Raw genomic sequence first — 68,064 nt, 5'->3', positions numbered from 1 at the left:
CACTGTGCCTTGCTCATTCTTTCTTATAATGATTTGAGCGTTTGTCTTCTCCCAACTTCCTGTTGAGATCCAGTTGCCATAGAAACAGCATGAGGAGGCGGGGCTTAATGGGAGGTGTCTAGATCATGGGGGCTCCACCCTCCTTAGTGGGTTCAGGCCCTTATCTGGGACTGGATCAGGTATAAAGGGAGGGAGTCCAGCCTCCCTTCCCCTATCGATCTCTGGCTCCCTCCTTCCCTTCTGTGGCTGAATCCCCTGACGCTCTCTTGTCCCTTGGTGCCGTCCGCCATGTTCTGATGAAGAATGGAGGCCCTCACCTGAAGCAGCCTTTGGCTCTCCAACTCCCCAGCCTCCAGAACTCCTCTTTCTTATAAAGAATGCAGTCTGTGGTCTCCTGTTGCAGCAGCAGAAAATCAACCAAAAAATCTCTCTTTCGTGCCTTTATTCAGTTGAGCCTCATTTATGGGCCTCCAGTCCTGTCCCAGGGGAAGGTCATGAAGTCCGTGGTGTGATTCTAAATGTGCTGCCAGCCCCATTTTTAGAAATTCATTTTCTTGTTTGAAGGGTCATTGAATATCCTAAAATATCATTGCTTCATCACATAATCAGTCCAACAATGATGAAAGCTATTATTATTATTATTATTATTATCTTGTTTTTTGTTGTTGTTGTTTGTTTGTTTTTTGGTACCAGGGATTGACCCCAAGGGTGCTTCACCCCTGAGCCCTTTTTAGATTTTATTCAGAGACAGGGTCTCGCTGAGTTGCTGAGGGCCTCGCTAAGTTTCTGAGGCTGGCCTCCAACTTGCGATCCTCCTGCCTCGGCCTCCCGAGCCGTGGACTCTCAGGGGTGAGCCACGCACTGAGCTAGGGAGCTTGCTCCTAGGATCTGGCCACGTTTCCAGCATCTGGTGGCCATACATGCGGGGCTGGGGGCAGAGCCAGCTCTCAAATGTGCCCAGCAAGTCCTGGAGAGAGGCACAGCTCAGGGCTAGATGACTGAAGGAGTCACCAGGTCCTGGTGTAATGGGGACACAGAGGGCTTTGCCTCAGTGCAGCTTCTTCCTCCTCCTCCTTTTATGCTGGGGGCTTCCTCCAGGAGGCCCGGCACCTGCTCTGCACCCCTGGGGGGGGTGGGGGGGTCCCCTATCTTTCTTGCCCTTTCTGATCCTCTCCTGCAGCCTCTGATGTAAGAACGGGCCGGTTGCACGGTTGCAGACTCTCTGATTGCAAGGCTGGAATCCGGGCAGCCTTGGACCCGCGGCTGCTTCTGTTTCCCGGGCTGCGCCCCTCCCCCTCCCGCCAGGTACCTCATTTGCATACAATGGAGCCGCTTGGCTACCTGAGCGGAGGGCTCCCTGAAGCTCCTTTTTCTTAAAGGGGCCGTACACATTTCTTGCTTCTGAGAACTTGAAAATATGGGAAGGTTATTTTATTTTATTTTCTTTTCTGGAGGAAAGGAGGCAAGGATTTCCTCCAGGGTGTGTGTGTTGGGTGGCTAGGGACAGGACCCAGGATCTTGGGCCACTCTTAGCTTTGAGGTCTCCAGGACGGGGGTGGGGGGGTGGGGGGGGCACCCAGCCTCCAAAGGAGGCTGGATCAAGACCCAGAGGGTCAGACAGATACAAGAAGTGAGGACTACTCACCTCTCTGTATGGTAGGAAGGCCGCAGACCCAGGCACCCCCAAATCTATCATGAAACCAACAGGCTCGCAGGCGTGATGAGGCACACACCTGTCCTCCCAGCGACTTGGGAGGCTGAGGCAGGAGGATCGCAAGGTGGAGGCCAGCCTCAGCAGCCACTTGGCGGCGAGACCCTCAGCACCTCCGTGAGACGTCTTAGGACTCTCTTCTATGGGGCGGACGGAGGCTGGGGGTCCTGGGAAGGACTGGGAAGGGTCAGGGGTTGTGTAACTGAGCCGCCTCCGGGTCAACGCTGACCTGGCTGATGGGTATCTCAGTCCTTATCACCTGGGGCTGGGGACAGGTCCCACTTGTCCTTGGGATGTCTATCTCTCAGAGCTGGGATGCTGGAAGGGAGAGAGGGGACTTGGAGACTTCTAGGCAGCTGATGGGGTGACAGCCGATGACCCAGCGTCTCGGGTCGGGTCCCTTCAGGACTCATGGTGGCAGAGAGGTGACCCCAGACTTTAAGGTCACAAAGGACACAGGTACAAAACGAAGGCCGGGAAGACCCTGTCGCCTGCGTGTCTTTGAACGCTGGGCATCTGCAGGCCTGCACCAAGAATCAGCCGGGTGCGGTGGCCCACGCCTGCCGTCCCAGCAGCTCGGGAGGCTGAGGCAGGAGGATCGAAAGTTTAGAGGCCCGGCCTCCGCCATGTAGCGAGGCCCCTAAGCAATTTAGCAAGGCTGATTGCACAGGGGCTCACTAAGTCACTGAGGCTGGCCTCCACCTTGTGATCCTCCTGCCTCAGCCTCCTGAGCCGCTGGGATGACAGGTGTGGGCCACGAAGCACGACCCGAGGACTCTCTTAAATGCTGGCCCATCCCACCCTCCAGAGCTGGCCCTAGCCTCCCCGAGGGTCTCCTCTGCAGACCCTGCCTGCCTCCCCACACCCGTGTCTGCTAGCAAAGGCCTCTACCTGCAAAACACACGTCTCAGGAGGGATCTCCACCCCCCCCACCGCGTTCTCTTTACGTGTATCCACGCGTGTCCCCCTGTGCCACCAGCCAGGGGGGTTCCTGGGTGACGGAGGAGGAGATCTGTGTCCACCTCCAGGATCTCAGCCCCAGCCTGGAGCTTGGCACAGCGACGGCCATCGAGAGGAAGAAGGAGCTCGCGGTCCCAGTGGACCCCTGACCAGAGGCTGCCTTGGCAGGAACGGAGGAAGACCCAGATGCACGTCGTGGGGTCGGGGGGCCTCCAGGGGACGTGATTGAGATTTCAGAGTGAGACGTCCACCCAGGGGTTTCTCTCTTGTCACTTGGCCAATGTAAATGACGTCCCCAGGAACCGCAAAAAGACAGTTCTGTGATTAAATGAAGTCGCTAACACGGAAAGGGACGTGTCCGCCAGTCGGCTGAGGTGGGCGGGCAGAGGCCAAGACAGCTTTGCTGATCCCCTCTGGGCCTCCAGGAAGGTGGGAGGAGGGGACGCCTGGACATCTGTTCACCAGCCAGGGGTCCCCAAGTGAGGGCTCACTGACCCCAGGGGCGCTTCACCCCTGACCCCCGTCCCCAGCCCCTTTTTCTATTTTATTGAGACACAGGGTCTTGCTCAGTGGCTCAGGGCCTTGCTAAGTGGCTGAGGCTGGCCTCCACCTTGTGATCCTCCTGCCTCAGCCTCCTGAGCCGCTGGGATGACAGGCAACCCTTCCAGGCCAAGATACCTCTGGGGATGGAACCCAGGGGCGCTGAACCCCGGAACCCCGTCCCCAGCCCCTTTTTAGATTTTATTTAGAGACGGGGTCTCGCTGAGTGGCTCAGGGCCTGGCTAAAGTGGCCGAGGCTGAGAATTCAGGGAAAGTCAGAGTCAGGGAAAAAAACCAACCAAATCCAAGTCCCAGGAGCTGTTGGAAAGGGTGACAGTCGATTGTCTGAGAAGGCGCAGGAAGCTCACCCCGGCCGTCTGGGAGGCTGAGGCAGGAGGATCGCCAGGTGGAGGCCAGCCTCAGCCAAAGCGAGGCCCTGAGCCGCTCAGCGAGACCCTGTCTCTCAATAAAATAGAAAAAGGGGCTGGGGACGGGGCTCAGGGGTGAAGGAGGCGCTGGGCAGAGCCTTCAAGGAAAACCCCCTTTGAGAGCCCGGAGTCCAGTCTCAGAAGCGGGGACGGGGCAGCTGCCTGTGGGCCGGTTGCTAAGGCAACGGCAGCAGCAGAATTGCCAGGCGGAGTCCTGGGGGCGAGGCTATTGATGAGACCCCCAGGAAGGGACTCCAGAGAGAGAGAGGGTCCTGGAGAGAACCAAGAGGCCCCCCCAGGAAGACCCCGTCTGGGGGTGTTGGAGGGCAGCGCAGCTCCTGCCCAGAGCAGAGCAGCAGAGCCCGCGTTCAGAGTGGACCCCAAGCCGGTCCTTCACAGACAGGCAGCCGGGAGCAACTGCAGGTCTCTGAGGTCCAGTGTCCTCTCTGGGGACTCCAGTCGAGCTGCCCCTTTGTGGAGGACAGAAGGAGCAGGAGGTGGGTCCTGCTGAGCCTTGTGCCCACGGTGGGTGCGGGCTCTTGGCTCCCGTTTCCTTGATTCCTCTCTGGGGTCGGGCAAATCCGAGTGACAAGTGCGTCTGGCGTTACCTGAAGTCACAAAATAAGCAACGGGCAGACCCACGACACGCGTCCACAAGGTCTATGCCGTGTCCAGTCGTCAGTGAGAGTTCCGGAATGTTCTAGAACAGCGCGGCCCAGCAGAACTTTCTCGGGGGATGGAACTAAAAGTGTGGCGTGGGCCAGTCGAGGAGCAAGAGAGACCCGGGACCCCCCACCAGTTGGGACAGGGGACTTTGTTTTTCAGATATCGAAAAAGGCCACAGAGATAGTTTCAGGTGTGGCTGGATCCAGGCGCTCCCTCAGTGTCATTGATGTCTCCCTCTCTTCAGGGCAGCTTTAGGCTTACGGTTTTTACCCTGGGCTACAACAGGCTCAGTCAGGGACACTTGACCCCTGAGCCCCGTCCCCAGCCCTATTTTGCATTTTATTTAGAGACAGGGTCTCCCTGAGTGGTTCAGCGCCTCGCTTTGGCTGAGGCTGGCCTCCACCTTGCGATCCTCCTGCCTCAGCCTCCCGGAGACTCTGAGATGACAGGTGTGGGCCACCAGGGCCCGATAGAGGGCATTTTGGAGAGGCAAGGGAGATGATCCATGTCCTCCTCACAGCCCGCTCCTCCTGAATCATTATGGGGACAGGTTGGGGGTGCAGGGTGGGCTGGTGGGACCACCAGGCCAGCCAATCCCGGCCTCCTCCAGGGCCTCACTAAAGAGAGGAGGGAGGCTGTCTCAGAGCAGGGAGTCCCCCCGGCCTCTGCGGCTGGCGGCTAATCCCCACAAAGGAGAACAGGCCCCTAATTAATTCCCCGAACGTGATGGGAGCAGGCGGCAGCCAGGGCGTCCGCCTTAATGAGCTTAATGGGCTGGACTTGAGGGTTTTACCCGGGCCCCGGGGCCACAAGTGAAGCTCTTAACAGGTTGCACTTGAACTTGATGGACAGCCCTCATCCCAGCAAAGTCGGCTTAATCCTGGGGCTGCCTAGTGCGTGGCTTGTGGGCTGCAGGAGCGCCCGCCTCCTGTCCCCTGCCTCCTGTCCCCTCCTGCCCCAGGGAACCAGGATGCACCCTGCAGACCCCAGCCCCAGCCTCTCCTGGAAGCCTCTCCCTGCAACCGCTCCCCTGGGTCCCCACGCTGGCGTCCCCAACCCTCCCCTCCTGACCATGCTCCGGTCAGCAGCTCCCTGCTCCATCCTTTGTCCCAGCCTCCACCTCAGGTGACAATCGTTGAACTGGTTTTGTATTTTTGGTGCCAGGGATGGAACCCAGGGGTGCTCCACCCACCGAGGCCCGTCCCCAGCCCCTTTTTCTATTTTCTTGAGAGACAGGGTCTCCTCTGAGTGGCTCAGGGCCTCGCTTTGGCGGAGGCTGGCCTCCACCTTGCGATCCTCCTGCCTCAGCCTCCCCAGCGGCTGGGATGACAGGCGTGGCGCCGCCGAACCAGGCGAAAACCAGGTCGTCTCCCCCCTGGTGTGGATGGAACACCCCAGGACTCGGAGGCAAAAGCAAAAAGGTTTTATTTGGGGTGAGCACGGTGGTGCTCACCTGTCATCCCAGTGGCTCAGGAGGCCGAGGCAGGAGGATCAAAAGTGGGAGGCCAGCCTCAGCCACTTAGCGAGCTCAAGAATCTTCTCTTCTCTCTCTGCCCCATGGTTTCAAGGATTGAGATGCTCCCGGCCTCTCAGAAAGCACAGAGAAGCATCTTCCCTGAGCCCCAGGGTCACCTCCCCTGTTTCCTGCAGCTCAGAGACCACCATCAACTGGACACGACCCACCAGCACCCTGCAGAGAGGGGCCTGGGTGCCTCCCCACCCAGATCGTACCCACCACAGCCAAGGCCCTGACCCCCTGTGTGGCTCTTCCTGCAAATGCTCAGAGCAAGATTTTTCCCAGAAGGAAACATTTCAGAGTATTTGGGACAATCAAATAAGAAGAAAGAGCGAGTCTCCATCTCATCCCAAGGTACATATTTGCAAAGCAGGACAAGAAGCCAATTTAAAAAAAAAAACGAGGCCGGTCCATCTGTTCTAATGCGGAGAAATGTCTGGGATCTATTGTTCAGTGAAGTTGCACAATAATATTTGCCTGCGTGGTTCGTCCTGTTTAGAAACAAAAGGGAAGAAAAATTAAAAAAAAAAAAAAAAGTCGACGTGTGTATGAGTGTGTGCGCGCTGCAGAGAGAAAGAAGACCCAGAGAATCGCACTGAACGTGGACTGGTTGTCTGTGGGAAATCGAGAGGAGTGTATTGCTCATGCACACGTGTATTATTTGGTAATTAAGATTTTGATTTTTTTTAGCCGGGCACGAGGGTGCGCGTCTGTCATCCCAGTGGCTCTGGAGGCTGGAGGCAGGAGGATCGCAAGGTGGAGGCCAGCCTCGGCCACTTAGCGAGGCCCTGAGCAAAACTCAGGGAGACCCCTGTCTCTCAATAAAATAGAAAAAGGGGCTGGGGACAGGGCTCAGTGACCAGGTACCAAAATATATCCGTTCCATGGATACCAGTGACCCCAAAATTCAAACCAGGATCACCAGAGACCCGGCATGGGGTGCCCCAGGTCTGGGCAGGCAGGCTGCAGGGTCCGAGTCTTGGCTTCTCCATTTCGTGGCTGTGTGACCTTGGACAAGTTGCTGAACTTCTCTGTTCCCCAGTTTCCTCCATGCCCCCACGGGCTCTAATGCAATACCCCAGCCTCCAGATGAGCCAAGTCCCTCCCCGACCTGGGAAGAAGGGGGAGATGGAGATCTAAAGGACAGCCTGAGACGGGCAGGGGACCTGATTTCTCTTTGTCCTCAAACCCCTCCTTCCAGATCTAGACCGTGGGAACGCCATCTTGGGGGGGCAGGTGGGTCCTGCAAGTAGCCTCAATCCCCAGAGAGGACACCTCTCTGCCCTCTCTGTGAAGGACAGACCCTGGAGGATGAGGACAGGACACAGCCCACCAGGGCCCAAGGGGACCCATCTGCCCCTACCAGGGGCCTTGGACTGTTGATTGACACCCACCATCAGGTGATTCCTCAACTTCCCCCGGAAGTGGGGAAAGAGGAGGCGGGACAGGAAGTCCCTAGGAGTAGCCACAGAAAATGTCTTCCCTGTAAAAACTACGGGAGTGGAGAGAAGATGTTCCTGCTGGACCCTTGGGACCTTCTGATTGCCAATCCAGAGAACTGGACCAAGCCTGGACACCCAAGGCCAGTTGGCGACCTGAATACCCAGGGGCTCTTGGCAAGCCAGACAGGGAGGAGCACACAGGACTCAAGAACCAGGGACAGCCAACACCCTTGGAGGAAGATAGGTCTGGAATGTTCTGGAAGCTTCTTTTTTTACCCGCTGTGCCGGAGGAGGCTGAGGCAGGAGGATCGCAAGTTGGAGGCCAGCCTCAGCCACTTAGCGAGGCCCTGAGTGAGACCCTGTCTCTAAATAAAATATAAAATATGGCTGGGGAGGGGGCTCAGGGACCAGATACCGCAAGTTATGTGGCAGCTGGGCCTGGAACTTTATTTGCATCTAGAACTTTCCACCTGTGTCCCCCCTGCTCAGGATGTCCCCAGGCTGACGTCGAGGTGCCAGGTAACCAGAGCTGGGACCTCAGCAGACGCTGGCTCCCCAGCCCCTCCCCCCCAGCTGATGGGTTGTTGACAGAGTGCGGCGTTCCCTGCCGTTGGGGGACAGATGTCCCCATTTTCTTGTTGGCAGGGAGCAGGGGGTGACTCTCAGACTGGGGATGGCCGCTCAGGGTCTGAGAGGGTTCTGCCAGACGCCAGGGGCGTGTTCATCAGTTTTCCGTGACTGTGACAAAACGCCGGAGAGAATCCACTTACAAAGAGGGAAGGTTTCCTTTTTGGAGGTTTCGGTCTAGGGCCAGGTGGTGACATTACCGTGTCGCAACCGGTGGCTTCCCTCCTTCGTGGCCATCGGGAGAGTCTCTTCTCGGCCACCATGGCAGAGTCGGTGGGAATCGTGGCGCCATATTGAAATTCTGTCCATCGCGCAGCTCAGACCCCCTCCAATCCGGAGCCCTGACTCTTCATTGCTTACAGATGTCGCCTAGCAACCGTTGCCAAGCAACAGCTTCAGAAAGAGTGGGGAGGATGCTCCGAGGTTGGATGAGGGACAGAAGGTCAGAGGGTGCCCAGCCCAGGGCCATACCCAGGGCTTCCGGGACATAGTCAGGGAAGTTCTCACCAAGACAGAAAATGGGAGCTTTGAGCCAAGACCAAAGGGAGGTAAGAGGGTCAAGGATGCAGGCCTTCATGACGGTGTAGTGGTACAGGTAGGGCAAAGAGCAGGTGCAAAGGTCCTGGGGCACCGTGCATGCTCCGTCTGAGGGGCCAGAGGGAAGCTGGGGAGACAGGTGTGCTGGTACCTACCCGAGAGGTGCGTCCCTCCAGAGACCCATGGGAAACCCTCAAGGGAGAAGGAACCACTGAAAGAGGAGCTGGTCGGCTGGCTTGTCGCTCCTTATAGGATAGCCCCTGCCTGGTTCCTGCTCTCATTCCAGCTCTCTCCAACTCTCTCTCTCTCTCTCTCTCTCTCTCTCTCTCTCTCTCTCTCTCTCGTATTTGGAAAGATACCCAAGGCAAAGAGCCACCCCTTCCCAGAACCACCCCCAGAGAGGATTCTGCCAGATGCCAGGGTGTGTTCGTCGGTTGTCCGTGACTGTCACAAAACGCCGGAGGTAATCCAGTTACAAAGACGAAAGGTTTCTTGCACGTAGCTCTCCAAGGGCCGGTTTCCCGGCTGTGATTCTGCGATCGTTTTGCCAGTTGGCACCACGGGGGACGTGGAGAGAGCGCCCAAGAGCTCCGGGTTGTTCGCGGGGACCCATGATCCCCTCAAAATAAAAAAGTGTAACTAAACATCGGAAAAGACAAGAGCTGATGGTTGGGGAGATCCGTAAGGAGGGGGGGCTACCGTGGCCGAAAGCGACTAGCAATTCAGACAGAGGGGCGGTCACCAAGATCGCAAGCAGGGCTGGGGACAGAGCGACGTCGCCGGTGACAGTGTGGCCTCGCACGCACAAGGGACTGGGTTCAATCCCCAGCACCACCACCAAAAAAACCCAACAAAACAGCAACACTCAGTGTGGGCGAGGATGTGGGGAAAGCGACACTCATCCATGGCTTGGGGTGGGGCTGCACCTTGGTGCCACCCCTCTGGAGAGCAGGATGGAGATTCCTCAAAAAACTGGGAATGGAACCACCATGGGACCCGGCTGTCCCACTCCTCGGTTTCTACCCCGAGGACTTAACATCAGCACCCGACAGGGACACGGCCACATCAGTGTGCACAGCAGCTCAAGTCACAAGAGCTGAGCTAGGGGAGCCACCTGGGTGGCCTTCAACAGAGGGACGGGTAAAGAAACCGTGGTCCGTATCCACAGTGGAATATTACGCAGCCATCAAGAAGACCTGAGTGATGGCGTTTGTAGGTAAATGGATGGAGCTGGAGATGATCATGGTAAGCAAAATAAGCCAATCCTCCCCCCCCCAAAAAAGGCCAAATGTTCCCTCGGATATGTGGATGCTGTCCGTAATTGGGGAGGGGGGCCCCTGTGCCCGTGTTTGATCGCACAAACGTGGTGAGTCGGCATCTCGGACCCCTGTGTGTGCAAGATGTGCGATGCAGTCTGCTGTCGTGTCGGACTAATTAGAACAAATTAAAAAAAAAAAAGGAGACTTAGCAAATGAGTCCAGATGGTCTCTCCCTCTTCGAGAGGAGACTCAGAGAGACCGAGTGGAAAATTCAGGGAAACCAGAAATTGATCGAATGCGAGATCGGAGGAGGATGAGCAGAGCCAGGCCAAGTCCCAAGTCCCAGGAGGGACCGCGGATTCGGACACAGCAGATTCCCGTGGAGTGGTGGGGGGGACCTGGCTACTTGGATCTGAGTCCCTCCCCACCCTGCAGAGGCTGGGAGACGCGTTTCTGCAGAGGTTGGATCAGAGAGGCCCCTGGGAGCTTGAGGGTAGCACAGCGCTTTGGGAGAAGTTAAGACTCTCTACTAAAAAAAAAAAGAAAGAAAGAAAATTGGGTGCAGAAGCGAGTTTACGTGCTGAGTTGCTGAGGCTGGCCTCCACCTTGCGATCCTCCTGCCTCAGCCTCCAGATGACAGACATGGGCCACCGCGCCTGGCACTGAATCCCAATTTTATGTGTGATGATCGTTGCTCTAATTTAAATCGAGGTCACTCCAAGAGCAAAGGTCACTGAGGCTCCACACAGGAGCCCCGCCCCCACCCTGGCCGGGTCAGCCAGGGACACTGCTCAGCAGGGTTCATCCGGTTGACATGAGAGTCCGCGGCTGGGCAGCGGCTGGGGAGCACCGTTTGGCCCAAGAAGAGAGACAGGGTTGTCACAGACTCTGCTAGGTGACCAAGGGGACACACAGCACGGCTCCAGGGAACAGTGTGGGGATGGCCGGGACCCTGTGAAGGGCCAGCCTGGAAGAGGTCACAGTGGGAACCTACTTGGTGGCCCACACCTCTCATCCCGGCAGCTGGGGAGGCTGAGGCAGGAGGATCGCCAGGTGGAGGCCAGCCTCAGCCACTTAGCCAGGCCCTGAGCCGCTCAGGGAGACCCTGTCTCTCAATAAAGAAGAGAAAGGGCTGAGATGGGGCTCAGGGGTTGAGCTGAACGCCCATTGGGTCCAGCTCCAGCTCCCCCTCCCCCCCCAAAAAAAATAAAGAAAAGAAAAAGAAAAAAGAAGACGATTCTGTGAGTTCACCCTGAAGTTCAGACGGAGAAAAGACGCAGTTCAAAATCTCGCGAGGACCGGGGAGGGGACCCCGCGGCTCTGTGTCCCCCTCCCCCCCCACCCCCCACTGGTGATTTAGAAAGGAGACTGTGTGTCCCTCAAAGTTTTATGTTGAAGTCCTTTGTGACAGAGGGAGGGGAAGAAGAGGGCTTATCTGTGTTTCTGAAGCTGCCAACTATTTCTGTGTGTTCCCCTCGGGTCCTTTGCACATGCAAAGAATGACAGGAATGTCCCCACCTGCGTGCCTCCCTGGTCTCAGTGGCAGCCCTGCTCAGACACCCAGGGAGGGCCAGAGCCGGGCTGGACAGGCTCCGCAGCCGAGGGAGGGAGGACAGGCCCCAGGGAAACCCAAGGGTGTGTGTGTGGGGGGTGTCACAGCAGGATGAGGGACCCTCACCTGATTAGGGCTGGCCCTCCAAGTCCACCAGACCCCAGGCTTCTGAAACACACAGGGGCGGGCACTCTGGGTGGGCACAGAGAGAACTTAAGGTAGCTCCCCAAGGTGACCCTAGCCCGGCATGGTGCCAGGCGCCTGCCTGTAGTCTCGGCAGGTTGAGAGGCTGAGGCCGGAGGATCGCCAGTGGGAGGCCAGCCTCCACCAAAGCGAGGCCCTGAGCAACTCAGCAAGGCCCTGTCTCTACATAACATAGAAAATAGGGCTGGGGACGGGGCTCCGGGGTGAAGCACCCCGGGTTCAATCCCTAGTCCCCCCCAGCCCCCTGAGAAATGCGGTTAGGGACGAGGACATGTCCTCATTTGTCAGGGTCATTTTGTTCTCTGTCATCCCCCCTGGCCCCGCCTGTCCACCGGCAGGGCTCCCTGGGTACTGTGGCCGCAGCCTGGAGCCAGATGTGCCCCTGGCTAAGGTCACCCGGGCACGTGGAGCTCATTTAAAACGGGGCAGTCGGTCCCCAGGAGGTGGCACAGGGTGACCCGGGCACCCTTGGGAAGCTGTCCCCCACAGACACAAGCAGGACTCACCCAGGACCCCCCCCCCCGCCCCGTTCGTGTCTGCCCTGTCATTGACACACTCCTAACCCGATGGTCCGGCCCATCAGAGCCCCTGTCCCCTCCAGCCACAATGACTGGTTTCCAAGAGGGACCCGGTGCCCTCCGGGTGGACAGGGAAATCAATTTCTGGACAGTGGCTGACCCAAGAGGAGGCCCTGTGTCCCCGAGTTGCTCATTTCAGAGCTGCTGGGGGGACATCACGGCCTCCCGTTGCTATAGAAGACAGAGAAGGACCGAGACCTCATGACGGCACCTGGATCCAGCCGTACCTGAAGCTGGAGGCGCTCTCGGACGTCTCGATTTCCCGCACCGGCCTTTGGCTCTGGCGGGTTGCGGTTGAGTCATGGAGGGAGGCAGCTGGCGCCCTCTGCCTGGGTGAGGCTCGGGGTGGTTTTCAAGCCCTCTGCCGCGAAGGTGGCAGGAATGTCAATTTCTCCAGCAGGTACATGTCCCTAGGGGACTGATGTGACGTGGGTGGCAATCAGAAGCCGCGCCATCACCCATAATTGCGCTTGATTTCCGCGGCGGTGCTGATTGCAGGCCTGGGACGATCCTCTGATTTCAGGAGGATGGGGCCGGAGCCCGTGATGGAGGCTGGGCTGATTGTGCAGGAGAAGAGGCCGCCCCGCGCCCCAGGCAGGACCCGCTTGCTGACTTTTGTTTCCTGGTGATGACCACGGGTCCCTCCCCAGGGACGAGGCTGGCCTGAGCCTGGGCTGCGGTCAGGGGAGGGGGGCGCTGCTGGGGAGCAGGAGGTGGAGGACGGTGTCTGGGCCTCAACTGAGGCCAGGAGGCTGGGAGGAGGCAGGCAGGGTTGGCGGAGCCCTCTGGGGCCCCCACAGGGGCTGGCTTTCCTCCTGTCGCTGCCCCTGGCCACTCTGCAGCCCCTGCTGGCCTCCTGGGCTTCCCGGGCTGTAGCTGTGGATAATGTCACTGCCCGGGGCCACCAGGGAGCCCAGATCAGCCTCCCCCCCCCCCCCCCGCGTGCTCGGTGGCTGAGTGACATTCAGCGCATGATCCGCGATGGTCAGTCCTGCCTGGAGACGCCCAGGGAGCCTGGGGGAGGCCTCACACCTGCCCGTGTCAAGCCCGGATGAAAGGGAGGCAGGACTCCTGAGTGGAGTCCCACACTAGTAGAGGCTACGTGGACTCCTTGCCCATCAAAATCCTAAGCAGGGAGTCTGTCCTCGAAGGGCCAACATTGGCCAAGCTCCCCAGCTGCAAGACCATCCCCAATCAATCAAGAGGGTCCCTTGGAGGATGGGGACAGCGGTGCACACGTGTCATCCCAGCGGCTTGGGAGGCTGAGGCAGGAGGATTGCAAGGTGGAGGCCAGCCTCAGCCACTTAGCAAGGCCCTCAGCCACTCAGCGAGACCCTGTCTCTCAATAAAATAGAAAAAGGGCTGGGGACGGGGCTCAGGGGTGAGGTGGCCCTGGATTTAGCCCCTGGCGGGGGGTCCTTGGCAGGGCCAGTCTGGGGCGCAGAGTCCCAGTCCCTGATGGTCAAGGTGGAAATGCGAGACTAGTGTCAGGTCACCCAAGTTACTGACCACGGGTTGCCCCCAAGCCCTTGGGGTCAGAACCTGCGCTTACCAAGGTCCCCAAGGCGTGGGTTAAATCCTGCCTCAACAGGACAGGTCGGCAGCCTCTGCTCTGAGCTACGGAGGCTCAGCCAGACGACACGTGGGACCGTCCATGGGTCTCCAAAAGGGTCAGGCGCTGTTGATTTTATTTTTTATTTTGGAGGACGGTCCTAGGCACTTAACCACTGAGCTTTGTCCCCAGCCCTTTATCTATGCATTTTTTTGGAAACAGGGTCTCCCTGAGTGGCTCAGGGCCTCGCTTGCTAAGTGGCTGAGGCTGGCCTCTACCCTGCGATCCTCCTTCCTCAGCCTCCCGAGCTGCTAAAGTCTGTGCTCCTGTTAGGTTCTGAGCCTGGGAAGTCCAGCTCCGAGGGACTCCAGGGGGCCTCCCGATGCCTGCCCTTCTGCAGCTACCCCTACCTCCGGCCACATGTCCACAGGGAAGGAAAAACCCGCAGCCAGGAGTTTTTAGCAAAAATGTTTAATCTCTCCTTAATGTGTGTGTATTTACAAGTACTAAATTTGAAGAACAGGAAAATAGGAAATAGGCGGATATTTACACACCCGAGGGCTGAGTACCAGTCAGCGATGCTGCTTCTAGAGAAGCCAGGGCCGAGGGCCGGTCACCTCGGCCGCCCAAGGGACCCTTCTTCTTTTGGGTGGGGTGGGGGCTTCTGCGGTGGCGTTAAGGGACAGCTAGTTGTGGGCGTCGTCTTAAAAATAGCTCTCTCTCTCTCTAAATATATCTACTCTAGCTTGGGTAGCACCAACGGCGTGAGCCATCAGATCCAGAACTTGGGGACAAATGGGGACAGGGACCTCAGCGAGGGAAACCGGGGGGGACCAGGGCAGGGTGGCAGGGTGGCAGGGCCTGTGCCTGGGACTCGATGCCAGGTGTCCCGGGCACCCTGGGCCCCTCGTCCACGTGTCCCCTTGGGTGCAGGGGACACGGGCCAGGTGGCCGGGCAGTGCTGACGAGCTCGAGGTATATCAAGGGCCGGGGACAGGCCTGCGCGTGGGCACCCCGGGGTGGGGGACGGTGGGGAGCCGGGTGGGGTGGGCGGGGCTCTGAGCAGCAGGTGGCCTTGCAGGTCCCTCCCGCCAGGTCGCGCTGGAGTGTGGCTGGGGTCGGTTCCCCAGAGGCAAAACGGGTATTCAACTCGGGGACACGTCACCACGGGGCCACCACCCACCTGTCCCCTCTCCAGAGCTGGGTCAGAGTCCCTGGGAGGTGACCCGTGGTGCCGGGGCCCAGGACAACTACAGGAGGAGAGGCCACAGGCCCACGTGCGAGGCCCGGCAGGAAGGGGCGGCCCGGGGACCCCGGGCTGCCATTCTGGGGACAGCTCGGGGACATGGGCTGGACCGATCGCTTGTAAACAGATACGCTAAAGTGCAGGTGTCGCCCGGCTGGCCCGTCCCCAACGGCCACCTGGGCCCGGGGCAGCCTGGCAGCTGGGGGACGGCCCAGCTCCGCGGGGTGCCCCAAGGTGGAGGGCGGGAGGGGACCGGGGGACCGAAGGTGACACGGAGCTAGGACCCCGCGGCTGGGGCAGAACTGGAAGAACTGGGGACTCTGGTCTGGAGCCAGCGTCCAGGGAAGACTTGGGGGACACGGAGGCCCGGGCACGAGCCGGGAGGGAGGAGGGGACCCAGTGGGGTGGGGGTCTCCCTGAGACAGAAGTTCACCCTCTTGTCACCGACCCCCGGGGGGCGGGGGGGGGGCGGCTTCCGACCTGATGTCCACTGGCTCACGCTGCTTAGGAGGGGAGGGGACACCGAGGTGGCAGCCCAAGGGGGTGCGGGGCCTGCGCGTCCCCGGTGCCCGGGGTGGGTCTGGCCACAGTTAGCTGTCCCTTAGGGTCCGTGAGAATCTTCAGTACCATCGAAAAAGTGGAGCCTGGGGGGTGGGACGGGCCGCTTGGCCGCTGTGGGTTTGTGACCAAGGGACAGATCCCTCTCAAAAAAGTCAAATTAACATTGCAAAGGAAACGCGGGTCTCTAACCACCTCTATGTTCAACACTTGCAGTTTGGGAAGCTCAACGCAGACTACACGCTACACGTTCATGCAAACCGGGGCCCGGGGTGGCGGGCGGCCTGTCCCCCGGGGACCTGGGCCACCTGGGCCACCTCCCCCACCGCCCTGATGTTTCTTCCAAGTTGTTCCTGGGACCCGGTGGGGTCCTCTCCGTGGACGGCCCTGCCCCACGGGTGGGGCCACATATATATATACAGACAGAGATATATATATGTACAGGTCTGTCACCCAACTCGTCCCGTCGCTCACGGAGGGCATGGGCGGGCCGCGGCCGGCCTCCAGTCCCTCGGGCCTGAGGGGACCCAGGCCGCGGGGTGGCCCTGGGGCTCCCCCAACAGATGCAGCAGGGTTTCTGGCTGCAAAATCAAATCGGTCCCCGGGTGTCCGATGGCTCCGGAGGGGCCAGGTGCTGCTGAGAGCCGGACTGGAAGCTGCTTGGTGGGGGCTGGGGCAGGGAGGCCGCAGAGGGAGGCCGAAGAGGGAGGCCGCAGATGGAGGCCACAGAGGGAGGCCGCAGATGGAGGCCACAGAGGGAGGCCGAAGAGGGAGGCCGGAGGCCATGGCCTGCTGCCTCCGGGAGCCCACCCTGTGGGTGGCCGGGAGCCGGCGCCGGAGCAGGGCTGGAGGGGAATAAATAACGGGAGCATGCGCCCTGTGACCGGAGCCCCAGCCCGGTGGCTCCCAGAGGCACGGTCCTGAGGACAGAGAGGGGTCGCCTAGTCCGCCAGTCACTCGGGGGCTGGGAGTGGCGCCCCCTCCATGGGAGGGGACGGCCTCTCTGCAGGGCAGGTGGACGTGGCCCTCCGGCTCGGCCGCGCACAGCACGCGGTGAATCTGACCTTGGCCGTGGGCAGCAGGCTCGGCTGGGCGTGGAGGCCGCGGGGCCTCGCTCCTCCTCGGGCCTCCACCAGGTCCCGGGGACCCCCAGACTCTGCGCGCGGGTGGCAGCCCCCGTCCTGTCCTTCCGCAGTGGGCCAGGCTGGCCGCCCCTCGTCCTGGAGGGCTCGGCCTCGGACCACGGCCACTCAGAGGCCACCTCATTCTCCCACGAAGGCCACTGGGCAGCGCTTGCCAGGAGGCCCAGGTCCCTGGGCAGGGCCCCGGGGCGGGCAGCCCGGGCACAGAGGTGGCGCGGTGGGCACCGTCACTTCCACACCCAGGAAAGCGGCCCCAGGAAGCAGGGGGGGGCCCGCGCCCTGGCGCTCCGCAGCTGGGCCAGGGCTGTCCCCCCGTCCCCACGCCAGAGCCCTCTCCTCCGCTCCTGCCGGCGGTCACCAGCTGGGCTCAGCTGCTCAGGGCCATCGTGTCCACCACCTGCTCCAGCTTGCTCCGCAGCCGCTGCCGCCGCGCCTGCTCATCCTTCTCCAGGGCCGCCAGGATCTGCAGGTCAGGGTCAAGGTCAAGGTCAGGGTCAGAGTCAAGGTCAGGGTCAGAGTCAGAGTCCGGGTTGGGGTCAGGATCAGGATCAGGCTCAAGGTCAGGGTCAGGGTCAGGGTCAAGGTCAGGGTCAGTCCAGGTTGGGGTCAGGGTCAGGGTCAGGGTCAAGGTCAGGGCAGAATCAGGATCAGGGTCAGAGTCCAGGTCTGGGTTGGGGTCAGGGTCAGGGTTAGGGGCGGGACTGGCCGCCCCTCGGGTGGGGCAGCAGCAGTCACACTAGGTGACCGGCCTCTGCGTGTGCCACCAGGGCCCCTCTGGCCACTCCTGGCCCATCTGACAGCACCCTGTCCACAGCAGCTCAGAGCAGACGCCAGGGGGCCCTCTGTTCCCGGCTGCGGGGAGCAGGCTGCAGCCTGGGCAGCCCTGGACCCCCACCCACACGGCAGGCTCCGTCCCCTCCTGGGGTGTCACAGCAGAGCCCCTCTGTCCCACTCTGCCCTTTGGCACTGTGGAGGTCACCTGCGACCCCTGGCTCTCAGGTCACCTGCTCGAGGACTCCCCACCTCTCAGGAGTCTCACGTGGGAGCCCAGGGCTCGGCCTGTCCCCTCTGCTGCCCGAGACATGCCCCTGGCCACCCTCTCTGAGCCTCAGCCTGAAGGCCCCTCTGTGGCGGGTGACCTGGGACCCAGCGGGGGGCTGAGCCTGCAGCTCCCCACACCCAAAGACCCTGACCCCAGGTCCCAGACCCACGCCTTCCGGGGTGGCCTCTGCCACCTCTGTGGGCAGCCAGCCTGTGCCCTCCCCCCACAATGCACCTGCGTCGCGGCTCGGAACCCAACAGGGCTCACCTGCTCTCTGCGGCCAAGCCTGAGCCCCCCAGCTGCCCACCAGGGGTGGCCTCGTCTTGCTGCCCCTGGTTCAGTCCCGTGGCCTCCCATGGAACCCAGTGCCTGGGCACAGGCTGCCCTGTCCTGTCCTGGGGTCCTGTGTGCCCATCAGATGCATCCCAGGGGACAGTCCTCCAACTCGGGGATGTCCACCGAGCCCAGTGACATCCAGTGACTTGCAGGAGTGTCAGGAGGGACCCACATTCTCCGGCTGCGAAGGCCACGCCACCCGGTCTCCCAGGCTCCCTGCCCTGTGTGTCCCCGCTGGGACCAGTGCTGCCCGAGCTGTGGCGAGCCCAGACCTCCTGCTCCCTGGCATGGTCCCCTCCCGCCACAGGGCACTAGGGCTGCTGGGGGGCCACGGGTGGGGGGGCCTGGAGGGCTGAGATGCGGGGTGCAGGGCGCGCGGCTCACCTCGTCCTTGTACTTGGTGATGTAGGAGTAGATCTCGTGCAGGGCGCTCATGCTGTTGAACTGGCTCAGGTGCAGCCGCGACTGCTCCGCCAGGTACGCGCTCATGTCCTGGTCACTGATGGTGGGCATCTTGGCGATGTCAGCATAGTACCTTCCAGAGGTGGTGGGGCAAGTGAATGAGAGGGTCCCAGCCCCCAGGGCCCAAGCCCCGCCCCCAAGGCCTAAACCCCGCACCCAAGGCCCAAGCCCCGCCCCCAAGGCCCAAACCCCGCCTCAAGGCCAAGCCCTGCCCCTAAGACACAAGCCCCGCCCCCAAGACCCAAGGCCCTCCCCCAAGGCCAAGCCCCGCCCCAAGACCTACCCCAAGGCCCAAGCCCTGCCCCCAAGACCCAAGTCCCGCCCCAAGTCCAAGCCCCGCCCCCAAGACCCAAGGCCCGCCCCCAAGGCCAAGCCCCACCCCCAGGCCCAAGCCCCACCCTCAAGGCCCAAGCCCCGCCCCCAAAGCCAAGCCCTACCCCAAGGCCTGCCCCAAGGCCAAGCCCCGCCCCTAAGACTCAAGCCCCGCCCCCAAGACCCAAGGCCCTCCCCCAAGGCCAAGCCCCACCCCAAGGCCCAAGCCCCGCCCCCAAGGGCCCGGTTGCCCACCTCTCCACCCAGCTCTTGTAGTTGGGGATGTCCTTGGCGTAGAGCAGCTTGTTGGAGGGCGAGTCCTTGCCCAGCTTGTGCTCCGACGTGGAGCAGGAGTCCATGAAAGTCTGGGCCACGACGGACAGACAGGCGTCCGTGATGCTGTTCTTGTGGATGTCGAACACAAACTGCGGGTTCTTGATCACGTTCACCCAGAAGCGCAGGGGCAGGCTGCGGGCGAGCAGGCACGGGGCTCCCGGTCAGCTGGGCCGCCCCCCTGAACGGCACAGGGAAGGGACCGGCCAGCCATCTCGTGGCCCTCCCAACTCTGACCTCCAGGGACAGTGTGGAGTTCAAAGCAGATGAGGAAACAGAGGTCCAGAGTGGACCAGCTGGTGCCTGCCAGAGTGCCCACCACCTGGTGCCTCCCAGAGCCTAACTGGGTGCTCAGATGTGCATTCGTCACCATCGTGGTCATGCACATGTGGTCACTTACAGGTGGACGTGCAGGCCCATTGCAACACAGTGGCTTTCCCAGGGGCTGTGTGCTTGGCCTGCACCCCTGCTCCTGGCTGGGGACCCACCACTTGGCTCCAGTGCAGGACACACTCTGCCCTCCGCCTACAACACCACCTCAAAGACTGCCACCAGCCGGGCCACCCAGGGGCTGTGTGTGGCTACGCGTAATCGAATGACGCTGAAAACGGGTTGGTGGCCCCAGGCACACACCAAGTGCTCAGCAGCCCCAGGCTGCGGCCACCACTCTGGCTGGCGTGGATGCAGGATGCTCCACACTGCAGGGCTGTCCTGCGTGGGCTGACCGCTGCTGCCCTCCCCAGTACACCCCGCCTTCCCGCTGCCAGGCGGCCCCTTCAGCACGGCCCAGGGGGGATCTCTGGGCCTCAGTTCTGACCAGGGTCCCATGGGCCGCACAGGTGGGCTGAGGGAGGGGCTGGGCTGCTGAGGGCGGGGCCAGTGCACCACCTGCAGGAGCAGCTGGGGCCGGGGGTGTGGGTGGGGCCAGTGGAGGGCGGTGCTCCTCAGTGGGCGGGGCCCGTTAAGTGGCAGCCTGGAGACCACCAGAGTCCTCTCCAACTGGGGAGGATGGAGAGGCACAGGTGACCTAGAAAGGAAGATGGCCAGAGGCCACCTAGAGTGCTAGGGCTCAAGGGGACAAGGCCAGGCAGGGTATGGCTGCAGGCCTAGCATGAGGGCACCACTGGCCACGTGGACATAGAAACTAGTGGAGGCGGGGCCACAGGACCCACAGGAAGGAGGGTCATCCAACTTCGAGGTAGGGACCCTCGGCCTCGCCAGATGCTTGAACCTGGCCTGGTCTTGCTCCAGACCCATCCCTCCACTGGGGCCAGGACTGACAGAGCACAGGGCTGCGCCAGTGGCCAGGGCTCGCAGGACAGGGTGTACTGACCGGCCTTGGGGACCCTCAGAAGAGAGGAAGAGGCCTGCGAAGTCCAATGGTCAGGAGGCCTGGAGAGGGGCCTGCGGAGCTGGGCAGTCCACACCTGGGCAAAGAGGCCCTGGCCGCAGAAGGCAGGCCAGGCCCGAGGCGGGCATGGAAGGGGGCACCCTAGAGGACGCCCACCCAGAGGCTGGATACCTCTCCCCACTCAGCTCACACATAGTGAGGTGCACAGGGGACCCCAGGGGCCTGTGGGCGTCCGGCTCGGGCTCACTGCCCTGAGGTTCCATGTTCTCAGCACATAGTGGCCTGGGCCCGGGCACCATGCTCAGCACAGGACAAGGGTGCTGTGGCTGCCCCTGCCCTCCGTGGGGAGCCTGCCTGCGCCCTGCCCCAGCTGCTCCTCTAAGGGCGCCCCAGCCACCCCCAAGCTGCCCCAGCTGCTCCTGCAGGCGGTGCACTGGTCCCGCCCACGCCCCTGCCCCAGGTGCTCCTGGGCACGCCCACTGAGAAGCACTGAGTAGGTAGTGCACTGGGCACGCCCACTGAGGAGCACCGCACTCCACTGGCCCGGCCCACACCCCGCCCCAGCTGCTCCTGCAGGTGGTGCACTGGCCCCGCCCTTCACTGGCCCCGCCCACACCACGCCCCAGCTGCTCCTGCAGGTGGTACACTGGCCCCGCCCTCCAAGCAGCGCCGCCCTCCACTGGCCCCGCCCACACCCCACCTCAGCTGAGCCTGCAGTTGGTGCACTGGCCCCGCCCTTCAAGCAGCACCGCCCTCCTCTGGCCCCGCCCTCTGAGGGGCCCCGCCCATACCACGCCCCACCTGCTGCTCTAAGAGCGCCCCACCCACCCCCAAGAGGCCCAGCTACTCCAGGAGGTAACCAATCGGCCCCTCCCCGCCCTCCGCAGGCCCCGCCCTCCGCAGGCCCCGCCCTCCGCAGGCCCCGCCCTCTGCGGGGCACTGCCCCACCCGCCCCGCCGCTCTCACCAGTTGCTCTTCCAGGTGTGGCGCACGTCGGCGTCGTGGATCTGGTGCTTGTCCGCCTGCTCGTCCAGGAAGTCGAACATGTACTTGATGGCCAGCGGCAGCGCCGAGCCCCGGTGCGCCGTGCTGAAGATGGTCTCGAACAGGTCGTCCACGAACTTCTGCAGCGTGCCCTGCAGGGGAGGGACGGCCACCCAGAGCTCAGCGCCCGCCGCTGCCGCCCCGGGGAGGACAGGCTGGCTCTGAGCGCGGTGGCCTCAGGCTGGGGCCCCACGCCCGCCCGCCCGCTGGACCCACCTTGGTGGCCAGCAGCCGCGTCAGGTAGATCTCCGAGACCATCTTGCTGCCCCGGTCGCCCTCGCGCTGGTCCAGGTGGTCGTGGTTCTTCACCAGGTGCCACAGCTTGGTGCCGCTCTCCAGGTCGGGCGTGATCATGGGCGTGCGCGAGCGCAGGCTGTCGGGGCTGCTGGCCGTGCGCAGCATGCTCTCTGCGGGGACCAGGCCTGTCAGCAGGCGGAGCCCTGAGCCCTGTGCCACTCCCCACGGCCTGCCACAGCTGTCCCCCCATCCAAGAGCCGGGGACATCGCCCCTGCTTCCCTGGCCGCTGGGCATGGCCGATCACGCACGAGACGCAGCTGAATGCACTTGGGGACACGCAGTTGGGGAAGGGGCACAGCCTCCAGGACTTAAGAGAAAGGCCAAGGGTGACGACGTCCCCTCCACGTAGCAGGGCCCGGGGAGGTGTCCTCCCAGGCCCAGGCCCCCCCCTCACCGTATCTGCTGAGGGACTTGGTGAAGGTGGAGGAGTTGGAGATGTTGTAGGCCGAGGTCTGCTTGGGCACCAGCGCCACTGAGGACCCGTCTGTCACCTGTGGGCAGAAGGAAGGGGCTACAATGAGTCCCCAGGAGACTAGACACCCTGCTGGGGATCTGAGTGACACCCCTGCTCCTGTCACCTTACCACTCTGAACATCAGTTTCCTCATCGGGACAGTTTCAGAGATATGAGGAGGACCCCAGGGGCCGTGGGGGGCCTGGGACCGTCCACACAGGGACTTGGCCTCCTTTCCTCCGCCCCGGGCTGGTCATCTGGCAGCCGGGGGTCCTTCCCTGGCACCCGAGGGAAGCGGTGACAGGGGCAGACAGGCACCTGGTAGTGGGCCAGCGTGTTCAGCCTCTTCCAGTCATTGTCGATCTTGGTGGTGACGTCCTCGTCCTGCAGGATGATGCGGGCCATGCGACCCTGGCGCCACTCTGCAAGAACAGGGCGCTGGAGGGCGGCGGGACTCGGGGTCTAGGTCCCTCCCTACGCAGCCCCTCGGCTCGGGGCTGGGGACAGGACTGTGGGGAGGGGCAGGGGCTTGCAGGGCTCTGGGTGAAGGGCCTTAAATACCAGAATATCGAGGGGTGAGGTCCCCCCTGGATCCCACTATGTGGGCAGCTCCCAGCCACTCCCAGCCGGAGATCTCTGCCCTTGGGGACCCCGTCCCCAGGCCCCTCCCCCATGGTGGCCCTGCCCCAGCTGTTCTGGCCACATCTGCTGTGGGTCCCCAGAACCCCATACCCCAACCCTCCTGTGGCCCTCCAAGGCTCCCCCTGACCCAGCCCAAGCCAGAGGTCTCCGCTGTGGCCAGGAGAACCTGCCCCCACAAGGCCCCTCGGTGTCCCCACCAGTCATCCAGGTGGACCTAGGCCCTGCCCAGACCCCTCTCCCCAATGCCTGGCCTGGGGATCCTGGAGCCACCTCCCCCTCCCCCACCTGGGCGCACCCAGGGCCCCTGCCCAGAACCCACTGACCACCACGTGGCTGGCAGGAGGCCCGCCTGCTCACCGAGGTCCATGTCCCCAGCCTTGGGTCGCTGGGAGTAGGGCACCCCCTTGTACACGGCGTCTAGCAGCTTCTCCTTGACCTGCGTCACCGTGTCACAGTTGAGCCCCTTCACGGGCACCTCGGGCGCGTTCTCGTTCTCGGGGTTCACACAGTTCAGGGTCTGCAGGGGAGGGTGGCCCGGGGGACATCAGCCTGTGTCAGCCCGGCTCCCCTGGGCGGAGCCAGGACGGGCTCTGGGGCGCGCGTGGAGCGGCGACAGGGACAGGCGGGGTGGCCCTCACCAGGGTCTTGTAGTCGATCTGCTGGCGGATGAGCTTGTCCTCGCTCAGGGAGTAGCGCGCCTCGCCCGTGATGGCGTCGATGGGGCCCTTCTCCATCTGCTGCTTGATGGCGCAGTACAGCATGAACAGGGGCTCCCCCGCGCACTCCTGCAGGTGGGGTCGGGGGGCGTCGTGAGGCCGCCATCCCGGGCTCCCCCAAAACCCCTGGCCCTCCCAACGCCATCCCTGTTGCTCCCAGGCCAACAGAAACAAGCGTCCCCTGCTCAGGCTGGGACGAGCATGTCCCCGTTGCCAAAGCCCCGGGAAGACCGCGGCACAATCCGTGCGAGACGCAGACCCGGCACCTCATGAATATGCATGAGCGCGCCCTAAATAATTCATACATCGGGAGCCCAGGAGATGCCCGGATGTGTCCAGCCACGCAGGGCCCGGGGCGGGGGGGGGTGTCGGGGGCAGGTCCACAGCACCCTGCGAACCCCGGGGGACCAGAGCCACCCGCAGCCCACAGCCCCCCAGGAGGCCCCCTCACCCCGTGGCCCATTGCAGGGGTGGATGCTGCACCCCACACTCTGGGGGGGGATCCCCCTGGCTGGGATCTCTAGCTGCTCAGAAAAACGATCCCCAGGCATCTAAGGGTGGCCCGAGGGTAGCAGGGGTCCACAGCCCGGGCCAGAGTGGCAGAGCGCATCTGCCGCCCCCACTCTGGACCCCAGCGCAGATGCTGTCCCTACCCCTGCACCCAGGTCCTCACAGCCCTTCTGCGCGGAACCTGTCCTGTTGCCCCTGGAGAGGAAGCAGCCCAGGACCGGGCACCCTGGTGGGTTTGGGTGGAGGCCCCCCACTCGTGATCTGAATGAATGAGACCATGCACCTGCGCCTCCACCTTGCAGGGCCTGGGCTGGCTGTGTCCCCTCCCTGCACAAGCGGGTCCCCACGGGGCCTCACGGGGCCTGGGCTCAGGGTCCTCGGCAGGTCTGGGCCACCCGGTGGCGTGCAGATGATGCTGTGCCCCAGGTGGGCAGCTCAGGCCGTGCCACCTCCCCCCCTGGGGGCCCTGGCAAACAGACAGTGGCTCTGTCCCCGTAACCAGATGCTCCGGGCACCTCGTTAGCATCTGCAGTAATTAAAGAGACAGCTGCTAAGGAACGGCCACAAACGTAGATCATCCGGAGACCTTCCAGCAACACGCCTGTCTTTGAAATTATGTTTCATTTGCAAACTTGGCTTCATTAAGTCGGCTGCAAGGAGGAGGGATGCGGAGATCGGCCACCCTGCTGTCAGGAACCGCCTCTCTGCCTGGGGACACCATCTGATGGGAGGGAGGGAGGCCCCAGCCTTCTGGGGTTTCCCTAGATGCCTGCCAGAGGGTTCTGCCAGGCCTGGACCTTGCAGAGGGTACAAATGGCATTGCTACAGCCTCGGAGGCTCAGAGATGGGAGGCCACAGGGCCCACAGTCACTCAGTGAACATCTCAAGGCGCCAGGATTCGAACCCAGAGCCATCTCACATCAATGCACCTGCCCCTTCAATTCCAGGGGTTCTCAGGAAAGGCTCCGGTGGAGCCGGTGGTTCACCCCTGATCAGGTGCCGCCCTCCACGCCAGCCCCAACCACTTCCATGACACGGGCACAGAGGGTGTGAGGAGATCGGAGGCTGCAGAGGAGGGAGGCTCAGAACCTAAGAACTCCAGAGACCACGACCTTTCCCTCCTGGACAGAGGTTCATATGTGGTGTGGAGGGCTCAGACCCTCCGGAATGCACAGAAACTACCAGATGAAAAGTGCCACTTTTCAAAGAAAAAGAAACCCCAGTAGAGACAGTTCAATACAGGATGGTAAGTCAAGCGATTGAAATCCAGCTAATCCCTACCTCACTCCATAGACAAGTAAAAATCGTTTCTTGGCAATCGTAGGGGTTGTAAAAGATGGAAAGTGGGTATTATTTAAACTCTCCTACAATATGCTAAAACAAGGAACTCTAGAAACACACAAAGGATAAAAACAGGTGTTTGCAATCCTGACTTCAAAGAAAACACAGAGGTGCCCAGTCAGGCACGTGAAAAGATGCCCGAGTTACTAGACATGGTGGTGAGTGTCTGTAAACCCAGAGACTCGGGAGGCTGAGGCAGGAGGATTGCAAGTTGGAGGCCAGCCTCAGCAACTGAGAGAGACTCTGAACAATTTAGGGAGACCCTGCCTCAAAATAAAATAAAATTTTGAAAAATGAATTTCCCTCCTTTTTTAAGGCAGGATAATACTCCACTGTATACCGTTGTATAAATCTGTCTTCCTTTATCTGCTGGGGGTATGTCCCCAGGTCCCCAGGAGGTGTCTGAGACCTTGAGCAGAACCAAACCCTACACACAGTGTTTTCTCAACACAATCCAAGTTCCTTCTTGCGTAAGTGTAGCCATTCATTACTTGCAGAAAATGTGTCTAAGCCGTCACGTAGGTTCGGAGCTTTCTGTCGCTACTGTCCGTCATCAACGGGGACACATTTTCTGTCCATGTCATCCACACACAGCTGTGACACCTCTTCATCTTAACTAAGCCCTTATCATGCAACTTTTGCAGTTGGAGGTGAGACAGCAAAACTAGAGCGCGTTTCTTTTTTCTTCGCGATTTCATGGATAGAAAATTCATTGCCACCATAGGTCTTTGCAGCCTCAGCATACAAATTCTTTCTTTCCACGTTGAGAATCTGTGCTTCAAGGAAGCACTTTACAGTTTCTCTTTGGGAGAGGAAGTAAAATAAGGTCGCGTGAACACAAGCACTGCTAGACAGTTGACGTGATAACCGAGATGGCTACTCAGTAACTAACGGGAGAGTAGCATATACAGGGTGGATACACCGGACAAAGGCAGAATCAAGTTCCAGGAAGGACATGTGAGACTCCATCCTGCTTCTCAGATGGCAGGCAATTTAAAACTTACTAATTGCTTATTTCTACAGTTTTCCATAGATTATCTTCAGGCTGCACTCGACCACAGGTAACAGAAACTGAGAAAAGTAAAAGGGTAGATAAGGAGACTACGGTATCGGCCACATTTTGCTTACGTCTTCATCTTCTGCTGGATGCGCGGACTCCCTGCCCATTATGCTAAGTTGAACTAGGTCATGGTTCCACTTATATACGGAGCCCAGAGCAGTCAAAGGCACACAGGCAAGAAAGCCCAGTGGTAACTGCCGGGGCTGAGGGGCAGGGGAGGAGGGAGAAGATAGTATCGAATGGGGACAAAGTTTCAATCTTACAAAAGGGAGCGTTCTCGCCGACTCTACACTTAAAAACAGTTAAGATGGTGAATACAAGCCAAGGGCAGTGGCCACACCTGTCATCCCAGTGGCTCAGGAGGCTGAGGCAGGAGGATCGCAAGGTGGAGGCCAGCCTCAGCAACTGTCTTAAAATTAAAAAAAAAAAAAAAAAAAAAAAGACTGAAGGGCTGGGGATGTGGCTCAGTGCTTAAGGGCCCTGGGCTCAATCCGGGTACCAAAAGAAGAAGAGTCAGGACAGAAGGGACCAGAGGAGATGCGCGCTCCTTGCTCTACCTTGCTTCCCTGGGTCCCGCCAGGCCCCTGTGCTCCTACCCTGCCTTTCTCCTCCTGCTGCCTTGCCCAACTGTGGCCTCGCCCCCAGCCCACAAGTCCCTGGGCACCAGGATGGCAGCCTGTCCCTTGGAGCCTGCTGCCCGGCACGGCCAGCCCTCTGTGTGTGCGGTCCCACGGGGCCACGCTCTGCTGCCCTGCATCCCGTCCCTCTGGTGATGGAGACTCGGGAGGCCGAGGCAGGAGGATCGCAAGGTGGAGGCCAGCCTCAGCCACTTAGCGAGGCCCTGAGCAGCTCAGCGAGACCCTGTCTCTAAATAAAATATAAAAAGGGGCTGGGGACAGGGCTCAGGGGTTAGCACCCCTGGGTTCAGTCCCTGGGACCAGGAAAAAAAAGGCTGGGTGCCCGAGAGCCGACCCTCTGCCCAGGGCTCTCTTGCTTCACCTCCTGGGCCACGTGACCTCTGCTCAGTGTCACCCTCCTTGGTCACTCCCTGCGCTGTGCCCCCTCACCTCGCCCCCCTCCTCTACTGTCTCTCCTCCCTCAGGCGAGGGACGCCCTTCTGGGGACACGGCTCTGTGCACAGACGTGCCAGTGGATTGTCCCTGGGCCAGGCTGGACAGGGGACAGCAGAGGGAGGACCGGAAGTCCTGAGGGGCGGCAGAGGCCTGGACTCAGCATGGAGCACTGGCCCTCGCCCTTGACCGCCAGGCCGCACCAGTGGTCACCCTGTCCAGGGGAAGCCAGGCGGGCGCAGAAACACAGGCCGTCCGCTCAGCTACTCGGAACCCAGCTAAAGTCCCCGGGACCACGTCCAGGGCCACCAGACACAGTCCCGAGAGGCCCGCGCCCTCCACGTGGGCAGAGACCCCTCCTGCTGCCCACCGTCCAGCATCTCCCTCCGGCTCTCTGATCCCTGTGTCACGGACGCTCTCTGGGACGCGCCCCACCGGCCCCCACTTGCCTTGAGGAACTTGTACAAGAGGAAGGTGAACCAGTTGGTCAGCATCTTCTCCGCCACCGACTCGGTCCTGAGGTTGCAGAGCAGAACACAGCCATGAGGCAGGTCCCTGCAGGCCCCACCTACCACGCCCATCCCCCGTTTCAACAGAATTGAAGGTGCCCACAAGTTGGGCACGGTGGTGCACTCTTGGAGTGCCAGTGGCTCGGGAGGCTGAGGCAGGAGGATGGCAAGTTGGAGGCCAGCCTCAGCCACTCGGCGAGATCCTGTCTCGCATTAAAATATAAAAAGGGGCTGGGGTGTGGCTCTGTGGGTAAGAGGCACTGGGTTCAATCCCTGGTACCCCCTAAAATGGGGCCTGGACATGCCGGGTGTCTGTGGGAGGCTGGGTGTCTGTGGGAGGCCGGTGGAGGCCGGGTGTCCGCGGAGGCTGGTGGAGGCTCACCGGCGCAGCAGCAGCTTGGGGTGGTTCTTGCTCTCCAGGTTCTTCTCGATGAGGTCGGACAGCAGCTGCTTGAGCACGCCTGTAGCGTACTCCATCTCGCCCTGCAGGGCCGTCATGATGAGCGAGGCCACGTTCCCGCGGTCGCGCATGGAGAAGCTGCGCTGGGCCTCCAGGGTGCGGATGAAGGTCAGCAGGAAGTGCTTCTTGGTCAGCAGCTGCCCGAACAGCGTCAGAGACTTCTCCACGTTGGCCTGCACCTGTGGGAACACGGCAGGCTGCTGGGCCTCGGCAGGGAGGCCGAGGGTGGGAGGCATGCCCCTTGAGTCCCAGGCCTGCTGCCCTCCTTGGCAGAGTGGACATGCCCTAGAAGTGCTTTCAGGATAGGCCTAGACCACTGCCCATGAGACGCCTACTGCAGGCAGACATAACATGGTGTCACCATGGTGGTGGAACTTAGGATGAGAGGGCTGGTTCCTGGCAACCTCTCTGTGGCTGAGCCCTCAGACCTGCCCTGGCTGGTGTCAACAGAGGAAGCCAGTTCCCCGAGGGCCCTGTGCTGGCCGGCCACGGGTCCCCAGCTGGGCACTCACACCTGCCAGGCCCGCATGCCCGGGGCCAGCCAGCAGGCCTACCTCCATCTCCTTGAGCACAGGGTGGTCCTCGATGCCCGGGAAGAGCACCCGCATGGCGTAGGTGCGGTAGTCGAGGAACGGGATGCCCGCGCCGTCCAGGTCGTTGGTCAGCTCGTGGATGTCCGTCTGCAGCTCTGCGAAGGCTGTGGCCAGGCGCGGAGTCAGGGGCCACTCACCCAAGCCCCTGATGCCCTCCCACGCCTCAGTGTCCCCTGTCCCAATGCAGGCAGGACCCTGTCCCTCACCGGGCCAGGCCGGCTGGGGCCACCATGCCCCAAAGGCTCTCACTTCAGGGTGGGTGGGAGGTGGCTGCTGGCTGGCAGGCTGTCCCTGGGCTCCCAACCCCCCAGGCTGGGAACTGCCACCTGCCAACCTGGGCCTTCAGTGGCTGCCCCACCCCCGCCAGTCCTCTCTCTTTCAAGAACAAAGGCGGGCTGGGCGGTGGGGCGGCTCCGCAGAACATTCCAGAGCTGTGAGGTGTCAGCCCTGCAGCCGCCCCAGGGACTCGCTATCTGATCAGGAGCCAGAGGAGCGGGCGGCTCTGGGAGACGTCTGGCCCGTTTAATTAAGAGTTGGGCCTTCATCTCCCGGGCACCGGTGCCAGGCGTCTGCGCATCTCCAGCTGCTCTGAAGCAGCTGCTGGCCACCCCTTCACACCGCTCTCTGGCAGGGGCACCGCGCGCACGGGCTCAGCTGACAGCCGGCCTCCACCAGGGAGAGCCTCAAGGGAGGCCGGGCCTCCCCTGCACACATCTGCCTCCCGCCCGCTAGGACTTCCCACAGGGCAAACCTGGCCACCTGCAGGCCCCTCGGTTCTGTAAGGGACTTAGTTTAGAGGAGCCAAGCCCCAGGCCACGGGTGCCATGGGAGTTCCTAATAACCCAGGACAGAGCCACAGAGCTCAGGGTCCCAGCCTGGGAGGGGCCCGCATGGAGACCCCGCCCACATCGGCCATCTGCACCCACAGCACCTGGGGCAGGGCTGGCTCTGCCAGGGATGAGTATACGACAGTTGTGTGATGTGCTGGGCAGAGGTGGTGGCCTCTGGTGACCCCGTGGATCACACAAGGAGCCCTCTAGCCCATAGTCAGCACAGCTGTGACCCCTGCCCACCCGGAAGCCACCTCCTCTGGCCACACCCCCACCCATCCTTGGGCTCCGCCCACTCAGGGTCAGGGGCTTCAGGGGGCCCAGGCCTGTCGCACCCGAGGGCTGGACAGACACACGTCCCCTGTCAACAGGACAAAGCTGCCTGACTCAAGGATGAAAGGCAGCCCACTGAGGCCTGTGTGCACCCAGGGGTGACAACGGCCACCAAGGAGAGGCAAAGGCTGCCACACGGCCCACTGGCCATCCTGCCACCAAGCGTGACACCCAGGGGGGTGCCCAATCTGCAGATGAGGAGGCTGAGGCACAAAAAGGCCGGGTGTCCTGGCCCCTGAATCAAGGCTGCACCGGGGTACAAATGGGGTGGCACCCCGTGGCCCCGGGTAGGCTGCTGACCCCTCCCTGGTGTCAAAGGCCCCCAGAGCAAGGACACAGGAACCAGGTCAAGGGAACCAGTGCTGGTGGTCGGGACTGGCGGCTGCCCCCCTCTCCAGGACCGTGCCCAGACCCCGCCCCTCCACCCTGACTCCGCCCCCACACCACCTTGCACTCCATGGCCACGCCCAGACCCCGCCTCCTCCACCCTGACCCCCGCCCTACACTCTCCTAGCACTCCATGGCCACGCCCAGACCCCGCCCCACACCACCTTGCATTCCATGGCCACGCTCAGACCCCGCCTCCTCCACCCTGACCCCCGCCCTACACTCTCCTAGCACTCCATGGCCACGCCCAGACCCCGCCCCACACCACCTTTCACTCCATGGCCACGCCCAGACCCCGCCTCCTGCACCCTGACCCCCGCCCTACACTCTCCTAGCACTCCATGGCCATGCCCAGACCCCGCCCCATACCACCTTGCACTCCATGGCCACGCCCAGACCCCGCCTTCTCCACCCTGACCCCCCGCCCTACACTCTCCTAGCACTCCATGGCCACGCCCAGACCCCGCCCCACACCACCTTGCACTCCATGGCCACGCCCAGACCCCGCCTCCTCCACCCTGACCCCCCCCACACTCTCCTAGCACTCCATGGCCACGCCTAGACTCCACCCCCACACCACCTTTCACTCCATGGCCACACCCAGACCCCACCCCTCCAACTTGACCCCACCCCCACACCATCCTCACACTCTACGGCCACGCCCAGACCCCGCCCCCTCCACCCTGACAAGGCTCCCATAGTCTCCTTGCACTCCAGGGCCACGCCCAGACCCCAGCACCCTGACCCCGCCCACACACACCCTCCTTGCATTCTAGGGCCATGCCCAGTCCCCGCCCCCTCTGTCCTGGCCCCGCCCCCTCTGTCCTGACCCCACCCCCTCCACCCTAACCCTGCCCCCACACCTTCATCACAGTCCAGGGCCACGCCCAGATCCGCCCCCTCCACCCTGACCCCGCCCCCACACACCCTCCTTGCATTTGAGGGCCATGCCCAGACCCCGCCCCTCCACCCTGACTCCCACCCCACACCACCTTGCACTCCATGGCCACGCCCAGACCCCCAGCACCCTGACCCCGCCCCCACACACCCTCCTTGCATTCTAGGGCCATGCCCAGACCCCGCCCCCCCACCCTGACCCCGCCCCCCCACCATGACCCCGCCCCCTCTGTCCTGACCCCGTCCCCCCACCCTAACCCTGCCCCCACACCTTCATCACAGTCCAGGGCCACGCCCCGCCCCCTCCACCCTGACCCCGCCCCCACACACCCTCCTTGCACTCCAGGGCCACGCGGGACTCCAGGTTGTCCATCTGCAGCTGCAGCCGCTTGAGGGTGCGGTCGGCGTCGCGGGACTTGCGCTTGTAGGCGATGAGCACGGCCACGATGACCAGCAGCAGCAGGCCCCCGCCCCCGCCGATGCCCACGATGGCGGGCAGCGTCAGCAGGCTGTCCGAGTACACCTGCAGCATCCCGGGGGAGAACTCGAAGCCGCCGGCCCGCACCTGCAGGGCGGAGGTGCAGGTAGCTCAGAGGCCCCTGCCCAGGGCCCTGAGGGTCCCACCCCACACGGTGACACCTGCCTGCAGGCTGCAGGCGACACCCTGCCAACGGGGACTAGAATGGCAAGAGTGGGGATTCGAGGACCCAGGGACCAGGCTGGGCAGGACCAGGCTGGGCAGGGCTCACAGGTCAAGCGGGTGGGTGGGCGGGCGGACGCACCGTGACCTTGTGCTGGCCTGTGAGGTTGGGCGACTCGCAGAGCAGCTGCGTCTCGGACACGGTGAGGACGCAGGGCGTGGAGCCGATGAGCACCGTGTAGTTGAGCCGGGAGTTGCCGGGCGCGGGGGGCAGCAGGTTCCGGCCCTGCGGGGATCGGGGTGCCACAGCGGCCATCAGAGGGGCCTCTGCTCCCACCCGCACCCTGTACCCCTCCCCGGGGTGCGGGACCCACCTTGAGGATGAGCGGGGAGCTGGGCTTGAGCTCCAGGAGGCCCGTGGGGCTGAGCGGCTCCAGCACGGGGTCCGGGTAGTAGACGAAGGTGGACGAGTTGAGCACCAGCAGCGCGCGCACGTTGTCCATGACGAAGCCCAGCTCGTCCGGCCGCTCCCCCAGCTCCGGGGGGCTGCGCGTGGGGTTGTCCACGGACGGCGCCCGGCACACCATGGTAGTGTCATTGTACACCATGCAGCTCTGGGGACACAGCGCACCGCGATGCAGGGCTGAGGCCAGCTCCCCCAAGACAGAGCCCCATCCAAGGGGCTCCCTGCATGGACCACCCACCATCCAGGGCCACCCTGTGCCCGCCGCCGCCCACCCAGCCACCAACCAGGGCCGCGGGGGGATCTGCAGACGCTGTGGACTCACATTCTCCCTCTCGACACCTCCATACTTGGCCCGGATACGGGGTTCCCGGACCGTGGCCAGATTGGTGCCCGTGACGGTCAGGAGAGTCCCACCGCTGGAAGATGAGTGGGCAGCCATCCAATGAGAGACAGGAGGGGCGGCACAGCCCCAGAGGGACAGAGCCCCACCCCCACCGCCCAGGGACACCAAGCCTGTCATCTTCCACCTGTTGATGCTCCACGCGGGATCGATCTTCAGGATGGTGGGGTCCTCGGTGTAATTGTACTTCACGTCGGGGTTGGCCAGCTGGGCGCGGTTGATGTTGATGACCACGGGGGCACTGCCAGGGCTCTGCCCGGGGGGCGTCAGGCAACGGATCTCGCGGGAGTTTCTCCTGGGGGGGGGGGCCGAGGGCACCGTGAGGTGGCATCCAGGACAATTCCAGAGTGTCCTTAAAGATGAGCTCATTCATACCCTCCACTCCCCTGGGCCTCCATCTGCTACCCCCTGCCTCAGGTGACCCCGGCCAGGCATCCACACCCACCAGGACTTTGCCTCTTCTGCAGCCCAGGCAGCCAATGTCCTTGCGTGTGGCTTCAGAGTATTGCCACCGTCCTCAATGACTCAGACCCTTTCCCTATGAATGTCCCTCAATGGGGAAAACGAGGCTTCAGCCCTGCATCCCTGGGTCTGAGGTGACAGGAGCCAGGCTGACATGGAGGTCACTGGTTCACCCGGCAGCCAGTTAGTTGGTACTACCTCCACCTGTCCCCTCAGCTCTGTCACCACCACGGCCCTACCGCGGGCCTGGCTCAGCTGCAAACATCAATGATGAGTCTGATAACGGGTAATTACCACAGGAAAATATTTAAAGGGCCGTTCCATTATCATCTCTAATCTAAAATTATCCACTTCAAGCCTCAGGGCTTTTGTTAAGATGTCTGTTTTCTTTCTTCAAAAAAAAAAAAAGAAAACCTTTTTAAAATACTTCCTAAGGGAGTCCCCTGTTCCTAGGGAAGGACCCCAGCGGAGGCAGCCAGGTTGTGCCCGCCCCCTGGAGCCAGGCCACGCCCTCCCATCAGCTACCTCTCTCCTCCCTCCTCTCCCCATGCTGGAGGGCGCCCCTGTCTCCATGGTAACCTTCTCCGCCTCCGGGTTTCCATAGTGATCACCCCAGCCAGGCTCTCCATACCCTGGTTTCCTTGGCAACGGAAGGGGGCACGGAGACATGTGAACCAGGAGGAGGGACAGCCCTGGCCCCCGACCACCAGTAGAAGAGGTGGGCCATGCCCTGGCCCCCCACTCCCACCTGCACCCCGTACCAGGAGAAGGAACAGGGCCGGCCACCGATGGATACTGCCACATCACTGCCCGCGTTCAGGTGGCTCCCCTCGATGCCAATCCAGGTGCCCCCTGACAGAGGCCCGCGGGAGGGACTCACGCGGTAGAAGGTTGGTGTCTGTAAGAAGATTGACTTGTTAGAGCAAAGTCCCCCACAGGTCCCATAGGGACAGGTCCTGCTCTGCCAACCTGCACTGCCAGCTGTGGCCCTAGCAGTACAGAAGCCCCACAGCTGCGGTCTCAGAAACTGTCCAGGGTGGCCAGAGAAGGCTGGAACCCAAATCAGCACAGGAGGGGAGGGGACAGCCCCTGAGGCTGCAGAATAGGACAGAGCACGGCTGGACCAGGGGACCCCAAGGAGGCCAAGCAGGTGGGCTGTGGCCAGAGCCTGCCCCTGTGCCCAGATGAGGCCCCAGGGCCACCTCCTCGGACAGGCAGGGAGCCAAGCGCCCTATGGGCGGGACTTACCACGAAGGTGAAGCGCTTGGGCGACAGGGCCCGGTAGTGGGGGGAGCAGTCCCTCACGCACACCTCCACCAGGGCGTCGTGGGCGCGCACCGTGCTGGCGTCCCCGATCTCACAGACGATCCTGCGGGCGCAGGCCGGGCCTCAGCAACTGCAGGCCGGGCAGCCCCCCACGCCCGCTGCCCCACCCCGGGCCGCACTCACTGCTCGGCGCTGATGTACTCGCTCTCCACCGGGCTGCACAGCACCTTGCCCACGCGCACGCCCAGCCGCACGTCCTCAAAGCGGAGGCCCAGGTTCTCGCCGGTGATGGTGAGCCGCGTCCCTCCCTGCCTGGGGCCCGTCTCTGGGGACAGCTGCGGGAAGGCAGAGGCTGGGGCACTAGTAGCCACCTCAGGCCCAGTACACCCAGGGACACCGCGCCTGGGCAGGCTCGGTGGCACGAGGGCTGCAGGCAGGTGAGCCGGCCAGGGCGGGGCCAGGGTAGGGCTGTGCCAGGATGGTGGGGCGGGGCCATGGCACCTGGGCGGGGCCAGGGGCAGGGTGGGGCGGGGCCAGGGTAGGGCTGGGCCAGGATGGTGGGGCGGGGCCAGGGCACCTGGGCGGGGCCAGGGGCAGGGTGGGGCGGGGCCAGGGTAGGGCTGGGCCAGGATGGTGGGGCGGGGCCATGGCACCTGGGCGGGGCCATGGGCAGGGTGGGGCGGGGCCAGGGTAGGGCTGGGCCAGGATGGTGGGGCGGGGCCAGGGCACCTGGGCGGGGCCAGGGGCAGGGTGGGGCGGGGCCAGGGTAGGGCTGGGCCAGGATGGTGGGGCGGGGCCAGGGCACCTGGGCGGGGCCAGGGGCAGGGTGGGGCGGGGCCAGGGTAGGGCTGGGCCAGGATGGTGGGGCGGGGCCAGGGCAGCTGGGCGGAGCCAGGGGCAGGGTGGGGCGGGGCCAGGATGATGGGGCTGAGCCAGGATGGTGGGGCGGGGCCAGGGCGGTGGGGCGGGGCCAGGGCAGTGAGTGGGGCCAGGATGGTGGGCAGGGCCAGGGACAGGGTGGGGCGGGGCCAGGGTAGGGTGGGGCCAGGATGGTGGGGCAGGGCCAGGATAGTGGGGCAGGGCCAGAATGGTGGAGAGGGGCCAGAGCAGTGGGGCGGGGCCAGAGCGGTGGGGCGGGGCCAGAGTGGTGGGGTGGGGTAAGGGCAGAGGGGCGGGGCCAGGGGGGCCATTCCAGGGCCGGCTGGGTGGGGCTAGGGCAGGGGGCAGGGCTAGGGCAGGGGCGGGGCTAGGGCAGAGGCGTGGCCAGGGCAGGGGGCGGGGCCTACCTTGAGGATCTTGGGGTCCGCGCAGCGGCTGCTTCCGTGGCGCGCGTGCATCCAGGCCGAGGGCGCATCCGCGGGGCAGTGGTGTCGCAGGGAGCAGCGGCGCTCGGCCACGCACCAGCCACACTCGAAGCGCGGGTCGGCCTTGAGGCAGAGGCCGCAGCTCTCGCGCAGCGCCGGGCACTTGTAGAGGTGGGCTGCGGGGAGCAGGCGCGTCAGCCCTGGCCACCCACCATCCCGCCTTCCCAGCGCCCCGCCGTGCCCGGGGCGGCCCCTCCCTGCTCACCCTGGATGTTCTGGGGGTTGTCGATGACAAAGTTGCCATTCCACACGACAGACAGGTTCACAGGCAGGTCGCTGATGTCGTTGCCCTCGTAGGAGTACTGTGGGGGGCGGGGGGAGGGGGCACGGGGTCAGCCACCCCCTCCCACAGTGAGGGGGTCAGGCCAGCACCCACCCTCCCCAGAGTGACCTGGAGTGTCCAACCTGAAACCTGCTGGTCACTCACTTGCCCCCCACCTCCCCCCCGGCATGGCTCCCCCATGGCCTCACAGGGTCTTCCTTCCTGGTTTCAGGGCCCCAGCCTGCAGCCAAGCCTCCTCCCGAGCAGGGTCAACTCCCTGCCCCCCAAGCTCAGCCTCCCTGACGTCCCGGACACCACCTGCAACCCCAAGGAGGCTGGGAAACCAGGACCCTCGGCTGGGCCCTTTGGACGCGGTCCGGGATGCTCTGTGAACTTCAGTCTCTTCATCCCCTACGAGGACCAGGCTGCCCCGCGGGGTGCGGTGGCTTTCCCCTGGCCCGTGGAATCACGGTCGCGCTCAGCTCTGTCCCCAGCCCCTCCCCAGGCTGGCCTGGCCTCAGTGTCACCACCCCGTCCCCAGGGGCTGGGCCTGGTGCTCCAGCTGTGTCCCACTTTCTGGAGCCGATGACCTCAAAGGCCATTCCTGTGCTGGGGGCAGAGTCAGGGGCCCAGTGTCTCCAAGGGGACGGCCCAGCCATTCATCATTTTTTATCTGCAGGAATTTAATTGGATCCCATCAAATTCCCTGACACTCTCTCCTTCCTTTAGATGCGACTTCGGGAAAGATAAATGTGGGCCCGGAGAGGAGGGAGGAGGGGACGACACTACAGATGGGCACAGAGAAGGGCGCGTTCACACAGTCAGCCCTCAAGCCCCGAGGAGAGGGGAGATGGGGCCAAACAGGGAGCTAGGGGTGGGGGGAGGTGGGTGGGGTGCAGGGGAGGTGGGACTCAGTGGCAGAGACGGGAAACCCAGGCTGGAGGGCAGGGGACTGTCTAGCTGCTGCTCAGGGGACAATCGGCACAGCTGAACGGGGTCCACTCTGACCCCAGGGACCTCATCCACACCCTGCCCCAGAGCTCACCGAGGAGTTCTGGCACTGCAGGCTGGAGCTGTTGAAGCGCAGGGCGGTGACGCGGGCCGGGCTGCCCGGGATGTGGAAAAGGCACTCGTAGCCCCGCTGGCCCGACTGGGGCTGGGGCAGGTTCCGAGCCGCCAGGGTGATGGGCTTCACCACGCCCACGGGCACGTAGATCTGGGTGGAGGGCAGGATCTGCGGGCAGTCCTGGGGACAACAGGCTTCTTGGGGACAATCGGCACAGCTGAACGGGGTCCACTCTGACCCCAGGGACCTCATCCACACCCTGCCCCAGAGCAGCGCGCTCTGGTGCCTCCCTGACTGCAGTCTGTGTGCGGGGCCCGGGCCGACCGTGCCATGTAGTCAGCCTTGGCACCCTGAGGACGTGAGTGACGGCCAGCTCTCTGCAGCCTGTTCCCCACCAGGCTGGCCCGGGGATGTCCCCTTCCTTCCAAAGACCCCCGCGTCTGGACAGCGGAGGGGCCCCATCTGGCCTGCGGCTGACAGGCCCCTAGAGGCAGCCGCCACCAACACTGGGGAGCGAGGTCCCAGATGGGGACCTCGGAGCGTGTAAAAATAGCCAGAGCGCAGCAGAAAAACAGCCCGGGCTCCTGGGGACAGCGTCTGGGCACCAAAGACCTGATGCAATGGCCCTGGGTCCTTGCAGCACGTGGGGTGGCGGCCTGGGGAGGATCATCCCGGGGACGCAGAGTCTGCTTTAAATAGGGATGCTGAAAACAGGCCCTGTCCCCAAGGCCTGCCTGCCACCGCTCCCGAAGCGGGCCCTGGGTCCCGGGCCAGCTCCGCAGAGACTGCCAGGCCCCTGCAGGGGACAGAGACTCTGACTTGGCCCCTCAGGTCCAGAAAGGACCTCACGGTTAACTGCTGAGCGTCCAGATGTCCCCGTGGCCACAGGCCTCAACTCAAGGGCTGTGCTGAGGCCAGTGACGAGGCCCTGCACCGTCTGGCCCAGGCTGGAGTGTCACTGTGACTGCAGGAGGCCGCTGGTGGCAGGAGACAGAACGGGGTCTCCCCACAGGAGGTCCCGGCCAGCGTCCCGCGCTGCCACCTGCCCACCGCCAACAGCCCCAGGTGGGACCCACAGCCAGCAGCACTGGGCAGCCTCACCTGCCACCCCAATACTCCCAGGTCACCCCTCTGTCCCCTGCCCTCCTGCCTGCCCAGCCTCCACGGTGACCACCACGCCCTGGGAGGCCTGGGTCCAGGCCTGGTGGACAGACACCTGGGGCAAGGCTGAAGGCTCCCTTGGGAGGCTGGGATCTTGTGGAGGCTGCCCGGCCTCCCTTTACTCAGCCTTCTGGGTCAAGCGAGGGCTAGACCAAGAGGTGACCATGACCCACATGGAGTCCTGCGCTCCTGGCCCTCCCTACACAGCCCCGTGGAGTCCGCATCTGATACCTGTCCTGTCCACTGCTTGGGGTGGCTGGGAGGCCCCAAGCCACGGACACTTCCTGCCCCACAGGTGCCCAGCAGGGCATGCGCCCTCACCCCGCCTGTCCAGCCACAGCGTCCTGCCCACGCGGTGCCCAGCAGGCCCTGGATCTGCCCCGTAGCCCGTGGACAGAGCCAGCGCTGTGCCAGGCTCCAGGGTGACCACTGAATTACCAGTCCTGCAGGACTGTCCCCCACCAGCTGATCCCAGAGTTCCCTGTCTGCCTGCGAGATATAGGCCACCAGGCCCCGGGTCCCCCAGCCAGGCCCTGTGTCCCCAGGCCAGGCCTGGGCCCCAGGCTCGTACTCCACGGCCACCAGGGCCTAGGAGGTGTGGCCCTGGGCGCCCAGGGCTGCCCCCTAATAGAGGCCCAGCCCAGGGCCTGATCTGAAGCCTCCCCACGTACCCCATGGGTCACAAAGGGGACACAAAACAGCACTGGCCAAGACTGCCCAGAGGCTGTCCCCACGGCCACAGACCCTGCTGGGGTGCGAGGTCACTCATGGGACGCTCCTGGGTAGCCCGCGGGTGGCACGCAGGCGGGGCTGTCTGCGTCTCTGAGACCCGAGACCCCGTCACCGAGTCCTACCTCAGACACGTTGACACGGCCTTCCAGAAAGGCGCAGTCGGCGGCGTTGTGCGTGCAGACGTGGCGGTATTTGCACCAGTGGCAGGGGAAGGAGCCGTTGACACAGGACAGACAGCTGCAGAGGGAGGGCGGGCGGTGAGCCAGGCCCCGGGCCCACACCCCAGCCGGGAGCGCAGCGCCCCCTGCGCTCCCACCGTGCTGCCCCAGGGCCTTTGCACGTGCTGCTTCTGAGAGAAAACCTCCCCCAAATGGTTTCCCGCCTGCCCTCCTGTCCCCCGGCCCCCGCCTCCACTGTTCTCTTCTCCAGAGCCTTGGTCACCCCACACCAGCGGCCTTCTCTCCAGAACCTCCCTAGTTACTAGCTGATGCCACTACCCCTGGCCATCTGCCCTCTGGGCCCCGAGAGGCCAGGTCTGGGCACTGGACCAGTCCTACTCTAGACTGTCCCCTCCCCGAAGTCCTGGTCTCCGTTCTGCTGCCTGCGGTCCACTGGCTCTCGTGGTGGCCAACGAGAACTTTTATGTGTGACTCTGTACGACACCCCCTGCTCGGGACACAGCCCCACACCCGAGGCCACCACGGGCCCTGTGGGTGGCACTGCCCCCCCGCCCGCTGCCTGTCCCTCTCGGCCTGGCCCGTGCCTGGCGGGTGGCTCTCCTGAAGGCCCCTCCCTGCTCCCTGCCCAGCTGGCCCAGTGGGGGGCCCACGGGGCATCTGCAGAGAGACGGCAGGGGACAGAGGCGGGGCTCGGGGACACTCACGACTGGTGGACGCTGCAGTTGTAGAAGACGAAGTCCACGGACGCGAACTTCTTCCCCGTCTCCTTGGACTTGAGGTACAGCTTCACCACCCGCTGGTCCCCTGGGGAGCACCGCGGGCCTGTCACCAGGGCCACCAGGGCCACCAGGAGGGGACAGAGCCCAGGACAAGGCCAGGCAGGGGAGGACGTGCCCAAGGACCCTGCAGGTCCTCGAGGTCAGCCTCCAGGAGCGCAGGGTCCTCGTGTGGACCCAGGACCCTGTCCCGTTCCTGGTGGTGGCCTTGGGGACTGGATCGCAGGGTGGCCTGGGAAGTCTGAAAGGCACCTAGGGGACGGGTCACAGCAGCCCCGAGGGGTCAGGGCCCGTCACACTCAGGGTAGCCCCCTCCCTGCCCAGCCTGGCACCCCTCCCGCTCCGCCTGTGCCCTGGGTCCCCTCCTGTCACCTACGCAGCCTGGTCATCAGGAGCCACCCATCTGCTGTCCCTACGCAGGGCACGGGGTCCCCTCCAGGCCCATCAGGGGACAGCGGGACCCTCACCCTGGCCCCGCGTGATGGGCGCCACCTCCCTGGCGGAGGGTGAGCGGCAGTGGATGCGGCCATCGTCCAGGATGCCCTCGGACTCCGTGAAGTCCTCAAAGGAGCAGTTGACACCGGCCGAGAGGTCGGGGACGTTCCAAGCCTGCAGCAAGAGCTGGCCACGCGGGAGGGAGGGAGCGGTGAGCGGGCACCGGGGTCCCCACCCCACCCCGTCCCCCGCAGCGGGGTGGCCACACTCACCGGCACCTGGGACACGGTGACAGACACGTTGCGCGGCTGCACGGTCAGCTGCACGCACTGCAGCAGGTCGGAGGCGAAGCGCTGGGGCTCGTCCGCCCGCTCACACGCGTCCTGCCTCGAGCAGCTGCGGTCAGAGGATGCTGAGGCCGGCCAGGGGACCCAGGGCCACCCCCCAGCCGGCCACCACCCAGGGCGGGGACGCAGGGCCCAGCCCGCCACCCTGGGGCGCCCCGCTCCTGGCCACAGTGCTCTGGGCACCTCAGACAGCACAGGAGGCTGGTGGTGCCCTCCCAGGCCAAGGGGCACCAGGTCAAGGTCAAGGCCACCCGACTCACACGCTGTGCAGGACACACCAGCCGCAGTGGGGGTCCCGAGACCCCAGGCACAGCTCGCAGGACGCGTACTGCACACAGCTCTCCACGGGCACCCGCGTCACCTGCGGTGGGAGGCCAGGGGTCAGTCCATCTGGCCCTCAGGCCTCCCTGGTGCTGTCCTCGAAGGCCACTCCTGGCCTCTGCGAGGCCTGGAGGCCAGCCTCTGGTGTCCCTGCTGGCTCACCTCCTCAGCCCCCGGTCCCCAGGTGGTGTAAAGCAGAACAGAGGCAGCCCAAGGAGTCCCAGCGAGGGACAAGAGCCACAGCCCTGGACAGCAGGCCGGCTGACCACGGGCCCCCCCAAGATGGCAGCCACAGCCCCACGGGACGGCCCAGGGACTCTGTGGGTCCCCTGTGCTCTGAAACTGCTCCCTCCAAATCTTGGTCCCCGACAGGGAGGGGCTGGGAGCTCCTAACACCAGGCCCAGGAGAATCGGGACGCAGCGAGGACCCTCACATCTGTCCCCACTCCCCAGGACATGGGTCGGTTGGTGACACAAAAGTGCACAGTGAGCCAGGTGCGGTGGCACACGTTTGTCATCCCAGTGGCTCTGGAGGCTGAGGCAGGAGGACCGCAAGGTGGAGGCCAGCCTCGGCAAAGGCAAGGCCCTCAGCCACTCAGGGAGACCCTGTCTCTAAATAAAATCTAAAAAGGGCTGGGGACGGGGCTCAGGGGTCGAGGGTCCCCGAGTTCAATCCCCAGTACCCCCCCTCCAAAAAAAAGTGCTCCCTGAGACCTGCCCCACAGGTCCACTCGTCCCCTGGGCGTCCCTGTGGAAGAAGAGGTGGCTCCCCACTCACAGTGGACCCCAGCCTCCCCGATGTCCCACGTCACCCCACGCCACCGGGCGCCCACCTGCTTCTCGGTCATGGCGTAGAGGTACTGCCGGTTGGGGCTGAGGACCAGGTCGCGCAGGATGGGACTGCCCTCTTGGGCCACCACGCTCTCGTAGGCCAGGGCCGGGCGGCCACCGTGGTTCGCCAGGTCCACCAGGATCTGCGGCAGCGAGGGGGGTCCTGAGCGGGGCTCTGCGGGTGCCCTTGTCACAGCCCACGCCTGCTCAAGGCTGGAGGTCCCAGCCTCCCCCGCCAGGAAGAGGCTGGGTTCAGAGGAGGCCAAGGTCAGCCACGCGGACTCCCCGCTGGGCCAGGTCCCATCCGTAAGGACAGGGAGCCCACGCAGGGCACCACGGGGCCCAGAGAGTCCCTGGTCCCTTTATCAGTGCACAGAGCCCAGAGCGGAGCAAGGCCCAGGAGGAGAAGGGAGGCCAGGAGTCTGGAGGCCGTGGAGGCCAAGTTGGAGCCCTGGGGTGTCCTGGGGGTTGGGGACACCCCCGGTCAGAAGCCAGCAGCAGAGGAGGCACCTGATGGCATGGAACTGTGTTCCAGGTCCCAGACAAGTCGGGGCCCGTCACCCAGCTCCGCTCCTCTGCCCTGCGCACGAGGCTGCAGTATTTTTAGTTGCTTTTTACCAAACAAATGGATCTCATTAACAGCGCGACCCAGGGGACTCTGCAGAGATGGGACTCGGGGCGTCCTCACAGCCCAGCCGGCCTCCTGGACGGGCCTGGGCCTGCTCCTGCCCACAAGTCACGGGCCTGCCCAGCACGGCCACCTCTGGTCACAGGCGCAGGGACAGGGCAGGCCCAGGGCAAAGGGCTGAGCCAAGGTCTGGCTCCTGCAGCTCCTGGGGCAGGGCCAGGCGGCCAGCGGGTGGGGCGCTGCGACTCTGGCCAAGGAGGCGGCCGTGGAGGGGGAGGGACACATTCCTGAGGGCCCCCGCCCCCCACATCCGCTCAGCTGCTCCCCACCCGGGGCTTAAGTCAAACCAGACCCGGAAGCAAGCGCTGGGCAGGGGGCGGGGACAGCACTGTCACCCACACTCTGGGAACGCTGGCCAGGAGGGGACACCAGGCGGGCAGAGAGCTGAGGCACAGCGCCGGGCGTCCCGTGAGCGGGACAGGGACACCCCCGGCCCTGCGCCCGGCCAGTCCTGCCGTGGCCTGTGGGGGTGGGGACCCAGATGTCCTCCTCCGGGTGCACGACCCCCACGCTCCGGGTTGGGGACAGACGTGCTGCTCCCAGGAGCCGGGCCAGCGGGGGAGCCCGTGTGGGGGCTGAGGTCCCCACCTGTGAAATGGGAAGGAACGGGTCCAGCCGGGGACCCAGACTCCAGACCCAAGCAGGACGCTGCCCGTGTCCCCAACCTGCAGACACCCCGGGAAGACCCCGCGCTGCCCAGTCTGCGGCCCCCCGTGGACCCTCTGGCCCTTCGCCCCGCCCAACATCCAGGGGGGGGGGCTTTCTATATGCACCGACCTCCTGTCCCCACGGGGCCTGTCCCCAGGCCTGCCACCCCCTTCCCACCCAGGGCCAGGCACAGCAGAAGAGGACAGAGTCCTGGACAATCGGGGGACACAGGCCAGCGCAGGCTCCCAGACACCCTGGCCCCCACCCACAGGCATGGGACGGGGCCGACTCGGATGACCGGGACAGGTGGCCCCCAACAGCTGCGGCCAGGGGCACGCGAGGCCAGCTGTCCCTCCACCTGCCCCGCACGGGTCACCCCTGCCCCTTCACACACACACGGGCAGGTCCCGGGGAGGCAGGGCCCCCGCAGAGGGACACAGCAGGAGGCAGCACCCGAAGTAGACAAGACGCTAGGGACAGTCACATCACACTGTGTCCTGAAGAGCCCCCACGTCCAGGCCCAGCCAGGCCTGGGCGCATACGTGTCACGGGGACCCCGGGTGCAAACCAGGCCCCCCTGCTGCACGGGGGACACAGAATCTGTCCCCAAAGTAGGAGGAGCCGGCGCCCACCAGGAGGGCATTGCAGACGGTGGGGCGGGCACAGGGCCAGGGCGGCTGGCAGCACGGAGGGGCCCACGTGCCGCCGCCCACAGCTGTCCACTCCGGGGCCACCCACCTGGTGGCAGCCTGCTCTTGGGGCAGCTGGGCCCAGCCGTTCCCTGGCCACAGCAGCTGGGCCTCTGGCAGAGGTACCCTGGGCGTCCCCTGCCACCTCCAGCCAGGATCTCCTTAGTCTGGACACTTGTCCCCAAGGACCACTGGAATGGCCAGCAGCCCCTCCCCCACACCTGCAAGGACATGGCCCCCGGGACATGGCCACCAGACGGCACCAGGGCACGGGCCCCCCGCCGGCCAGCTCAGGAAGGGACACAGCTCCCCCCACGGCTGGTGCCTGGGCGTCCAGTCCTGAGTCCCCTGTCCCACCTGTACCCTGGGGAGTCACCCCCAGGCTCCCCCGCAGGGAGAGGCCAGGAGCAGGCTGGGTCCCCATGTCCCCTGTGGACAGGGCACGTGCCACCACACGGTGTCCCTGATGGTCCCTATAGACAGCCAGGGAGCAGGCTCGCCCAGTGTCCCCAGGCTGGCCCCCCCCCCGTGGCCACCCAAGGCCTGGCCAACTGCTGCGGAGGGCGGGTGGGCGGGCAGCTGATGGCCTGGCCAGGTCAGCTGTCCATCCAGCCCAGAGGCAACAAAGGGCCCATTCTGCAGGCGGAGGGCAGGCGGGGGCGCCCAGGGGGACGTCTGGCCCGTCCAGGCTGAGAGCCAAGGCCGGCACGCGCCCTAGCTGCCCGGAGGCAGGGGGCTGCCCAGCTTGGCCCTGACCCGGGAGGGAAGATCCACCCCACCACGAGGACGGCCAGGGGCCCCAGGGCTGGGGCGGCCAGCCAGAGGACCGTCACCCACCGCCACACATGCCCCCAGGAGGGGCTGCAGGAGGGGCGGGGGTCTCCTGCGCCATGTCCCCTTCCCTGTCACCAACCTGCGGCACCCCCCCCCCCTGGCTGAGGGCAGGTTCCAGGCCCCTTCCCGGGTCCCCGCCATTCTGCCGGGCCAGGAGGAGTGACCCTGGGAAAGCACTTGGTGACTTCCTCTTGGCAGGAGGCCTCGTGGCTGTGACGGGGCCAGACGCACCTGGCAGGGGACAGGGGACCCAGAATCCTGCGTTTCCCAACCAAACCTTTTTTTTGTTGGGGAGAAGTACGGACCAAGCAGGTCAGGGCCCAGCAGGTGGTGGACAGCCAGGGCTGCCGCAGACCAGCCCCAGCCTGCCCCGGCAGTGACCTCTCGGCAAGCAGGGGACCACTCTGACCCTCGGTCTCCTCATCGCCACCAGCCGTCTCACAGGAGAGTGTGCGGATTCAGGAGCTCACAGCTCCACGGGGTGGGACAGAGGGACACAGCGGGCACAGACCCCTCGGGCTTCAGTCACCCTGACCCAGGGCTTGGCTGGGGTCCCTGTCCGGCCCTGCCCCTCCTGGCCTTCCCAGTAGCTCCAGCCCTCTGAGCTGCTCCAGCCTCCCCAGCCACCGCGGGCCCCGTCTGCCCAGGGAGGAGGGGACGGCCCAGTGTGGAAGCCACCTCTCCCGGGCTGTCGTGGGTCTGGAGGGGACTCTGCTGGCCACTGGGAGGCAGAAGCCCGCACACTCACGCTCACGCACCACCAGCTCCCGGGCTGAGCAGCCCTCGTCAGACCAACAGGGCCAAGGAGGGGACCTTCCCTGTCTCCTTGGTGGCCCGCCGACCCAGAACAGTCACAGGCGGACACAGCTTTCCAGGAAGCACAGATGTCCAAGCCACTGCCCCAAAAGTGCAGGACCACAGCCCTGGCCACAGCAGGACACCCACAGCAACTGCGCATGGGAGCCGACAGCCGGGTCCCCTCCCTTCCCTACCAGTGACCACAAGCTGGACACAGCACACAGCCAACAGGGACCCCACCTGGACCTCGAACCAGCAAGAGAGCCAGGTGCAGTGGCCCACGTCTGTCATCCCAGCGGCTCAGGAGGCTGAGATGGGAGGATCTCAAGGTGGAGGCCAGCCTCAGCAACTTAGTAAGTCCCTGAGCAACTCAGGGAGACTTTGTCTCTAAATAAAATGCAAAACAGGGATGGGGACGGGGCTCAGGGGTCGAGTGCCCCTGAGTCCAATCCTCAGTACCAAAAAAAACTCCAAAAACCAACACCCAGCAAGAGAGACGAGAATCAGACGACAGGTCACGAGGCCCGGGCGGCCCTGCAGAGGCCTAGCAGGTGGTCCGACACATGCCCACCACAACCACACGTGAAGCTCAGTGCTGGGCCGCGCTGTCCCTGACCTGCAGGACACAAGGCCTCGTCCACCTGGAGGCAGGGGACACGCTGGAGCGTGCAGCTGAAATGCACACGCGACGCAGACGGGCCTCTCATGGAGGCCGGGCACCGGGAGGCCCGGCCACGAGAATCCAGGCTCCACAGACGGAGGCCAGCCAGGGTGGTCCCTGGGTGCTGCTGTGTCGTCACGCGACACCTGACCGCAGGCCTCCATGTGCCCTTGTGGACTCACCACGGTGGGGCACGACGGGGACTCTCTTGGGGACATGGGGACCCTCCTGCAGCAGGGCTTCCAGAGACGAGGGCCTCTGGAGGTGAGGAGGGGTTGCTTGTGCCCAGACCCCGAGCAGCACACAGTAGGCGCTCTGCAGGGACGCGTGTGACGAAGCAGAGCCATTGCAAAGGGAGAAGGGTCAGGCAGGGGTTGAGGCCGGAGCCCAGAGGGGAGGCTGAGGCAGGAGGATCTCACGTCCTGCCAGCACCAGGACGCACAGGAAGGGCCCTCCCCCAGGTGTGGGCCACCGGGGTGCAGGAGCTGGCCCCTGACACTCTGCCCATCACAGGCCAGCTGCCAGCGATCACAGTCAAGAGACCTCAGAGCCCAGCGACACAGATCGTCCTGAAAAACCGGACGCGCAGGTGACGGGCACATCATCAGGCCTGGCACGGTGACCAGAGAGGGCTGGGCGGCGCCTCCGACGGGCCCAGTCCCCTGGGTCCCGCTGCAGCCGCGTGAGGCCGGCCCGGGGTGCCCCTTGGTTGCCCAGCGACAGGGCGGGGACTGTCCCCTTCTGCACTGCAGACAGGGGAACCCGGGCCACAAGAGGCCGGGCCCTGAGGTCCCTGCCAGGGCGCACGCTCCTTGGGAGAAGCTGTGCCCAGGGCTGGGGACCCGCAGGAGGAGGGTAGAGAGGGTCCTGCAGGAGGTGGCCTGGGAGGGGGAGGGGCAGGGGACAGGCAGGACTCGGGGGCCCCCAACCAGGCGCACGGCGGAGGCTGGCGGGTCTTCGATGAATGGGCTGCGATTTTACACGACAGCACGTTTGGCAGGACCTGGCCCCGGGCCAGCCATGTCCCCTGGGCTCCCCAGATGCTTTTTAAAGCCCCGGAAGGACAAGGCCTGGGAAAGAGGGGGCGTGGCCAGCCCTGCAGGGTTAGGATGGTAGGGCGGGGCCAGGGCGGTGGGGCGGGGCCAGGATGGTGGGCGGGGCCAGGGCGGTGGGCGGGGCCAGGGCGGTGGGCGGGGCCAGGGCCAGTGGGGACCGTCCAGGGTGGTTGGGCGAGGCCAGGGCCGGCTGGGTGGGGCCAGGGGCAGGGTGGGGCGGGGCCAGGGTAGGGCGGGGCCAGGATGGTGGGGCGGGGCCAGGGCGGTGGGCGGGGCCAGAGCCAGTGGGGACCGTCCAGGGTGGTTGGGCAGGGTGTCCCCAGGGTCCAGGCTCTAGCCTGGCAGCAGAGAGAGCAGGAGGCGGGGACAGGGCACCCACTGTGGCCGGCCTCAGGGGACAGGAGGCAGCTCCAAGTAAACACAGGGAGAGAGGGAGGCCCGCCCTGCCCAGCAAGGAGAGGATCTGCCCTGGCCCTGACCCTGGAGCAGGGCCACCCCCTCCCAGGCAGGGACCTAGGGGGAGGATGGGCAGAGGGAGACTCCGAGGCACCACGGGAGGCTGGAAATAGAGGCCACAGCAACCTCAACGGACCTCACCCAACACCCACGGTGCACGGCGCCCCGGGCAGGTTCAAGGGCAAGAGGACAAGCAGGCAGCCCCCTTGGCTAGGTCAGGGGCAGGCAGGGGACCCCACACGCCCGCAGCGGGGGACAAAGGCCACTGAAGGAAGAGCTGAGCGCTCTCAGAAAGCGGCCAGGTCTCTCGCCACGTCCTCCAAGGATCCACCAAAAAAAAAGGGAAGGGGCCTGGAGCCAGCAGCCCCCCTGCCTCGGTTTCCTCATCTGTCAAACTGAGAACTCCCAGTGTGAGCGCTCCCTGCAGGGCCCCAAGGAAGCAGGAAGCCGCCAGGTTCTGGAGAGGCCGTGGGAAAATCTGAGGCTCAGAGAGGGTAAGCGGCTGGCTGGAGGTCACACAGCTCATCAGGAGGGAAACAGAGATCCATGCCAAGCCCACCGTGTGTCCACTGAGGTCCAAAAGGTACTCCACGGGGCCCGAGGGACGCTTCGACAGGTTCATGACCCCCCACAGCGGGGCAGAAGGGTTCTCACGGTCCTAAGTCCCTTACCCATGTGGCCCTGCCTGTGTCCTGGGGCACATCCGATCCAACTGCAGAGCCACCCCCAGGCTCTGACGTCACCGGGCCAGCAGCCCCGGGCACAGCTGGCCCCATCCACTCAAGAGCCACACGAGCCTCCATCTCCCCAGTACCCAGGTGGCAGGACGGGCGCCCAGGACCGGGGGCTGTGACCCTCTGAGGTCACAGCATGACTAGCAACGCGAGGCCCAGGGGACACAGCGACTCAGCCTCCCGCCAGGCTGCGCTGAGCCTGTTTTGTATTTCAGTTAGACACAAGGTCTCCCTGAGCTGCTTAGGGCTTTGCTGTGGCTGAGGCTGGCCTCTACCTCGAGATCCTCCTGCCTCAGCCTCCCAAGCTGCTGGGATCAGAGGCGTGCGCCACCAGGCCCAGCAGATTAACCCAAGAGAGCCGGGTCCCCTGGTGGGTGGCAGGCTCTGGGGCACCCAGCTACGGCTGAACCCCAACACCCACCCACCCACCTAGAGAATGTATGGTGATTTCCCCAGCTCCTCAGGCCCCCCTGGTACCATGAGTGCGTGCTGAGTGGCGGGTTTGGGGCCCCACCCCAGAGCCACAGGGCAGCCCCTGCGCGGCCAGGTCTCTGAAGTCACCCTGCTCCTCCAGCACCAGCCTGTGGGGGGGCAGCGGGCACTGCCCTTGGCCTGCTCTTGGCCTGGCCTCTGGTGGAGGCCGGGCCGGGGCGGAGTGCTGTGTCAGCAGACACTGGATCTCAGGGCGCAGTGGGGAGGGGGCCGCGCAGGCCCGCCCTGCCCCCCTGGAGGTCACCCTGCACCTTTGGAATCCAGCCGCAGTGTCCCCAGGCCCCAAGCTCCCGAACAGACAAGTCCTGAAGGTCCCCTTGTGGAATGGCCTTGGCACAGAGAACGCGGGAGGGGTCAGGGTGACCCGATGGCCCGTGCCCGGAGACCAGAGGGAGCCCAGAGGGGAGATGGGTCCTTCAGAAGGACCCCAGGCTAAGGTCAGCCCTCGAGGTCACTCAGCCTGGCCCAGAGTGACGTCCCCACACCACTCCTCCACCAGCACGAGTGGCAGCAGAGGGCTCAGGACAGAGCTGGGCAGAGTCCCATTGTCCCTGAACAAGTCCCTTAATCTGACTGAGCCTGGGGTCACCCGCAGGAAAGTGTGATGGTTCCACCTGGCTCTGGTGGCCCACGCCTGTCATCCCAGTGGCTCGGGAGGCTGAGGCAGGAGGATGGCAAGGTGGAGGCCAGCCTCAGCCACTCGGCGCCGTCCTTGTGCTTGGGATGGGGCGTTCACCGGCCCCCGGCCACCGTCCCCCGCAGCAGTCCCCAGCCTACCTTGCGGATGCGGCCGCTGCGCGTCCCGGCGAACACCACGGTGCGGCCCCGGTAGTCGTAGGCAGCCACAGCGGTTAGTCCGTCGTCCTTGTCCACAAACAGGGGCGTGCCCTCGATGGTGACCGTGCCCCCCAGGGGCTGGTTGAAGTCCTGTCCGCAGAAGTCGTCGTCGATCTGCAGGGGCTGCAGGGAAGGACAGGTGAGCCCCACAGAGGGCCCCGATGCGAGGGGCTGCAGGCCCATTTCACAGACGGGAAAAGGGAGGCCCAGGCTGTGGGCACGCCTCCCGGGCCCAGCCACCCGCTGGCCCTGCGCCTGACTCTGGGTCCCTGGGGAAGGAAGGACGGGTGACCAGTGTAGCAGGTGGCCTCAGGGGTCTGGCCAGCGATGGACAGGAGAGGAGGGGACAGGTGGGGACGGGTGACAGCACAGTCCCTCCTCTGCAGAGGTGTGGCCCTGGCCACCAGAGGGGGCGTGGAGACAGACAGGATCCAGTTCAGAGGGGACAGCCCGTGGCATCCAAAGGCAAAGGGAGGGGCCGGCTGTGCATGTAGGAAGCCATCGATCGCGAGGCTCCGGAGATGGCCAGGGGGACAGCTGGGGGACTGTCCCACTGCGAAGCCGAGGAGGAGAGACAGGGCACAGGGAGAGGAAAGAGGATGGGACAGGCCACTGATGTGGCCAGAGCAGGGCTGGGGGCGCCTGGGAACCACCCCAGGCACACAGGACGCCTCCCGGCTCTGGGGACAGGGCACGGGGCAGCCAGGGTGAAGCACCCCCTCTGGGCATCCGTGTCCCCACTCCTTCCTCAAAAGGCCCCGGGGAGGGGACAACCGTATCCACCAAAGGCACTCAGAACCCCGGCCACACACGCCACCCCGCTGCGCCCCAAGAAGAGCCAGTGCCTGTCCTGGTGGGGACCCTGGAGGACGGAAACCAGAGAGGGACAGGTTTTCCTGGGCCACCTAGCAGGTCCCGGGCAGCGGTGGCAGAGGGCTCAGGGCAGAGCTGGGCAGAGTCCCACTTCCCCTGAACGAGTCCCTTGGTCTGACTGAGCCTGTCCTCCCAGCAGCTCTGGAGGCTGAGGCAGGAGGATCGCAAGGTGGAGGCCAGCCTCAGCAACAGCGAGGCCCTGAGCCACTCAGCGAGACCCTGTCTCTTAATAAAATATAAAAAGGGCTGGGGACGGGGCTCAGGGGTTGAGCGCCCCTGGGTTCAATCCCTGGGACCAAAAAAAAAATGACTTTAATGGTTCCCTCGAGGTGAGCGTGGGAACATGGAGGAGAGCCGAGGCCTGGCCCCCATCAGTAAGTGCTGGAGGCTGCAGCCCAGCACAGGGGAGGCCCAGCTGGGGCAGCATCAGGCCCACTGTCTCTGGTGGCACAACCATAGCCTGTTGGGGACTGTCATCTGGCAGGAGGGCCCAGGAGAGAGGCGCACAGCCAGGAAAACATGAGGGAGAGATAAAGGCTCTGGAGATGGTGCCCACTGGGGTGAGGCCCAGTGCTGCCTCTTGGGACCAGAGTCACGTCCATACATCTCCTTGAGCCTCAGCCCCCGTGTCTGAAAACCAGGGACAGGAGCCAGCTGGCCAGCACCCCACATGGGGCCAAGCACGCTGTGGATGACCCATCCAATGTCCCCAGGGGGCTTGTGGGCCATTTGGGCAGGGTGCTTGTTACCCCATCTCCCCAGCACCTGGCAGGGCACTGTCATGGCTAGAAAGAGGATCTGGGGGTCAGCATGACCCCCTGCCACACAGGACAGCAGCAGCCCTTGCCTCACAGGGCTGAGCTCCCTGGTGGCCAAGAGCAGGGCCTGGACACAGCAGGAGCCATCCTGGTATGTGGACAAGAACTGGACGCGGGGGGTGCACGCCTGTCATCCCCAGGGGCTCTGGAGGCTGAGGCAGGAGGATCGCAAGGTGGAGGCCAGCCTCAGCCACTGAGCCACTCAGCGAGACCCTGTCTCTGAATAAAATCTAAAAAGGGGCTGGGGCCGGGGCTCAGGGGTGAAGCGCCCCTGGGGTCCATCCCTGGGGGGCGGGGCCGGGCCCTGGTCAAGGTCACGTCCAGTCCAGCGGCTGCGCACTCACCGAGTTGATGCAGCCCAGCTCCTTGTTGAGCAACCAGGGCAGCGACAGCTTGCCCTCCCCGCGGTAGCAGGACTGGATGCGCTCCTTGATCTTCTCCTTGATGGCGCGCAGCGTGAAGAGGCAGAGCGCGGACTCCTTGGGGGGCTTGACCCGGTTCTTCTGGCCCTGGGCGAACACGGTGAACAGCACGTCCTCGTCGTCGGCCAGGCCCAGCTGGCGGGCCAGCGCGCGGCCGGGCCGGCTCAGGTAGGCGTCCTGCACCAGGCGGTACTCGACGCCCGCCTGCTGGCAGCCGATGGGGAACTCGACGTACGAGTAGAACTTGGGGTCGTCGACGCACAGGCGCACGATCTTGGAGGTGAAGAAGTGCTCGCCGGCCGCGTCGGGGGACGTGAGCTGGGTGTCCAGCTGCAGCGTGAGGTAGTACACGAACTGCTCGCTGCGAAAGCTGTACACGTAGTAGATGTCAAAGGCGGGGAACTTGGACAGGGTGTCCGACGGGATCTTGAGCTGCGATGACACGAACTCATCCTGGTACACGAAGCCGAACATGTCCGCGTCCTCCTCGTTGGCCATGAGCCGCCGGCTTGACAGCGTGGGAAAGTACTCGGATTTGCCGTCGATGGGGGTCCCCACGAACAGCTTGGCCTGGCCCTGGCCGGGGGTCCCCGCGATCAGCACCCCGGCCATGCTGCCGGCCTCGCGCACGCTCGACAGGTAGTGCTCCTTGCGGTGGTGAGGCTCGCCCAGCTTGAAGAGGTCGTCCAGGCGCAGGAACTGGCAGATGCCCTGCGACGCGCTGCCACACGCCAGCAAGCGGTTGGCGGCATAGTCCAGCAACAGCAGCTTGTTCACGTTGTCCGTGCTGCCCAGGCCGTGCGGGCACGACTGCACGCTGGGCGGCGGGTAGCACTTCTCGTTGTCCTCCACGGGGCCCGTCACGTGCGCCCGCAGCAGGGTCAGGTTCCCCGACAGCTTGTAGATGCGGTTCACCGCGCCCACGTACACCTCGCCCGTCTGCTCGTGCACCACCAGGTGGGTGAGGCCCCAGTCGCTGGCCACGAAGGTGCGGAAGGCAGGTGGCGGGGTCCCGTCCGTCCTGGGCGAGCCTGCAGCCACCCAAAGGCCCCCTAACAGCAGCAGGGGCAGCAGCATGGAGAGCGCCTGCGGGCGCAGAGGTGGCAGCGGCATGGCGCGCCCGGGCCTTGGGCCTCGGTGCTCAGGTCCTGCAGGGGCGAGCATCACGGGGCCGGGAGCTGCAGCCCTGGGGGAGAAGGGGCAGGAGAAGGCCGGTGAGCATGAGCGCAGCACGCGCGCAAAGAGCGCGCACGTCCTGTCCAGCGCGTGCGCATCCTGCGCAGACTCCGCGCACGCGCATCCTGTGGACCCCTTCACCGCACTCCAAGAGGAAGGGCCGCTCCTCCCGGCAGAGAGCCAGAAGCTAGGAGACGTCACCCTCCTGGCCTGGGCGCAGACTGCCCGCAAAGCACGCAGGTCCTGTCCAGGGCGCGCGCATCCTGCGCGGACCCCTTCACCGCACTCCAGGAGGAAGGGCTGCTCTTCCCGGCAGAGAGCCAGAAGCTAGGAGAGGTCACCCTCCTGGCATATGGGCGCAGAGAGCGCGCAAAGCACGCACGTCCTGTCCAGCGCGCGCGCATCCTGCGTGGACTTCCCACGCACATCCTGCGCGAACCCCTCTACCACACTCCGGGAGGAAGGGCCTCTCCTCCCTGCAGGGAGCCAGAAGCTAAGAGAGATCACCCTCCTGGCCGGGGCCCTGCAGGCAGCCAGGGGTGAGCCAGGTGTCACGGAGACCAAGCAGTGGTTACCACAAGCAGCACAGGACACCTGCTTGCGCCAATTCCATGCCTGTGCCCTGCCACTGCTGGCAGAGGGGAACCACCCCTGGGGGTGACAAGGGCCTGGGGTCTAGACTGGAGTCACCGCTGACATTCCAAGTTGAACAGGATTCCTCTGACTCAGAGCCTGGCTACGCCCCAGGGAGACAGACCCCTGGCCAAGCTCCTCATTCCCAGTGACACTTCCCTGGCTGGGGCTGTGGGGGACACGCACCACTGTTGTCCTGTAAAAGCTGGACACAGGCGGGCTTCCGAGCTCATTCCCAGATCCACATCCAGGCCCCCTTGAGTCCCCACCCAAACACAGGGCTGCCCCCAGGGTAAGTGGACCTTCTAGATGTGTCCCCAAAGCCTGCTCTCACAGGTCCCCCTGAGGGCAGCCTGGTTCCATCCCACAGGCCTCTATTGGGTGCCCGCGGGGAACGTGCCCCGTAAATACAGAACCCACCTCCTGACCCAGTACCAGGGTGGGCGCAGCACGGGGCCAGGGCCTGTGCCCAGCGCGCACCAAGCATGCACACGAGGTCACCATGCCCCAAACCTGGGCGTGACCGTCGGATCCTGCCGTGGCACCCCGCTGACTCTGGGCGCCACCTCCTCCCAGCACGGGCGCTGGCGCCCAGGCACTGGGTCCAAGCCGGACTCTCAGGACGCGCCCCTTCCCCAGCCTCAGTTTACCCACCTGTAAAGGGGGTGACCCCGGGCCTCACCTGGATGAGAGGAAGAGGATGGCCTGCCCATGTGCTGGGGGCCTCTCCCCACTCCTGGCTGAACCCCCCCGAGGCTGCAGATACCTTCCTCCTGACTCCCGGCCAATGCCCTCCCTGCGGCTGGGCAGCCCCATTTCTCAGGTGGAACAACTGAGGCCTAAAGATGTCGTCTGCGGCCACAGTCCAGCCAGCTCCTGGGCCTGCGTGTCCGCACCTAGAGTGCCCTGCTCGGGTGTCACCGGAGACATCTCCCATGAACTGCTCCCTGAAGGCACCCGCTCACAGTGCCCAGTGCCCTGTTTTAGTCTGTGGTTTTTTGTTACCTATTGTTCCCAGACACTGCCCCTGACAGAATGGCAGCTCTGACACAGGAGGGCCTGGCTAGGTGTGGTTCGCCACTATCTCCCCAAAGCCAAGCCCGGTGCATGCCTCTAATCCCTGCACAGGCTCAGGAGGCCGAGGCAGGAGGATCAAAAGTTGGAGGCCAGCCTCGGCAACACATCAAGGCCCTGAGCAACTCAGCGAGACCCTGTTTCTCCATAAAATCCAAAAAGGGCTGGGGATGGGGCTCAGGGCTTAAGTGCCCCTGGGTTCAAGCCTCAGTATAATAATAATAATAATAAAAAAATTCAAGAGTATTGTCTGCCTCTCTCCTCCTGCCCCCACCCTCTGTCCAGTGCCCATCTGCTGCTCAGCTGTGGAAACTGAGGCTCAGGGCAGCAAAGCGCTTTGGCTCGACTCTCAGAGCAGAAGCCCGTCTGGGCTCCCCCCAGCAGGCTGTTGGTTGCCTTTCCTGGTCATGGACATCACACCCCCAGCTCAGCAGCCGGGAGAGGATCCTCTACCGCCCCCACTAGAGGCCAGAGGCGGACCTGGGAGCCAGGAGACAGGTTCCCTGCCCGGGCAGCAGCGGGCCTGGGCTGACAGCTGAGCGCATTGCAAAGAAAACATGAATCACTCACCGTTTATCAGTTCAAAGCAGCCCTGCAATTACCAGGGGCCGGGCTGTCCCCTCCTCTGGGATAATTATACACGTCTTAATGCAATTATGGGCTCTACTTTTTATATTAAACAGGAGGGACCCGGTTGAAGAAGCCACCATCCCAACTCCAGCCTGGCCCAGGGCCCACTCTGTCTCCTCCCAAGGAAAGAACTGGCCTGGGGCGGGGGGCACCCGATTGCCAGCCAGGGAAAGGGATCCCAGGCCGATGCTGGCTCCCTCACACCCACCGTCTAACAAAGGCCACGCAGGACCAGGCTGGGGCTACTTTTTCTGCCTCAGAGATACAGGACTCAGGGCTCAGACAGACCCAAGGTCACCCAGCTAGTCCCAGCAAAGTAGGGGCCAGATCCAGAGCTTCTGCAGACAGCCCCTGGGGTACCTAGGAAATCTGCAGAGGCGCGATTGCCCCAGGCCTGGGGTGTGCCCAGGAAAAAGTACCCAAAGGTGCGCTTGGGCGCAGGGAGGACCCGCAGATGCTGTTCTCCACGGAGAAGGGAGGGATGCTGGCCAGCCACTGTGGCCTGCACAGGCTGCCCTAGGGGGTCTCACTGGGAGGACCAGGCATACTGGGCACACTGGTGGGGGACGAGGGGCGATTCTGTGGCGCAGGGCAGCAGGAGGAGAGACCTGGCACCGGAATGTGCTGGACATGCAGATGAGGTCGGTGCCAGGCTGAGTCAGAGCCAGGCCAGGAGGGCAGAGCGGGTGTTGGGTGTACCGAACGGGGCCAGCCACCCAGAGGAGCCAAGCTACAGGCAGGTGCAGCGCTGTGACCCGGGGGGACTCCACGCCTGGACTGCATGGGACCGGCGCTTCAGTGGGGCATGCAGATCCATGTCCCCTTCCCCCTCCCAGACCTGATGACACCACGGCTCCTCTTTTGCCCCAAGAAACAAAGACCTCAGAAGGATGACAACCGATACCGTCCCACTCTGGATCCTTCCGGGGCTTGGACAGGTGGGGAGGGACGTGGGGGGACATGGAAGACAATCACACGGTGCCCAGAGGTATTTCCAGCGGCATCCAGAAAGGGGGCTGCCCTGGTCACCCCCACCTCCCCCCATCGGAGGACACAGAAGGTGGTTCCAAGTGGCGCTGATCCCCATCAGCCCTACGGGACCAGGCAGGACCTGGAGACACCTTGCTGTTCTGCTCTCGGAAAAAGTGCCAGCTGCTGGCGATTGGCTTTGGGGGTGCCCTCTCCTCTGCCAGCTGCTCTGACATGCTCCAGACATGAGCATCTTCCTGGGGGGGCACCAAACAGGCAGGCCACGACCTAGGGGCCCAGCAGTCCAGCACAGGGGACATGCCACGTTCACCGCCACCCCGAGAGCACCCAGCTGAGCCACACAGGGCTTGCAAGACCCCAGCCTCCGCCCCGGCCTGTCCCCCCTCTCTGACCGCAATGCCTTTCCAGGGTCCCAGGTGCCCGGACGCCTGACCCTGAAGCAGACTCTGCCAGGGTTGGCCTCTCTGCCTGGGGCATGCACGGGACTGGGGACCTCCATCAGGGCCAGGCAGAACCGGGGCACACCTAGCTCTGCCCCGTTCCTCTCCCGCACACCCCAAACCAGTGGGGAGGGAGGGGGCCTGGGGCATGCTCCCCAAGGACCCCCCTGGGAGCAACCATGAGCCCCACCCCACCCGGACTGGGATGAGGAGGTGAGCCAGCACCGCAGCCCGCGGCAGGAGCGGGACTGAGGGGACAGAGGCTCGGCCATGTCCCATCCCCCCACACACACCCCTTTCTTTCAAGGGGCGTGGCCCCAGCACCCCACAGGCACGCAAAGGTAGCTCAGGGCACCAAGCAGCCCCTGTCACCCTCCATCCCGGGCTGCAGCCGGGATCTCACCAGGGGCACCGGGGCCTCCCTGGAGTCCCCTGCTCCCGCTTCCTGGAGGCAGCCCCGGATCAGCCGGTCGCCGCCACCAGCTACGTTGCACACCAGGCCCGGGACGGTCCAGGAAGCCATGGAAGGCCTCCGAAGGGAGCGAAATGACCCTGGGGAGGCCCTGCTGGGGGGGGGGGAGGCCGAGGAGGCCCAAGCAGGGCTGGCCTCCCGGGTGCCACCCGCACCGCCCCCTCCCAGCCCCGTGGCGGCCCTGCGGGCCTGGGCTGGACCCAGCGCCCAGCTCCCGGCACCCGGGGCCAGAGGAGGCGGGGGCGGGCGGCGGTCCCCAGGAAGCGGTTCCAACTTCCACCCCGGCGCGCAGGGCCGCCCAGGGCGCAGCGCCCCCAGACCCGCCCGGGCCCCCGCGGTCGCCGCCGAGCCCTGCCCGGGCCTGCCCAGCCCGACGACCGCCGCGGCCCCAGGTCCGAGCCCGCGATCCAGCGCCCGGGCGCGGACCGGGCCCCCGCAGGGCCCTCCCGGAGGGGCCGCCGCAAACTTTCTCTCCTGCCTTTGGGGAGGGGGCAGCGCCCGTCCCCGCCGCGCCGCCCCGGAGCGCTGCCCGGAGGACCTCAGCGGGCCGGGGTGGCCGTGGTGGCCCGGGTGGCCGTGGTGGCCCGGGTGGCCGGGGCGCGCGGAGGAGGAGGAGGAGGAGGCCGGGCGCTGGGCCTGGGGCCGCGGTCCGATGGGGCCTGGCGGGGACGCGGCAGCTCAGCGCCCGCGCCGTGGCCGCGCCCGGACACACGCGGGCGCCCGGCCGGAGCCGCAGGGACACGCGGAGCGCGGACACGCGCGCCGCAGTCCCCCGCGCACACCCCCTGCCCGGCCGCCCGCGGAGCGCCCCGCCGGAGGCCGCCCCCCGCACCCCGCATCCCGCCGGGCGCCTGCCCCGGGCCCCCGACCCCCGCCCGGGCCCGGCCGCCGTCCTCGGGTCCCGCTCCCCGCCCACCCGCCCCGCGCAGCGCCGCGGGGAAAGTTGCGCCCCGACTCACCGGCTGCCCCGGGGCGCGCCCCGCCGCCGGCCATCGCCGCGCCCCGCCGCCCGCCCCGCCGCCGCCTGCCCCGCCGCGGGGCCGCCGAAGCCGCGCAGGCCGCCCAGGCCGAGGCCGCCGCCGCCGCGCCCGGGCTCCGCTGCGTGGCCGCGCCGCCGCTGCCCAGCATGAATGGGGCGCCGAGCGCCGCGCGGCTGCGGACCGGCCTCGCTCTCGCCGCCCGCGGAGCGCTGCGCCGCGCGCATGCGCCGCCCCGAGCTCGGGGGCGGGGCCGGCGGGGGCGGGGCGGGAGGCGGGACCCGCCGCGGCCTCCAGAGGGCGCTCTGCCCCGCGCCGCGCGCCCGCCGGGCCCCACCGCCCGCCTTCAAAGGGCGATGCTGCCACCCGCCTCAAGTCGCTGTGGTCGCCGGGGCCTCGGAGGGGCGTCCCGGGAGTCCAGCGCGCCCGGGCTGGCCTGGGCGCACGTCTCCAGAAACCAGGGTCGGCCTCTGTGGGTCCGATCTCGGGGATCGGAGCTCATGGGGCAGAGGGTAAACTGAGGCCGGAGGGGGCCACCGCCCTGCCCGAGCCCTCGGGGTGGTGTCCCCGCTCCCAGCCTCCGGCCTCGGCGTCTGTGGGTGGCACGACCCCTGCGCCGGTGCATCTGCCCCCACTGGCCGGGCAGCGCGGCCCCCTGCAGGCCCTGGGGGGTGGGGGGTGGCGCCCTCTGGGACACCCTGGGAGCGAGGTCCCCAGCCCCGGGTCCCTGCAGCGGGAGCCTCGGAGGACACGGCCCCAGTCCTCGCCACCTAGAGAAGGAAGCCGGGCGGGGCGCAGGAGCTGGCCATGTGCCCGCCCCCGGGTAGCGGGGCGGCTCCAGCCCCTTAGGGACAGCGCTCATCGGCTGTGTCCCCGAAGCGGGGACACCAGGCTTCTCGCCCTGCGAAGGTCTCCCTGGGGGACAGCCAGCCCCTGCGAGTGCCAGGCACCCCCGAAAGAGCACAGAGCCCCCCAAACGCTGTCCCGGGCAGGGTCCCCTCCGGTGACCTGCAGGGGACAGTTTGACCTGCAGGGGACAGTGACTGGTGTCCTCCGTACAGAGGGCGACCCTCGACAGTCCCGGAGTCTCTGCCTCTCCTTAGCAGCCTCCCTCTCTGCCGTGCTAAGCCTCCCCTGGCTTTTCCTGGGGTGTGGCCACTCGTGTTGGGCTCTCAGAATGGCAATGTTCTTTTGTGTGACTTGTTTGGGGACATGGCAGAAGTGGGATCACACCACGTGTGCTGCCTGCTCTGCTCCCAGGCAGCTGTTCCCGGCGACTTTTGCAGGATTCTTGCACTTTGTGCAGCTGATCGTCCAGGCACCGGGTTGACCCCTGCTCAGGGCTCTGATGAGCATGTCACCCATGTCACTTTGCTGGGCACGTTGAGACCCAAGGGTGGGCCATGCACCGGGGAGGGGGGGTGCATTTAGCTCTCCAGATGGATGGCCCCAGTTCACAGCCCCAGCCCTGATGTCCCCTGTTCCCTGCTGCCTCCCACCCCCATCCACCCTTGGTCCAGTCAGACTTTACTCTTTACGGGTCTTAGTGCAGAGACGCACGCCTGTCATCCCAGCAGCTCAGGAGGCTGAGGCAGGAGGATCCCAAGTTGGAGGCCAGCCTCAGTAATAGAGTAAGACCCTGTCTTGAAACGGGATGTGGCGCCGTGGTTAAGCACCCCTGGGTTCGATCCCTGACACTTGCTCCCCCAAAAAGCCCTATTTGCTATTTAACTTGCCGTCATCTAGTACTGACAGTCCGTGAAGGTGCACCAATATGGTACAGATGGGTAAACTGAGGCTGCAGAGAGGGAAAGACCTGCCCACTTCCCAGCTGGCCAGTGGCAGAGCTGGGAGCCGCTCATCCCAGCAGTTGGTGGTCCTGACTCTAATCCGCTCTGTCTTCTGTGAGACCACTCAGGGTTCTTCCTGTTCTGGGATCAGTGACCCCCCAAGAGAGGCCCGACCTCCCTTTGGAGGCCCAGCCCTGACCTCCAGCTGTCTCCTGGGAGAGTTTAGAGGCCCCATCCCCAGCCCCCCCTTTTTTTGTATTTTTTTTTAAGAGACAGTGTCTCACTGAATTGCTTGGGGACTCCCTAAGTGGCTGAAGCTGGCCTCCAACTTGTGATCCTCCTACTTTAGCCTCCTGAGTTGCTGGGATGAGAGGTGTGCACCACTGCGCCTGGCTAGGGAAGGATTCTTTAAACAAGATGTTAAAAATAAATTAAAAAAAAAGAACGATGGATCATTTTGACTCCATTAAAATTAGTTATTTTTTGTTAAGGCTGCAAAACAGGAGCTCTGGAGACGCTTTCTTCCAACATATAGAATGGACGATAATATATAAAGAGCTCCCAAGAATCAACAAGAAAAGGACAACCAGCCAGAGGCAGAGGAAGAGAAGACCTCCGCAGGTCATTTTCTGGACAGCAAAATGGCAAGTGGCTGTTGCTACCGAGGAGCCCTGAGTGGCAGGTCCCGAGCTCCCGCCCCAGCAGTGCCCTCCCTCTGGTTTAGATCTGAGGTCCCCCTCGCGTGACCTCATGGATTCTGACCCTGCGCTCTTCCAGTGTGGAAGGAGAAGTGGGATGCCGGGGACAGCGGTGGAGCTAGGAATCGACCCTGGGTCTGTGGCTTTGGGGCTCCTGACCCCACATCACACGGAGGGGAAATGAGTCAGCACAGCTGCTCTGGGTTTTCTCTGTGGTTTTCAATTCTGTGCGCCTGACACAGTCCAGGGCACAGGGCAGCTGACTGTGCAAATGAGGAATGACTCCTAGGAACTTGCTTCTGTCGCGGGGTGTCTGGGCCATTGGAGCAGTTTCAAGGGTCCTTTCTGCATTTGTCTGACTCAGAGTGACCTCAAAAAATAGGCTCCCGGGGACTTTCTTCCCTTTTCCAGATGGCCCCAGCACTGGGTGCTCCCAGTCCCCAGGGGGACAGCCCACTGATCCCTGGCCACCAGGCTCAGATCTGGACCCCATCCTGTGCTAGGCAAGGTGGCCCACCTCTGTCACCCCGGCAGCTCAGGAGGCTGAGGCAGGAGGATTGCAAGGTGGAGGCCAGCCTCACCACTGCCCCCAGAGCCTTTTCTTGGCACTGGGGGTCGAACCCAGTGCCAACTTCACCAGTGAACCCTATTCCTGCCTTTTTTTTTTTTTGTATTTTATTTAGAGACAGGGTCTCGCCGAGTTGTTCAGGGCTTTGCTAAATTGTGAAGGCTGGCCTCCACCTTGCGATCCTCCTGCCTCAGCCTCCAGAGTTCCAGGATTACAGGCCTGGGCCACTGTTCCCAGCAGAGACAATGGCCTCTCATTTTGCTAAAAATACAGGGTAGAAATGGGGAAGCTGGACTTTCCTCTCCCAACAGTCATGCGCAAACCTCAGTGTTCCCCACCAAAGAAAAAAAAATCACTTGTTGAGCAAACACCATCCACAAGGAAATGATTCCAGGTCGGATCCAAGATCCTGACAGGTGAGGCAGGAATCCAAGTTGGAGGCCAGCCTCTGGGACTCAGGGAGGCCCTGCCTCTAAAATAAAACAGATCCAAAACAGGGCCAAGGACCCAGCTCCGTGGTGGACCACAGCGGGCCTCATCCCTGAAGAAAAAAAAGATGCTTTGATGAACAGTGATGAAAATTCCTACAATAAGCCCCAAATCTCAGGAAATCCAGGAAGGCCCAATGGCTATTTCAGGATTTTTTAAAAAGGAAACATACATCAACAGGAAAAATAATAAGGATTAAAAAAATTCCATGACCTACAAGAGCAGGAGAAAAATCTAGTGGATATGAGGATAGAAAAAGGAGGAAATTTCCAGTTTGAAAAACAGGAAAAAATAAAAGGGAAATAAATAAGCATCTCAAAGGCTTCTGGGTCTTACAGAAGGTCTAACATCATATCGAGGTGTTGGAGGGAGCAGAGAAAGGGGGTGAGGCCGAAAAGGTATTCAAAGAAATAATGAGTGAATATTTCCAGAAACTGGTAAGGGACAGAGTCCTACAGATCCAAGGAATGGATGGATCCCCAACCATCCAGAGCAATCCACATCCAGACGTGTCTTACTCAAACTTCCAAAAATGAAAAGAAAAATCTTGCAGGCGGCTACAGACACACAGCACCTTCCTTTTAGATGAAGACCATCAAACTCATGTGGATCTCTGTGGAATATTACTCAGCCATAAACAAGGAGGCGATGATGGCATTTGCCGGTAAACGGATGGAGCTGGAGACAATGATACTAAGCAAAATAAGCCGGTCCCCCCCCAAAACCAAAGGCTGACTGTTCTGATAGGCAGAGGCTAAACAAAAAGAAAAAAATCAAAAAAAATTTAAAAGGATGTGGATTTATGAGCATCGCATACAAAAATAAGCCAATAAAATAAAAGCGTGCTGTTATCATCATCTACAGCTGCAAAAAAGGTTGAAAAAAAGGAGAGTGGAAATTTAATCCAATTATGGGGTTGAGAGGAGAGGCCTTGGGAGGCAATTAGGATTAGCTCAAGGTGGAGTCCCCACAATGGAGTCCTGGGGTTCATTGATGGATGATTGACACAGAGCATGGAACCCAGGGGCACTTCCCACTGAGCCACATCAGGGCCGCTTCTTTCTTTCTTTGTGCCAGGAATTGGACCCTCGGGTGCTTAACCACCGAGCCACATCCCCAGCCTCTGTTTTTAGATTTTATTTAGAGGCCGGGCCTTACTTAGTTGCTGAGGCTGCTTTGAACTCACCATCCTCCTGCCTCAGCCTCCCGAGAGGCTCAGAAGTTCAAGTGTGGCTTTATTTCGCATTTCCCGGGCCAATAATAATAATAATTATCATTATTTAATTCTGTGGTGCTGGGGACAAAACCCAGGGCCTTGTGCCTGCGAGGCAAGCGCTCTCCACCGAGCTGTGCAACCAGCCAATTTTTGGAACTCACCATGAACCAATCGCTTTCCCTTGAGAGTTTCCGGATATTACTTTGTTAGCTCTGGGGTGAGATTTCTTATCTTCCTTTAAACCCCAAAATGGAACCAGAGGGAAAGAGCTGAGCATCTCTTTAGAAGCTGAGAATCGACTAACTGTCACACAGGGAAAACGGAGCTCAGAGTCAGAATCCAGATCCCAGGAACCCTTTCAGCTCCTGGATCCAGCCGTGCCTGAAGCTTGCTTTGGCATTCCCTGTCCAGAGACTCTTTTTGGAGCTGGGGGTGAGTGCACTAGGATGGAGCTCGGGGTCTGCCACGTGTGCTAAAGGGCTCTGGCGGACCCAGGACCCCGATTCTCCAGGACACTGCCATTCCCGAGACCTGGGCAGCTGGAGAAAGTCGGTAGGCAGGAGAGGTGGGGGACTCCTTGACCGTCAGACTCTTTTTCCCTCCCGGCCCCCCGCCCCCCGTCGGCACCCTCCCTCATGACTCAGTGTGTTTTGAGGCTGAATAACCGTGTGATTGGTCCATCCGTCCCATCGTCAGACTTGGCAAATATGGTTTTCATAATTAGTTGGTGTTGACTTAACAGGAACAACCAGCCATTGAAGGCAATGAGCCAGGTGATGGCGGACGGGGGAGGCATGTGGGGCCTGGGGAGCAAACCCGCTTTGTTCTGGTAGGTTCCAGGCTGGGGAGCTGCCCCGGCTTGCCCGGGCCTGGGCGTGGGAATCCCCAGGCACCGCACCCCACCCACCACCCCCTCTTTCCCCTTGGCCTTTCCTCCAGGGTCTGACTGTACTCTGGGGGAGGTGCTGGGGACGGGTCCTGGGCCCTCAAGCTGCACAGAGCTCGGCCTCCAAGTCGTGCCCCGGCCTCTACAATTTTTATTTATATGAAAAATTAGCATTTTTTTATACTAGGAATTGACCTCAGGGGTGCCTTACCTCTGAGCCAGCCCTTCTAATTCTTTTTTTTTTTTTTAATTTAGAGACAGGGTCTCGCTGAGTGGCTCAGGGCCGTGCTCAGTGGCTGAGGCTGGCCTCCACCTGGCGATCCTCCTGCCTCAGCCTCCTGAGCTGCTGGGATGACGGGCAGAGCCACAGCACCCAGCTCTGCACTGGCCGCCCGTGCAGAGACCCAGAGACATGGACAGACGGACACAGGGATGCACAGACCCGCTCAGGGCACGCACACATGCAGAAAGGCCGCGCACACCCCTGCACACGCGCACACACACTGTGTGAATCCTGCAGACACTGAGATGGGCACAGTTGGTCCTTCTCTCACCCCAACCCAGATCCCCAGGAAACAGTCCAGGAGAGGACCCAATGGACCTGCTGGACTGACTCTGGTCCTCTGGGGAGGCTGAGGTTCGGGGGCAGGAGTCCACCCACGGAGGCCCCCGGCCTGGTCTGCCTGCGGGGCAGGGCCCAGGGGGAAGGTCAGCCGGGCTGGGCTCCCCCGCGGGCATCCTGGCACCGTCAGCTCCTGCGGCTGCCCTGGTGGGCGTTGTCCTGTCCCCAGCTTGGGAGGACTCGAGGCTGACACCTGGCTTGGCCTGAAGAGCCCGGGGCACAACAACAGCCCCCCACCTACTCCCCCAACAGGGCTCCATTGCTGGGAACTCCCGGTGCAAACACCAGAGACCCGGGTGCAAAAGACGAGCGGAAGGGGCACGTGCTGGCTTTGGTCAGCTTCAGGTACGGCTGGATCCAGGTGCTCAGTGACTCCACGCACTTTCTCTATCCCTTGTTTAAAAGAGACAGGGGACCACAGTGTTCCTTAGAAGCCCTGGTCACAGAGTCGCTCTTCTGCTGAGGGGGGATCTGTTGGGGGGGTGTGGGAAAAGAGGGGGGCGCTGGGGGGTGCTCTATGCCACCGGCAATTCCCAGGGCAGGTGACGAAGGCCCAGCAGGATTCCTGGGCAGAGGCTGGAGACGGGGCCTGGCATGTGGACGCTGGACACAGCCCCGGAGGCCACAGGCTGGGGGCGGGGGTCTTCAGAAGGGCTCCTGGCTCCTGGCTGGAGAACGGCTTTGATGTCACTTCCAAAGGTCACTTGGCCGGTGACCTGTGACTCCTCCTTCCAGAGGCCCTCCCCCACTGCAGGGCTCAGCCCAGGTGTCCTCTGAGTCCCCCAGACACACGCCCCCGTTTCCAGGCCAGTGTGTGACACGGCAGCTGGGACCTGGCTGTCCCTCTGCCCTGCGCCTCGGGCCCGGGAACCACCCACCCCCAGGGCAGAGGCCTGCACGCTTTTGGGGTGAGGGGTCCCAGGGATTGACCCCAGGGATGCTCCACCCCTGAGCCCCGTCCCCAGCCCCTTTTTCTATTTTATTTAGAGACAGGGTCTCGCTGAGTGGCTCAGGGCCTCGCTAAGTGGCTGAGGCCGGCCTCCACCTTGCAATCCTCCTGCCTCAGCCTCCGGAGCCCAGGCGTGTGGCTGCACCTGGCTTCTTCCCTGGTCACTGCTGACACCCACAGCCCCCAGGACAGGGGAGCTGGCCGCTCAGGCCTGGCAGCCTCGCCCTGAGAGCCGAGGGACGTGGCTCCAGGACACGGGACGGGGCTGCTTCCCGCTGAGACCCCACACGCCTCAGCCTGGTGGCCCCGAGCCCCACTGTCCCCTTTCGCCACGGACCTCCTGCCCCCGTGGCCTGTGCGCTGGGCCTCAGGGCCGAGGGCCAGGCGACCCTGTGGGAGGCCGGTGGCCGCCCTGCTCCATCCCTGGACAGAGCCGCTGTCCCTGTTTCCGCTCGTACCTGCTTCTGCGTGGCCTTTGCTGCTGCGGGTTCCTGTGCCGTGTCCCCTGCTGGGCGGGCCACTCCCGGGGGCAGTGGCCTGTGTCCCGGGGTCCAGCAGAGGGGGACAGAGCGGGCGGCAGTGAAGGACTGAGAACAAAGGCATCTGCTTTATTTGCTCCTGCAGGTGACACATGCTCTGTCCCCTGGCCCGGGGCCGCCCAGCCCGAGGCCCAGGGGGACGCCCAGCCGGGAGGGCAGGGGACAGTGGCTGAGGCCTGGGGTCCGTGGTCCCACAACTGGTCCTTTCCCCGGGGCTCCAAGTCACCTCCAGCGCCGGGCACGATGGTGGCTTCTCATCCCTGGAAAGACGGCGGCCACAGTCCAGTCAGGCTCCCTGCCCGAGCCACAGCCGGCTCTCAGGACTCGGTGACACGTCCCGGACACCACAGGGTCCCTCCGCACCAGCCGCCCCCCGAGACTTGATGCGTCTCTGCGGCTCCCAGCAGGTCAGAGGCCCTCGCGTGTCCCCACCGGCTGCCGTCCCCTTCCTCCCTGTCCCCACTTTGGCAGTCTGACGGGCACCTTGGGGGACAGCCTTGTCCCCTCTCTCTAAGCACTCGGGAGCGGGTGGTGCTTCTCCTCGGGCCAGGGCTGCCCACCCCCGAGCCCCACCCCAGCTCCTCTTCTATTCTATCTAGAGACAGGGCCTCGCTGAGTCGCGGAGGCCGGCCTCCACCTTGCGATCCTCCTGCCTCGGCCTCCAGCATTTGACCTGCCCGGCCTTTCTTCTGGGAAAGGCCCAGGTTGGAGTCCCTGGAGCTAGTGAGGCTCCTCTGGTGGCCTGTGGCACAGGGAAGGGCTAGACCCAGCCCAGAGCAGCCTGAAGGCATCACACTTGCTCCTGGGTCTGCACAGGGCAGAACCTTCTAGAAGGGAGGACGCAGCTGGCCAGGGTGGAGCGTCGGGGCTCCGGGGCTGTGTCCCAGCCCCCGGGCAGCGGGTGGCTCACCTTGTGGGCGCTCACGCAGTGCTGGTAGGCCTTCACCAGGTCCGAGCAGCGCAGCACCTCGCTCAGGTGGTCACGGTAGCAGCGGAGGATCTGGGCCTGCAGCCCCGAGCACACGGGCTCCACCCTGCGGGGCCTGCGGGGGGCAGAGCAGGGAAGGCCAGGGTGGGGGCCAGGCCTGGGCTGGTGGCCGAGGCTCCTGCCCACAGGTGACACGCACAGGAACCAGGCTGTGGGCTGTGTGTCTTCAGGGTGGGAAAGGACAGCTGCGCGTTAGAGGCCAGCCTCCAGTCAGCTGCCTCCTGAAGGCTTTTCTTCCTTTTTTAATATCCTCATTTAAATTTAATTTCATCAATCAGTTAATTGACTTTTGAAATCAGAATTGAACCCAGGGGCACCCGACCCCGAGCCCCGTCCCCAGCCCTGTTTTGTATCTTATCTGGAGACAGAGCCTCGCTGGGCTGCTCGGCCTCCCTGGGCTGAGGCTGGGACTCCAACCACGGGGTTGCCACACACGGTCACGTCAATATCCCACACTCTTTTTTGTCGTCCTCTAGGAAAATGGATATTTGCACAACAATGAGACCTGGAAACCTCTAGAAATGCCGAAGAGGAAGCCAAAGAATCTCTGACTCACATTTCTTAGAAATAACCCTAGTAATATTCCGAGGTACTTTACCATCTTCTTTTGTTATTAAAGTAGCTTTGGAAACCATGAGTGTGTGTGTGTGTGAGTGTGAGTGTGAGTGTGTGTGGGTGTGGAATTGGGATAAAATCCAGCAGCCCTGTACCACTGAG

The 68,064-nt window shown here is 63.7% G+C and overlaps 2 protein-coding genes across 5 annotated transcripts in view; both read right to left on the bottom strand.

The window, feature by feature from the left end:
• Positions 1-14,027: 14,027 nt before the first annotated feature.
• On the bottom strand, positions 14,028-58,648 carry Plxna1 (plexin A1). 2 transcript variants are annotated; one of them, XM_078033884.1, is made up of 32 exons: positions 58,585-58,648; positions 52,133-53,396; positions 50,038-50,220; positions 42,208-42,348; positions 41,314-41,414; positions 40,979-41,102; positions 40,739-40,892; positions 40,200-40,299; positions 39,439-39,553; positions 37,403-37,603; positions 36,301-36,397; positions 36,018-36,211; positions 34,915-35,066; positions 34,714-34,834; positions 34,227-34,363; positions 33,131-33,298; positions 32,926-33,019; positions 32,512-32,751; positions 32,280-32,423; positions 31,828-32,062; positions 29,012-29,154; positions 28,380-28,636; positions 27,938-28,004; positions 23,430-23,576; positions 23,149-23,308; positions 22,468-22,571; positions 22,091-22,187; positions 21,615-21,820; positions 21,321-21,490; positions 18,926-19,138; positions 18,281-18,431; positions 14,028-16,981 (listed from the first exon to the last, which is right to left on the bottom strand). In XM_078033884.1, exons 2-32 carry the CDS (start codon positions 53,372-53,374, stop codon positions 16,886-16,888), a joined length of 5,754 nt encoding a protein of 1,917 aa, XP_077890010.1. In that variant the 5' UTR covers positions 53,375-53,396; positions 58,585-58,648; the 3' UTR covers positions 14,028-16,885. The 2 variants fall into 2 exon arrangements, with proteins under 2 accessions (XP_077890010.1, XP_077890012.1); XM_078033886.1 differs by having other exon boundaries at positions 21,615-21,805; positions 58,585-58,647.
• Positions 58,649-66,408: 7,760 nt separating this feature from the next.
• Positions 66,409-68,064, bottom strand: part of Chchd6 (coiled-coil-helix-coiled-coil-helix domain containing 6) — a 162,604-nt gene continuing 160,948 nt past the window's right edge. For all 3 annotated transcript variants that reach the window (XM_078033883.1, XM_078033881.1, XM_078033882.1), the window contains 2 exons: positions 67,270-67,402; positions 66,409-66,619 (listed from right to left, as the gene is read on the bottom strand). In XM_078033883.1, coding sequence (XP_077890009.1) covers positions 66,614-66,619; positions 67,270-67,402 — 139 coding nt within the window. In that variant the 3' untranslated portion in view covers positions 66,409-66,613. The remainder of the gene's footprint in view (positions 66,620-67,269; positions 67,403-68,064) is intronic.

Source organism: Ictidomys tridecemlineatus, chromosome 16, assembly GCF_052094955.1.
Source record: "Ictidomys tridecemlineatus isolate mIctTri1 chromosome 16, mIctTri1.hap1, whole genome shotgun sequence".
Taxonomy (NCBI): domain Eukaryota; kingdom Metazoa; phylum Chordata; class Mammalia; order Rodentia; family Sciuridae; genus Ictidomys; species Ictidomys tridecemlineatus.
Note: the sequence above shows the minus strand (reverse complement) of the source record. Positions and strands in the feature narration are given on the sequence as shown.

What these genes read in the sequence shown, in the direction of transcription:
- Plxna1 (XM_078033884.1), bottom strand. Translation starts at nt 53,374, where the DNA reads ATGCTCGCCCCTGCAGGACCTGAGCACCGAGGCCCAAGGCCCGGGCGC. An exon ending in CAACCCCCAGAACATCCAGG is followed by an intron (nt 36,212 to 36,300) that starts GTGAGCAGGGAG and finishes TGCTCCCCGCAG; the next exon opens with CCCACCTCTACAAGTGCCCG. An exon ending in AGATCGACTACAAGACCCTG is followed by an intron (nt 23,309 to 23,429) that starts GTGAGGGCCACC and finishes CCTCCCCTGCAG; the next exon opens with ACCCTGAACTGTGTGAACCC.